General features: G+C 44.7%; 1 protein-coding gene and 1 non-coding gene across 2 annotated transcripts; one reads left to right on the plus strand and one right to left on the minus strand.

Moving 5' to 3' along the window:
- Nucleotides 1-10409: 10409 nt before the first annotated feature.
- On the minus strand, nucleotides 10410-19214 carry ODF1 (outer dense fiber of sperm tails 1). The gene is made up of 2 exons (XM_045981000.1): nucleotides 18898-19214; nucleotides 10410-10851 (listed from the first exon to the last, which is right to left on the minus strand). Exons 1-2 carry the CDS (start codon nucleotides 19212-19214, stop codon nucleotides 10410-10412), a joined length of 759 nt encoding a protein of 252 aa, XP_045836956.1.
- Nucleotides 19215-28208: 8994 nt separating this feature from the next.
- LOC123928554 lies at nucleotides 28209-28264 on the plus strand. The gene has a single exon (XR_006815768.1). It is a non-coding gene; the product is annotated as a U7 small nuclear RNA (small nuclear RNA).
- Nucleotides 28265-72089: the final 43825 nt, after the last annotated feature.

Here is a 72089-nt window from a genome sequence, read left to right on the forward strand (position 1 = left end):
AGCACACACCATCAACATGATTTATCACTTTTGTTATGACCTTGATCACCTGGCTGAGGTTGTGTCTGTCAGATTTCTCCACTACAAAGTTATTCTTTCCCCCCACTTTCTATACTGTATTCTTTGGAAAGAAGTCACTACGGACAGCCCACCCCTAAGGAGCGGGGAGTTATGCTCCACTCCTTGAGGGCGGAGTCTTCATAATTTATTTGGAATTCTTCTGCATGAGAGATTTGTCTCCACCCCTCATTTAATTATTTAATCACTTATATCCATATAGATGCATGGATCTTTCCTTTATACTTTGGGCTTAATCCAATACCACTTTATTTATTTTCATTTTTCGTATTGTTCCAGTTTTGACCATTGGAATCTCTTTCAATTGGTTTCCATGTCTCTTTGACATACCCCCATCAATGTGGTTTTTGTTTTTTTGTTTTGATGAGTACTTCCTTACATTCTTTTTTTTTTTTTAAGATTTTATTTATTTATTTGAGAGAGAGAGAGAGCACGGGGACAGGGGCACACAGAGGAACAAGCAGACTCCCACAGAGCACAGAGCCAGCATGGAGCTGGCATGGGGCTCTATCCCAGGACTCTGAGATCATGACTTGAGTCAAAGTCTGACACCCAACCCACTGAGCCACCCAGGTGCCCAAGTACTTCCTTACTTTGGCTCTACAAGATCCTTCAGGTTGCTCTTGTGTATTCCTTGCCCTTATCCTAGAATCCTACTTCTCTAAGGAGTCTTGGTTTCTTTATTAGAGAATGGTATTAGCAACCAAGGTCAGAGCATAAGATCTGCTCGTTGCTAGTTGGGTGTCGCTGCTTCTAGGCCCTTCCAGCTGACAAAGCAAAGAAATACATGTCTGCCATATACACCAGGTTATATATACATATTTTTATAGATATGTATGAATCAATAGATATTCACATAGATATCTACATGAACAGGAGTTCATTTCTATGTCTGCAACTCTAGTCCACAACCTAGTTTCTTCTCCTTGCTTATCGGTAAATGACCACTCCGGCATGAGAAGCCTCACTCCCACCATCCACCAATATTTACAGGTTTATCAGAATTGTTAACCCCATCCCCTCATGGGAAACAACTTCATCAACACGAATACGGTTTTCTGTGAAATTCTTTTTGCCTTTAGTTTTATAATTCCACTCGTTTCTAAAGCTAGTTAGGTAACCATCTTTTCCACTACCTACTTCAGAAAGATGTTTTAATACATTTATAATACAGACTATTTTGTGACAGTCTACATTCTAGCCTGGTATCCCTTGACCTCTTACATGATTTTTTAAAAAATTTGTGTATACTGGTTTACCCTTTATGCTTTAAAGTTCTATAGGTTTTGGTAAGTGTATAGTGTCCTGTACTTACATTCATAGTATGATACAAAATAGTCTCACCACCCTAAAAAGTCCCTCTTCATCTCTCCAAGCCTCTACCCCCTCCTACCAACCCCATGACAATCACTCTTCTTACCGTCTCTCTAGTTTGGCTTTACCCGATCTCATATCACTGGAATCATACAGTATGTCACCTTTTCAAATTGGCTTTTTCATTGAGAAATTTGTATTTAAGTTTTATTGTCTTTTTGTGACTTGATACTTCTTTTTTTCAGTAGGCTCCACGCCCAGCATGGAGCCCAACGTAGGGCTTGAACTCATGACCCTGAGATCAAGATCCAACCTGAGATCAAGAGTTGGATGCTTAACGGGCTGAGCCACCCAGGTACCCCTGTGACTTGATACTTTTTAAAAAATATATGTATCTATCACAGAATTATATCCTATCCTATGGATGTGCTGCAGTTTTTTTTATCCATTTGATGTCTGATGGAAGGACATCTTAGCTGCTTCCAGTATGGGGAGATTGTAAATAAAGCTGCTATGAGCATTCTTTTTTTGCCCATTTTTGAGTTGCTTGTCTTTTGCTTTTTAAACTCTCTATTAAGGACACATACTTTGTCAAGTTTCAGCTATTTGTTCCCTAGCATATTATTTTTCTATTGACTTGATGGTTTTTGTCTCAATATTTAAAAATGTAATTGAATATATGTGTAGTTTTTGTTATGGCTACTGGATACCCTGTCTTTTTTCTTCTTCTCTTGCGGTATTATCAAATTATAATTACATTTTTAAAAAGAGAAGAACAGTTGACACACATATTAGCCTCAGGTTACAACAGAGTGATTTGAGATTTTTATACATCGTGAAGTGTACACCATAAGTGTAATCACCATCTGTCACCCTACAAAGTTATTACAATACGACAGACCATATCCCCTATGCGGTACTTTCCATCCCCATGACTTACTTATTTTATTTTATTTTTTTAAAAGATTTTATTTATTTATTTGACAGAGAGAGATCACAAGTAGGCAGAGAAGCAGGCAGAGAGAGTGAGAGGGAAGCAGGCTCCCTGCCAAGCAGAGAACCTGATGCGGGACTCGATCCCAGGACCCTGAGATCATGACCTGAGCCGAAGGCAGAGGCTTAAACCACTGAGCCACCTAGGCGCCCCACTTCCTTATTTTATAACTGGAAGACTGTAGCTCTCAATCCCCTTCATGCATTTTGCCCACTCCCCCCACCCCCCACCGCTTCTGGCAACTACCAGTTTGTTCTCTGTATTTAGGAGTCCGTTTCTGTCCTGTTTTGCTTATTCATTTGTTTCTTAGAGTCTACGTTATAAGTGGAATCATATGGGATTTGTCTTTGTTTTCCTCTGACTTATTTCACTTAGCAGAATACTCTCCAGGTCCATCCATGCCGTTGCAAATAGCAGGATTTCATTCCTTTTCTGGCTGAACAATATTCCACTGTATATATACGCCACCTCTCCTTTATCCATCCATCTACCGATGGACACTTAGGTTGCTCCCATATCTCAGCTATGGTAGGTAATGCTGCAATAAACATAGGGGTGCACATATCTTTTTGAATGAGTGTTTTCATTTTCTTTGTGTAAATACCCAGAAGTGGAATTTCTGGGTCATATTGTATTTCAGTTTTTCTTTTCTTTTTTTTTTTAGGTTAATTTATTTGTTTTTAGTAATCTCTACACACAAAGTGGGGTTCAAACCCATGCTCGTAAGATCAAGAGTGGTACACTCCTCTCACTGAGCCAGCTGGCCCCCCGTATTTCAGTTTAATCCTTTTGAGGACCCTCCATACTGTTTCTCATAGTGGCTGCACCCATTGCATTCCCACCAACAGTGCACAAGGTTTCCCATTTTCTTCATATCCCTGCCAATACCTATTTCTTATCTTTTTGACACTAGCCATCCTAATGGGTGTGAAGTGACATCTCATTGTGGTTTTGATTTGCATTTCCTTGATGATTAGCAACGATGAGCATCTTTTCATTGTCTGTTGGGCATATATATGTTTTCTTTGGATAAATGTCTATTCAGGTCCTCTGCCCAGTTTTTAATCAGATTGCTCATTTTTTTGGTTTTGAGTTATATAAGTTCTTTATATTGGATATTAATTCCTTACTGGATATATCATTTGCAAATATCTTCTCTTGTTCAGTAGGTTGCCTTGTTGCTTTGTTGATGGTTTCCTGCACTGTGCACTGGGAACCCTATCTTGCTCTGTTTGTTTTCCACAATCCCAACGTTAAAAAACATCCTCCTGAATTTCTTTTCTGTTACATACTAAGGAAGAGTGAGTAAGTTTAAGCAAAAGGGGTAGAAATGCTGAAGAATAGCAGAGGACTTGGGGGTCCAGAGGATTCTGGGGCTGAGAAGCATTTTGCCTGTGAATTCTGAGTGGTCCATCATGTGGGCTTTCTAGGATCTCTAAGTCAGAGTTTTCATGGGGTGTCTCCAGACACTGTAATTCTAGGAGCAAGGAGCTATGTGGCCAAATTTGGAGAATCAAGACCAGACCCCAGTGTTGTTTCCCTGAGCTCATCCATCTCATTCCTGTATCCCTTTATTTGTGTGCTCCGTATTCGTCTCCCTCCTAGACTATCAGCTCCATAAAATAAAGAGCCAGGACTGCCTTGTTGATCCCTCTTTCCTCAAGGCCGGGTATGATGTCCTGTGGGTAAGCAGGTAAGGAGGAAAGAAAAAAGAACAGGGTGTTCGTCATTTTCCATTCATCTTAAAGTTTCATGTTAAGGTCTTCTCTGTTTTGTTGTAAGCCCTGGGTGGCTAACCTCATTGGACCACATCCCCAGGCTCCCTTGCCTTCCAGTCTCCCACTGCAGTTGGCCAATGGAATGAGCTCTCAGGCAACTGGAAATCGGGAGGACAGAGAGGTGAGTTTTTATTTCTCTCACGTCCCACCTGCTGGGCAGTCCTTTTGGCAGCAGCTGTCCCCTTCTATGGTCCCCTATCCAGGGCTCCAGATGGCACTGGACATCAATGATCCCTTTTCTTCCCTGCCTCTGCAGGTTAGGCTGAGGGAAGCTTCTGTAGGCATCAACATCCCTTATTACTTACGCCTTTAAAAAAAAAAATCCCAGCTGAGGTTCAACTCTGTTTCCTGCCTGGATTCTGACAGTTCCCTAAAGGGCAGGAGATAGGGAAAACAGCAAAAGGAGCTTGGAAGGATAAGGGGGCTCCTCAGAAAAATTCACACAAACCCAGTAGGAATAATTCTTAGTCCTCTCATTCATCCAGTGAGGGAAAGAGGACTTAAAAAGGGTTGTGTGAGACCCGACACCCAGTGGCCCACCTGAGTCACCCCAGCTATCCTACAGCTGGTGGCTCAGTCCTCTGTGTGCCCCTCAGTGGGCTTGGTTCTGTCTCCACAGGAATCCCTGATAAGGTATAACTATAACTTACCGCTGGAATGAAAACTCCTCGAAGATGAAGATTTGGGTGTGGACCATTTCTGCATCCTGGCTTGCTTCTCTTAGGCTGCTGGGCGCAGAGCATGTCCTTGTGTGGGTTCACACAAAGGAGCAATGATGGACCCCGTGGGCCCACTCTTCCAGAACCTACCCTTTCCAAGGAGATGGATCTGCCTCAGAAGCCCCCGGCCAGGCCTTGAAGGCTGAAAATATTTGACCCTGAAAATACGGAAGGTGACTAAGCTGCTGTCTCAGGAAAACCAACTTCCTCTTCCAAGACAGTTGCCTAATCTATCATCAAGTTGTTTTGCCCAGACACGTGCTGGTCTCATGCATTCCTACCGCCTTTGAAAGCTTCTTCAAGGGGTGCTGGTTTGGCTCAAATACTTCTTTTTGCTGTTGTGCCCTTTCACTCTGTTGCTGTTACCTGAATGATCTGTCCCAGCCCTTTCACTCCTCGGTCAGGAGACCCTGACCACACACAGGCCAGATGCGTGGCCCACACTCCTCCATCCCCAAACCAGGACATGGTCATTTGGAATCCGGGCTGTCCTGGAAAATCTGGAATATACACTCATTGTATTTATAGAAGCAGCGCTAAGCCTTGATCCATTTTCGATTCAAATGGTTTCAGTAACCACAAACATGGGGAAGAAGTAGCAAAAAAACTTATTTGTGTTCGACTGTAGTTGTTTTCACAGGGATGGCGACCATATTCCTAGAATGTTCTAATGTAGTATTAATTTCAAATGTTCCATGAGTGGAAATATTTTTAATGCTAAATATTATGATGTTTTAATATTGTTGTATTGCTTTCAATAAGAGCAGTTGTATACATGTATAATAATGACATTTTCTACACCACTGTAAGATTTTTTTCATCTAAAAATCACCAGATGACCAACCCTGGAGTCATCCTCCCCAGGTACCAGATAGTGAGTGAAGCAGCCTCCAGAAGATTCCAGCCAAGACCTGTCTGAGTTTCTAACTTATGAATTCATAAGTGTAAAAAATAAACAAACCAGGGTACCACTCTTTTCAGATGATTTTCCTTGGTTTGTGCAAGTACAGTTATCACAGAAGTTTGAGTTAGAGAAGGGCTATCTTTCCCCAGAACCTTCCAGACTTGTAATTCCAGGAACTCCAATATTTAGTGGTCCCCATTCTACCCAGAGCAGAAGTTATTCCAACCAGGCTAGGTTATGTTCATGCCTCTGGGGAGCTCTGTACTGTGCAAAAAGAGAAAGACGATCTAGAAGAGGTTCTAACTGGTGGACCGGTTGCCTCAGGAACAGTGAATGCTGGATTTCAAATACCCTTTTGGCATCCCAGTTCTAGGAACCTTCCTGTCACAGACATGTTTTCTGAAACACACCCAAGGCCCTGGAATCATGGGCTTCATCACCTGTCAAAAGCCAGGTTTATGAGCCTTTAAGGCATAGTGCTATATCCGCCAAGTACACTGACCTCTGTGTGACTAATACCGGTACCAGAACTTGACAGTGGTTAGGGAGAAGAGTACTTAGTCTAATTGTCAAATTTGTAGACATTCATCAGGATCCAAAGGCCTAAGCAGTGATATATTTCATTATTGTTTTATAATTTGAGGGACAGGAACCAATACTTACTGTACAGCTGCAGACTGGAAAGTAGAGCTTCTGGGTCAGCATGGACCCAGCATTTGCTCCCTGAGGATAACTTCTGAGTTGATCTTCCACAAATCCTGTGACTCATCTAAGAGTCTGTTGAGAACTTACTATGATGCATGCCAACAACCCTACAAACTTTGCATTCATCTAGGTCACCCAGCCAGACCATCTCTCCCTCCCTCTGGTTACAAACCCACAGTGTCTTCTGGTTTCAGTATCAACTCTACCTTAATTTTCAGCATAATGTCCTCAGCCAAAAGGCTAAATTGTGCTGTCTCAACCTTTTCCAGTCTGTGACACTCATAGATTTGTAGGGGAGAAAGGCAGACAGAGAAAGAGAAACAGACACAGAGAGAGACAGAGAGAAGTTGAGACATTTAAAACTACTTATTCTGGGTCCCTGGGTGGCTCAGTTGGTTAAGTTTCTGCCTTCAGCTCAGGTCATGATCCTGGAGTCCTGGGATCAAGTCCCACATTGGACTCCCAGCTCAACGGGAATCTGCTTCTCCCTCTGACCTCCCCTCTCATGCTCTCTCACTCTGTCTCTCACTCTCTCTCAAATAAATAAATAAAATCTTTAAAAAAAAAAAACCTACTTATTCTAACAGTTCTGGGGACATGAACAATTTGTAAATAAGATTATTTTATGACTGAAGAACAGTCAACTGAGAATCTTTGACGCCATTTTATAGAACACTACATGAGTTTTAAAAGAAAGCTCTCACGGGGCGCCTGAGTGGCTCAGTGGGTTAAAGCCTCTGCCTTCAGCTCAGGTCATGATCCCAGAGTCCTGGGATCAAGCCCCGCATCAGGCTCTCTGCTCAGAGGGGAGCCTGCTTCCACCTCTCTATCTGCCTGCCTCTCTGCCTGCTTGTGATCTCTGTCAAAAAAAAAAAAAAATCCCTCAAACAGTACATGGTAACCCATCGGGATGGATTCCTCAATCTTGTACCTGAGAAACTTAAGTATGATGCTATTAGGCAGCTCTTTGGCTCCAGAACATACTCTGTTTTTACTAGGAAGTGTAACTACCTTCATCTCCAACTTTAGTTCTGGAATATTTACCCAGCATGCATATTAGAAGGCGACATGTTAATATGTCCTCTCATTGTAACATGGCGGACAGCAAAGCAGCTCAGAGGCTCCCTCATCTTTCTGTTAGCGCTGGGCCAATTTCTCACCTCTGCCCACTCCAGAGTCTCCCTGCTGTTCCCATCTCCCCACTGTGGTGGATGAAGGAGGGTGTTTCAGTTGGACTCAGAGCCATCGAGCTGTCTGAGTCCCCGGGGACCATCTGACCAGTAAAAGGCAATTTTGAGATGAGCAAATGTTACTTCTTCTCCCTCATATCCACTTTCTCCTCCATCTCAGGAACCTAGTTCATGCAATGAACCCTGCTTTCTGCCTTCCTTCCAGGATGCAGACAAGAGCCCCACCCAAGCCCGGACCCCTCTGGCCTGGGTCCCTTTCCAGCCATCCTCTGTGAACAGTAGTCACTTCCCACCTGCACCATACCATTCAGTTCTTGATTCCACACCGTCAAGTGTCTTAACAATACACTGCGGGTGTTAGTCTGGCCTCAGCTAGGAGGAAGTCCTAGAGAGGTACTGCTCTTTCATAATGGCTCCTGGCACCGCGCTTTGCTCAGAGCAGCTACTCGGCAAATACACATTTGGCTTTAGAGCAAGTCTTTCCTTGTGAGGGTGGTGACAACCAAGCCACCACCCACCGCAGGGCAGGCTCTGAGCTGAGGGCTGGCCACTGGCTTCCCCTGAGGCATCGTGCAAGGCAGTGATGTCAACAATGCATGCCATGCAAAGGCCCAGCTCTGGAAGGGCCCTCTGGCCTCTCCTAACCCTTGTAAATTCATTGTCTTTGGCATTCCCTTCTTCCCCAATCCCTCCACGCTCCCCCTCCTTCAATCTACTTTCAGGCATTTGTGAAAGGGGTATTTTCTTCTCTCCATCCCTGCTGCAGAGCACTGTACCTGGCATTTAAAATCATAAAATCTACGGGGCTCCCCACGCATGAGGGCAGCCGGGGCAGGAGATGCCATGGACCTAGCTGATGCGTCCTTTGCTGGAGCTTGGAACAGACTCACAGCCAGCAACATGAGTTCAATGGCTAAAGTGACATATCCTGCCCAAGGGGGACTCATAACCCAATTCACATTACTCCCTCCTGTCCTCTTAAAAATAAAGATTCACCGGATGAACGAATTACTGAGCTGACAGGAGGGTGTGTGGGTGAGTGGGGAAATGGAGGACTGGACAGGTGCCAAGAGCGGTGTGGAACGACACTTTCCAGAGGACAGAGATTTCTGTTTGTCTGAGACCCACATGGGATTCTGTTTGAATCCACAGGGTGAAATTTTTTCAAAATCATTTTCCAAAATGTGTAGCTTAGAAACTAGAATATTTATAAACCAAGTTATGGCAAGACACTTGTGTAACTGTATGATTTGGTACACACAAACATATTTATATGTAGTTCTTAAATAATAAATTTTTTAGATGTTTGGTGTTTTTTATTCACCACCCATATTAGAGGGCCATTACTTCCCTCAACTGAAAGCAAAACAGGTCTGCCATCACCATCAATATTCTTTAACCTTGAACTCGAAGGAAGCTTTTAAAGAAAAAAGGCTGGGAGAGCTTTAAGATCCCAAGCAGAGTTTCTCAACCTTAGCTGCAGGTTTCAGTTACCTGGGGAGGCATTTTCAAGTCTCCATGCGCAGGCTGCCTCAAACCTATTAGATTAGAAACTCTGGAAATGGGAGCCAAGCATGAGTATTTTTTTTTTCTTTTCTTAATAAAAGGCCTGTTTTCCCTTTTTCTTTTTAATATTTTTCACTCTCTCTTTTCTAATCTTTTTTCCCTTTGGTTTGGCGTCCATATTTTTAAAGCTCCCCCAAGTGATTGCCATGTACAGTCAAGGCTGAGAATCACTGCTTTAATCCACATGGAGCTGAGACCATTGAAAGAAGCCCGTGCAGACGTGAGGTTTTATGTTCCCGGAAGGACTCAGCTCGGAAACTGGCCCTTGTCTCCTTCTGATCCCTCCCAATAGGTCCCTTTCCTTTTCACTTATTTCTGTCTTGGCCATCCTGGATGGTTCATGGGTAATGTCGGGGAGGATCCACGTTCAGGCGAAATAGGTGATGATTTTGTGATACGCTAGCAGGTTGTGAAAACTGTAGTTTTTCATTCACGAACTTTGAACTGAACTTCTGTGTCTACAAGAAGTTTCAGGACTTGATAAAAGCTGTTGAAACAAATCACAAGGAGGTTGCAAAGCAGCCTGAACCAGAGCTGGGCATTCCCTCCAAATCACAGAAATGTTGAGAAACGGAAAGCTGTCAAAGGACACGGCACCCTAAGTCCGTGAACGTGCATCTCGCCCCCCACCTACCCACCCACCCACTCCCGTGCTTTTGCGCTCTGATCCCTTGACCCAGTAAAACACCCACAGCGCATTTCCCAAGCAGAGCGCGTGCCCCAGTGCGCCCCACTGCGGTAGCTTTGCAAAGTGCTTGCCTTCAACGCCACTGGTCTCCAAGGCCGCTTTACCAGCCTGGTTTCCGAGCTCTAGGCCATCTCACTGGATGGCTTGGAGAAACAGCGTCTGGAGACGCCCACCCAGACAGTATCTTTTCCTGGAAGTTGGCGGTAGCTGGTACGGGGAGGACACAGAGGGGCCCGACCTCCTGGGCTCGCAATCGGTTCCCCATAGCCTGTTGCGGGCGACGCCCACTAACCGCACCGCGCTCCCGCAGCGGGTCGCGCCAAAAGACTTTCACACGCCGCGGGTGGGTTGCAGTTATGTATTCAGTTTCCTAGGGACTTGAGTACCACGGGCCGTGGGAAGAGGAAGAGAAACACTGGAAGAGCGGCCTGGCTGGAGTACGGGCTTCCCGCTAAGTTATGGGCTCCTACGCTTTACAAAATCATCTTTCTACAGGAAAATCGGCTCCCGCAGGGGTAGCACGGGCTGCAGGGGTCGCAGGGGTTGCAAGGGTTGCAGGGGCTGCAGGGGCTGCAGGGGCTGCAGGGGTTGCAGGGGTTGCAGGGGTTGCAGGGGGACGTGCAGGGGTAGCATGGAGACTCGATCTTGACGCAGCTGCCCAGCCCGTAGGAGTACGTCACGTCCTTCTCGTCCACGCACGGCGGCAGGCTGAACTCCTTGCAGATGTTCATGTAGCTGTACTTCTTCGAGCCGAGGCAGTCGTACCTGTTCTCCCGCTCGGCCGACACGCACACCTTGCCGTCCTTCACCCGAACTTTCACTTGATCGGGCTCAAAGCCGCACACGTTGACTGATCCTAAAATGTTACTGCTACAGCAAGAGGAGGCCAGGATTCTATTTGTCGTTCTTCTTAGTCTGCAATTGAGAAAAAGGGAGAGGGTCTCAGAAGCAGATCTCAGACACAGCTTGAGAAACATTTATTTTTAGATATTATATATATAATATATTATATATATTATATATTACTATGTAATAGTAAATAGTATTTATGATTACTATTATTTTTTAAGTAAGTCCTCTGCCCCACTTGGGCCTTGAACTCAGGACTCCAGGATCAAGAATCACATGCTCTAGCCAGCAAGGCGCCCAATCTCTGTTTATTTTGTTTTTGTTTTTGTTTTAAATAGCAAAACTAAACACTAGTCATTGTGAAAAGTCAAACTTCATAGAATTGTGTAAAGTAAAAAATGAGAGCCCTCCCATGTGAATCGCAATCTCCCACTCATAAACCTCTGAACAACAGATGGTGGCTTGGCCTTCCAGATCTTTCTCTTGCATCTGAGTCCCAGGTCCTTTTCTTATTAATTGTGGAAACTTGCCTCAGTTTCCTCATCTGTAAAATGGAAATAATAACAGCACCTACATCATAGGGCTTTTGGAAGATTAGATGAGATTGTGAGTTTTACTTAATGCTGTCCTTGATCCATTATAAATCTTGCTTAATTGTTACTGTGATCATTATTACTACTGTTAAATGGAGACTCTTGAGACTTTTTTTTTTAAGGGGATCCAACTAATATACCATGTAAAATCTGCATATTAAAGATGGTTGTCAGCCTCAGAACCCAGCCCTGCTGCCCGTGAGACTGGGGACCCCACTGGGCCATCCCACAGACCAGGCCTGAAATCTCCATCAACAAATGACAAGGTGAAAGCGACAGCAAACAGAGGTCCCTGTGGTTCCTATAGCACTGCTCAGCGGTCCTGAGTGAATCCTTCATAGTAAAAAATAAAAAAATAAAAAAAAAATAACACAGCAGCTCACACTGATTGAGCACTTGTGGTACCCTGAGAGGTAGGAAAGCCAAGTGTCTAAGAGCACAGGTTCTGGAGCCAGCAATTTTAGGTTCAAATGGTGGCTCTTATCCACCTAGGATAAGTTACTTAGTTTCTTTGTGCCCCAGTCTCCTCATCTGTAAAATTGGAACAATAATAGTAGCCTACGTTTAGAGTTGCGAGGTTTAAGTGAATGAATGATAAGTATTTACAGAGGTGCTTGGCACACAGGTTAGACAGCCTCGGGTTAGCCCTACATGCTTTGGCCTTCCTTGGGGTCCCTTTTTTTTTTTTTTTCCCTATTTGCTGATCCTTCCAAAGACAACCTAATATTCTGAAATGGCCTTTTTCTCCCTTAACAGGAAAAAAATCTGTGTTCTAAGAGATAGTCCTGGCAAATTTTCTTGCATCTCTTAGCCTTACTGTTGGTAGGAATACAAGTCAGTACAGCTACTTTGGAAAACATAGTGGATGTTTCTTAAAAAGTTAAAAACAGAGCTACCCTATGACCCAGTAATTGCACTACTAGATATTTACCCCAAAGATACATAGTGAAAAGAAGGGTCATATGCACCCCAATGTTCATAGCAGCAACGTCCACAATAGCCAAACTGTGGAAGGAGCTGAGATGAATGGATAAAGAAGATGTGGTCCATATACACAATGGAATATTTACTCAGCCATTAGAAAGGCTGAATACCCAGTATTTGCATCAATGTGGGTGGAACTGGAGGGAATTATGCTAAGTGAAATAAGCAAAGAAAGACAATTATCATATGATTTCACTTATTTGTGGAACATAAGGAATAGCATGGAGGACATTAGGAGAAGAAGGGGGAAATGAAGGGGAGAGAATCGGAGGGGGACATGAACCATGAAAGACTGTGGACTCCGAGAAACAACCTGAGGGTTTTACAGGGGTGGCAGGGGTTTTACAGGGGAGATGCATTGGCCCTGTGATGGGTATTAAGGAGAGCAGATATTACATGGAGCACTGGGTGTTATATGCAAATAATGAATCATGGAACACTACATCGGAAACTAATGAGGTACTGTAGGGTGACATAATTTAAAAAAAAAAAAAAGCAAGGCCTTGGAATGTGCAATCTCTAGAACCTCTTCCAGTTTGACAAATCTAAACTTTGCGATTGGATGATTGGTTTGAGATACCTTTTTAATTCTTTCCTATTATGCTGAATTTTGTTTATACTCCTCTTTTTGTTATGTATTATATGAGTTCATTGCAGAAAACTTAGAAAATATACAAATAAACAAAAAGATGGAATATTTTGTAAAAAAAAACAAAACAAAACCCATGATCCTATAGAGCATGTAACATTTTGATGTTAGATTTTCTTCCTGTGTGTATTTATTATTATTGTATTATATATGTATTATATTTATATGTATTATTATTTTATATATGTATTATTATAATATAATATAATATATGAATTATTATATATGTATTATATTATATATGAATTATTATTATTAATCTACATACGTATGTAGATTCTGGTGTGTGTCCTTATAAAATCATGCTATACATACTGCTTTGAATGTGTATTTTTCACTTGATGGTCTCTAACATGATTGGTTTAACAAGTGTGAGCCCTTAGACCGAAGGTTACAAATCAAGGTTCTTAAGAGGCTAATGAATTACAAATGATTAAATGGAATAATCTAGAAGACCAACAGAAACAACCATGCTGGGCACCCAGAGGACTGTGATGGTCAGTCAGCTTCCTTTCCACCTCCAGCTCCAAGGAACGTGGGGTGCACGGGGTGCAGATGTCTCTCGTGCCCGGAGTATGCCAGGATATCCACAGGCCATACTCCAGAGAAAGGAAGAGAACTGGACTTTAAAAAAAAAAAAATCTTTATCTCTGTGGAACCAAACAAACAGGAGAAAACACACTCTATCTTCCGTGGCTGGACAGAGAATAGCTTCCAAAGATGCCCCGTGTCCTCTCTGGATGGCCCAGGGCCTGGAAGCCTGAACAGCCAAAGCCAAGAGCGGAACAGAGAGCAGAACGAGTGCACCTGGGTCTCTCAGGAAGCTCCCATGGTGTGGACGTGGGCTGAGAATCAGAGTTCTGTTCAGCTCAGACCTTCCCACTGGGGATGAAAGCACCAAACCTTGCCATGAAGGGGGCTGGGCCTCACAAAACAGGGCCAAGGAGCCCAAGCGGGATTGCTAGGACCCCTCACGACTGCCTTACTAATTCCATCAAACACCTCCTGCCCTTCGCAGGCGATGGATCCCGGAGCCAGTTCTACAAGCCAAAGCCAGCTTCCAGATCCTTCTCCTCCCGTCAGCCGTCTAAGTCTCAGAGTGCAATTGCGTGTGTTGTCGTTGTGGTTGTTTTGGCTGAGGTTCCCCCTCTCCCTCCGGCCCTGGCATTCAGGACCCTTTGCACCTGCAGCAGCTACACGAAGGTCTCACCAATGCGAGCCTTCAGGAAATTGCTTAAAAAGTCTTGGCCAAGTTAGATGTCTTCTTCCTTTCACTTCTCGGTCAGAGGTTATCAGCGGGGATGTGTGGGTTTCAGAGAAATTGCAGGAGCTGTATTTTATTCATCAGCTCTAACTCTGAACTTGGAACTTGACTCCTGTCTGTCGATGTACCTATCACCCCGCAGGGGAATGCCCTTGACTCTGCGGTGTTCTGGGCAAAGGGAGATCCCCTCCTGTAATTGTGATCATGAGGTTGGAGCTGGACCACGTAAATGTAGGGCAGTCAGTCCCTTGGTTCGTTGCAGAAGCCTGGCAAAGGCGTTGAGGGAGAGCTCTGGGCTGCCAGCTCTCCTCCCTGCGGCAGCTCAAGTTCTCCGGAATGTTTCCTGGAAGTGAAACACCCTGCCCCCGGCAACAGTGAGCTATATGGTCAGCCTTTTAATCACAAAGACATGGATGAAGTCCAGCCTGGTGCTAAATAAAATAATGAAGATGTCAAAAAGGCCTCTCTCTACCCAGGAGCAGAGGGGAGCCGGTCTTCTTGTAGCAGTCCTGGGAGGACTTTGCCTTTTCTTCTAATGGTAGACTGACTCCTTCCAAAGACCCACGGAACTCCATTCTTCCTTTCCAACTCAACTTTCGTTTTCTTTTCTTTTTTTCTCCCTCCTCCCCTTTCCTGCCCTGTCTTCCGACTTCTGTTTGATACTGAGCAGTGTCATTCGGGAGCAGAGTAGTGAACGCAGGTGCATGGGAGCTCCCAGTGGTGCTTGTTAGAACACAGCTGGCTTCGTCCCACCCCCAGAGTTTCCTATTCAGCGGGCAGGGGGAGGAGCCCAGAATTCACATTTCTAACTTGTTCCAGGTGATGCTGGTCCGGAGCCCACTCTTTGAGAACCACTGACCAGGTGGTTAAGCGCATGGATTCCAGACTCCGGCAAACCTGGCTTCAAGCTCCGGCTCTCTCAGCTCCTCGAGGTCAAGACATGGCTCCTGAATCTGTTTCAGCATCTCTAAGACAGCCAAGATGTTACAAGGATCAAATGAAGATGGAAGGTCATGCCTAATTTTCACTCAATAAAGGGTAAGTCTCTTTATCAGGCTGCACCGGGTGCTGCTGGGGGGATTGGGCTCCCAGACCTGGGGTTAGGAAAGGAGCAGGGAGCCATACTCACTTCCTCCTCTGCAGGGACGCTGATGGTGAGAGTGTTTTGCCCTGCCCTGTGGGTCAGAGCTTGGAGGGGTAGAGAGATTTCCTGAGGGCTTATACCTGGGCAGGGACTCCTAGAGTACCCCCACTCCCCAACCTCACCCCCAAGGCTGACAGTCATCACCCACACCAAGCCCAGTGAGTCAGTGAAAACCTTAATCCTAGAGCGTGAAGGAAAACAAGGAAACAAAGTAGAGGGTAGATTTTTGAAGTTTGTAGACGATGGTGTCCCTCCGGTACGGGGATTTTCAAGGGAATACTGAGATTCAGACCATCCATAGACGGTGGTTGGGGAAGTGAAGGGAAACGCAATCTCAGTCTGAGTTTCCAGGTATTAATTAGCAAAGGGTGTGAGCTTGACCCCAGTGCACCCGGACAACACAGCTGTAATCAAGCATTTGTCTGCAAGGACCAGGGCGCCAGGGTTCAGGTTCAAAAAGGGGCATCCGTTCATTAGACAATCAACTCCTCCCCGCAGGGCGGAGGCTTTCCTTTACGCCCTTTCTGTAGGGAGGATCCCGAAGGCTTCCAAGCCTGGTGGTGAATCACGTGCAAACTTCTGACAGGCTGGTGGCTTTGGCTTCTTATAAAGGATGCCAGACTCTGTCCCCCAGTCCCTCCAAATCCAGAAGAGGCAGGAGGAATCAGGGGAACCACTAGGTGCTTGAGGCGCAAAGGGTAGTCTGGGGAGGAAAAGAGAATCTCAAAGAAGCTAAAAAAACAGAAATACTTAGAGTCCCGACTAAAGAAGTTCCTGCCAAGGTATCTTTTGAAGCAGCTGCTAGGTACACAATGGCAATGGATTGGACCTATACCTCGTCTAAAAACACACACGTGCATCAGCCAAATAACAGAGACTCAGGAATGTTCACGCAACTTAGGGCAGAAATGTCAGCCAAGCCTTCCTACCAGTTATCAAAAGGAACAGTTTGACTCTCACACAGAAAAACAATTCCAGGGGGGGTGTGGCAGCTACAGACTAGGGAATCTTTCCTGTTGGACCAAGAACCTCAGGATAACATGGACTGGCATCCTAAAAGACATGTCTTACCTAACCAAGCTGGTAACACCATTTAAAGGGGTCGGAGGTCACATGAATATGATTTCTAAACTCACAAAGCCTTGGGCAGGGTTTCACACCCAAGATTGTTCCCAAAAAATCAAATCAACATGGTATTTCTGGATCTATTTAGTCATGCTTTGGGGGCTAGGGTTGAGATAAGGAAAAAGAGGCATTTTGTTGGAAGAAAAAAATGTTAAGAGTAGGAGTCTTCTGGGATTGGGACTAGATCAGGGTTTAACATTTTCATCCATGGTCAGGAAAATGGAATATTTAAGTTTACAGGTGACACTAAGCCCTCCTGGATAGTGAAATGTCAAGCTGTCAGAAAGAGAGCACAGGATGGCTTCACAAGGTGGTATGAATGGGAAGAAAGTGGCTGGGAGGAGACAAAGGAGAGTAAGTCCGAGGTCATTTCCAGAATGGATTCAGAGTTATCAGTTCAGAGAGGGGGGTGGAATTCATGTAAAGACATCACCAACTTCGTACACTACCTCAGGCAGAGAAAAAAAAATCAGCAAAAATCCATTATCGAGAAAAATCTCACAACCCACAGAAAGCATTATCTCTTGTATAAACCACACTGCTGAGAATTAAGCTTGAGGTTGTGTCCACTGCATGCCAAGAAATAGGGACCGGAGCTGGCAGAGGGTGTCCAGAGGGTGAAGAACAGAGAGGCATTCTTCTTGGAGAGTCTGGAGAGGAGGGACAGCCAGGAGACAAAACCTGGAAGGACTTGGATGGAGGGGCTTCAAGGATTCAGAGGCACAGGGACAGTGGATCCAGGCCTGCTCACAAGTAACCCTTCCTGTAGACCAATTAAAAAAGGAATCCACGACTCAGCACGCAAAACTTACGTAACTTGATGCTCTGAGATATAAAAATAAAAACTATTTCAGATTGAGCATAGATGAATTTAGAGGCAATAGGCCCATCCCAAACTATGGAGAGGTTCATTCCTGACTTTTGGTGACTGATGACCTGGACAATAGTTGCTCTGTTGCCTTTTCTAGTGTAATATTCCGGTCACTGCTCTCAAGTGTCTGTCTGTGTCTCAAACTCTGCATTTTTCCATCCATCCACCCACCCACCCACCCACCCACCTACCTACCTACCTACCCACCCATCTAATCTATTAATCTACCATGGGGATAGGAAGGATGTAGTTTAAGGATAGAAACTTGCAACGAGCAGTAAATAAGTCCCGAGATGTAACGCACAGTATAGGGAACCTAGACCATATGGTGTTATGCTCATCAGACTTGGTAAGGGACTACAGTGCAATTATTCCAGCCACCAAAAAGAAATGATCCTCATGGAACATGAGAGAGGTGCTAATTATCACTACAATGGCAATCATCATATTATATAAATTATCAAACACACGATACACCTTAAATTGACACAATCGTTTATGTCAAGTATATTTCAATCAAAAAAATCTATCATCCGTTTGTGCCCACCTTGTTAAAAGCAGTAGCATATTAAATGGTTTTTCTTGCCTCTTTCATTCAGTATATCCACGTAAAAAATGCTTCATCATTCTGCTCTGTATCTACCTAGTGTCCCAGGGTATGGCGTATTTATTTATTATCATAAATAAATTTAACCAGAGGACAGTGCTTCCAACTATCGTTTTCATCAATTGTACCAGACCAGCTGGCATACAGTGCGAAGTGAGAGACAGAAGGCTTTCTCCGGCCATCAGAGGAAATGTAATCAAACCAAATTGTAAAAGTGGCTTTGAAAATTACCCAATTCGATTAAAGCTCTCTCAGCTCTGCTCTGAAAGCTACATCTCTCGGTTCTGCAGTTCTCTGCACAGCCTCTGCTGCCACTGGAGGGGGAGGCCGATGGAGCAGGCCCTGCTCCAGATGGATTTGAAGGCAGCTGGGAGTTGGGGAATGGGAGGCGGCTTTTCCCACCAAACCCAGGGAACGCCTCTGTTGCTCAATTTGCTCCCCTGTTCTTGAAGCCTCTGGCAAACATTAAGGAGCTGATCAATTGTTATTGCTTCTCCCGTAGTCATTTCTGTAAGCCCAAATATACTCAAATCACTTTACTCCTAACCAGAAAAAATGTTTAGTCTGCTCCTTCCAATAGCTTTTTAACGACGCCCCCTCTCTCTTCCCCTCATTAGAGCCCCATCATTCATCACGTTGGCACTCCAACTAGAAGCCCACAACCATCTCTCCCATCGACATGATTCCACTGTCCTTTGAGACTCTCATGGTTCCTGCCACGACCCGTGGACTCCTCTTTCCTTAAACCTCAGCTGAGACCGGACCCGTTACCCCCCCGTCCTCCCCATCTTTGTGTGAGTGGCCACCGCTCCGCCCATTCCCCCCAAAGCCCCCTTGACTCCTAAGCCTTCATGGGGCGATGCTAAAAATCGTACTTGGCCAGCTCTCTCTTTTCGTCCTCTATGGCTCTAATGGCTTTCCTCTCCAAACTTCTGAGCGACGGTCGCAGGCAGTAGAGCTTGACATCACACAGGCAGCACGGGTAGAGATCGCAGAGGCCACAGGAGCGCGCCCGCTTGGAGTAGCAGAGGCAGTAGGGGTAGGGGTGCAGGTCGCAGCAACAGTAGGGGTGCATGTACAAGTCGCACAGACACCGCGTGCATTCGTCAATGCATCGCAGCTGCCTCAGCTCCCGGTCCACCTTCTTGATGTCCCTTCTAACGCTGTCCAAGAGACAACTCAGTGCAGCCATTACAGTCACACCGTATTGTTTCGTGAGTACCTTTGGGAAATGGCACTCAGGGGAAAAAAATTGTTCTAAGCTCTTCTCAGAAGTTTCTTTTAAAAATAAATGAGGCCCACATGGTCCACTTGCTTTAAAGCTGGGGGTCTGTGACCTCACCACCCGCCGTGTATTATGACATAGTCTTCTGGTTACCACGTGAACCGCACCCAGTCCTGGTCTCCAGAGACCCACCTTGGGTTTACAGAGCTGCCCTCAGAACCACACTGGTGTTGAGATTTCATTCACCCTGAAGTTGGGTGGGTCCCCTCGAGCAGTCACAGCTCTTTGGGATTCATGGCCATGACCTTCAGCGTCCTTGGCTTGTGTATGGCCTCAGCCTGGCTAGGGCTGCCAAGATCACGGAGTGGGGGAAGGAAGGAGCCGCCCGGCTCCTTTCTCTCTGCCCTTCTAGCTCCAGCTTGACTGGACACTTAGCGCCTATACTCCAGGAGTCATTCTGGCTCCCAGTCGATGTGTAGAAAGGCTTCTTTCTTCGCAGAGCTTTCCTGTATTCTTGCCGAGTCATTCTCAAGTCGGCCTCGGTCTTTGACCTTCTTAGCCCCAAGTCTCTGAGTCTTGCCTATTCTTTCCTTTCTTTTCTTTTTCTTTTTTTTAAGATTTTATTTATTTGAGAGAGAAAGAGGGAGATAGAGACAGAAGCACAAGCAGGGGGTGGGAGGGGAAGAAGGAGAAGCAGCTCCCTGATGAGCAGGGAGCCTGACACGGGACTCGATCCCAGGACACTGGGACCATGACTTGAGCCAAAGGCAGACGCTTAACCGACAGAGCCCCCCAGGTGCCCCATCCTGCTCATTCTTTGATATCTGGCATCCTTGCTTCCCTGGAGCTTCAGTTCTCCGGTGCCCAGGGTCCTGCTCTCAAGCTCCCGTCTCCCAGGATCCTATCGGTCACTGCCTCCCAGCAATTTCACCTCCGGCCTTCCGTCCAAGCCTCTAGGGGCCTTGTCTCCAAGTACCCCTCAAATGTTGCTCCTTGATACTCTGACAGCCGACTGTCCGAAGTTGCTTAAAGCCAGCTACCTAAAATCCTCATCTGGGCCAGTTTCCTGTGCTCCCAGCAGGATCAGTGTGCTGGACCTCGGTCAGCCTCAGCCGTGGCTCAGGTACTTCTACTCCTCTGGGCCAGTCCCTTCAGTTGGCTCTCCGGCTCTCAAATCCCCTTTTTATGGAGTAAGCCATAAGGTACTTGAGGGCAAGCAGTTGAATGTAGCACCAGAAGAGACAAGAGCCAGGTGTGAAGGGACTCATGGGCCAACTAAGGGGTTTGAACTTTATTTTGAGCACAATGAAGAATCACTAATTTTCTTTCCTGTTGAGAGGAGTTGAAAGATAAGTCCAATAGATACGTACAGCCCCCAGGGGACAACAGCAGAAGTAACTTCTGCTGGAAAGAAAGGACAATCAAAGTCTGGACTAGGGATCATGGCTGTAGGGACATGTAGGGATGGTGAGAAGGAACCCAGTGGGATCCCCTTCCCCTCATGTCCACTCAGACTCATCCCATCTACTTTCCACATTGCAGCCAGCATGATTTTCATGTAGCAATCGTCATCCCCCCAACCCCGCCCACCCTTCTCTGTCCTTTTAGAAAAAGGGCCCAGTCCTTATAAAGTGCTGAACAATAGGGCCTCTGCCTCCCTCTCCATCTCCTCCCCCATTATTATTCCTGTAATTCATTATGCTTCGGCCACAGCGACCTTTCTCAAGGTCTTACTCATTTCACCTCCTTCAGGACTGGTGTGCACACTGTTCCGTCTGTTTAGAAATTGAGCTCCCCACCCCATGCCCTTGATCTAGAAGTAGTTAACTCTGGAGGGATTCTTTAGATCTCCTTGTAAATGTCCCTTCCTCAGAGAAGGCTTCCTGCCGCCCCCACCCCCGACTAAGCATTTATAAGCACACATTCCTTTCATGACATTGTTTGTCTATTTCCCCAACTAGGCTGTAAGCTCTATGAAGGAGGGACCTTGTCTATTTTTGCTCACCATTAGATACCTAATGCAATGCCTGGAGTGTAATAGGAGCTCAGAACTTATTCACCGAGTGAACAATGAGTGAATTAAACTGAACTTAATGAACAGAATGAGAATGAAGGGAGGGAGGAATCAGTGATGACTCCTAGGTTTCTAACTTGGCAGAATGGTTGCCATTGACTGAGGAAGAAGAGTAGGTCTGGGGGCTAGGCTAAATATGAGGTGTTACTGACAAGTTTAAGGTGGAAAAGTTTCCCCGGAGGTATGAGAACAGGAGGCTGGCCCCTGACTCATCTGGGATATGATAACGCAAAAGTGAATCATCTTCCTCTATAGACAAATGCTTACATCTCTCAAGAGCGATCCCACCCTACTCTGAAGCATGAACTCTGTTCCTAGGACTATGGCCCACTCTTTCCTGAGAGGTCACTGCAGGAATTATACAGATTTCTTTAGCGCCCAAGTGATAGACTTCTGAATTCCTATATCATGAAGAATTCTATCCCTTAGCAAATGTCAGCAAAGGTTAAAACAAGCAAGCTTTTGGTTTTAGGTTCTTAAACACACAGGTTCTGGAATTTAAGTACACACATCTGTATATACTGGGCACATTACTAAGATGGTTACAGCTTTATTTTAGCTAGGATTCTTCCATGATCCTATCCTCCTCGTGATTTTACTCTTCACCATAAATCACATTCTTGACATCATTTCAAGTGACTCAACAAAGATAAGATCTCCTTTAAAGATCAGATGGAAATGTGACCTATTCATGTCAGAAGGAGATTGTAGAAATTCACCAGATTTGATAGAAACCCACAGGAAAGATCTACAGTCAGAGCTCCCTGACGCGTACATACCAGGAGCTTCCATGGGCTCTAACATGGAGATGGGGGCCCTTTCTTACATAGGACCATGTCTGTGGAGGCTCCCATGCCCCGTGGCTTGTGCCCAGACAGAACCTCCTCTGGAATGGAAGGCAGGCCTTGGCAGTTTCCCAGGCTGGGAAAAATGGATGCTTGGTCCTCAGTGTTGGTGGAACTATTAGCTAAATAAGGTTTTTCGACCTCTTCTGCCAGCTGGCCAGGTAGAGGTCAAGTCCATTCAATGGGGCTATATTTCAATTTTAGTATATGTGCTGCCGAAACGAGCACAATGGGGCTATATTTCAAACATACTCCTCTACCAATCACTAGATCACACATTGAATACCAAAATCCTATATATGAGGAGTTCTCAACTGTGTTAACAAGAATTCATAGAAGGTGAGAGACCCCCTCGGGAAAGAACTGCGGTTATCTCTGAGTAGTGGAATTATAGATGACTTTTTCAATTCTCTTTCTAGACTTTTTGGGGGATTTTTAAGTGTCCTCAATGAGGATATTGCCAATTATAGAATGAAACTTTTTGAGAGTGTGCTTTCTGTCACACTTTCAGCTTTGCCCTAAATCGCTAAGCCCACCACTGGTCTCTGCCTCTCAAATCCAAGTGGGCTTCAGGACCACCCTCTGAAGTTTGCTGTCCAAGAAGTCTTCCTATGATGGACATCCAGTGTTTGCCCTGCCCATTTTCCAGGGCTACCTCCCCTCCTACCCTGCCTTCTGCTGTCAGGTACTGGCAGTAAAGTTGCCCAGTCAAGGGGGAGGTATGCAACCAAAATGGCCGATCCAGCTCTCTTCTGGGACTCTGATCTTTCACAGGGAGACTAGTGACGGCTGTGGCTGACAGTAGACCCTGAAGAGATAATGCCTTAGTTACCTGCCCTTTTCTGTCGTTTTCAAATTAGTTCTTCAGCTTTGCTTTGAGTCTGTGAGCTCTCCATATTTTTCCAATACATTCCTGTTTGTCTTATGTTATTCTGTCAGTTTCAGTTACTTATAACTGAAGAACACAGCAATACAACAACCTGTCCCAACCCCCCTCCCCGGACCTGTCCAAGGGGGACCACTCCAAGCTGAATCTGTAGGTCAGCTGTTGCTCCAATGGTTGTGGTCCCATGCTAGCCCAGCTCCTTCCTCTTAACCCAGAGCTAGCTGCATCAATGTAGCCGCCATTACTGAAGGCCCTAAGTAAGTGCACGATAGCACTTTAGACCATTGACAAAACCTGATGCTGCTAAGAAATGTTGCTTCATAAAGATGAATTCTCTCTCTCTCTCCTCTGAGAGGGAAAAGGCTCAGGACAGGAGAGAGTGAGTGCAGAAGGCTCCCAGAATCTGCTCTTTGTATGACCCACAACTGGAGCTTGGGGAAGAGAGGAGCAAATGGTTTGAATTGTGGTCACTCAAACTAGGGAAATGTCTAGAAACACCTGGGAAGGCCCATCCATGGACACTGGCTCTGGGGCAGGAGAGACATCCCTGAGGTCAGAACCTCAGAACTCAGGCTAATTTTTAAAGCCAAGATTGCAAGAAGTCTTGAGCTTTGGAAAACTGGAGTCATCCAGACCCGCTTCCTGCTGAGCCAGGAATCACTGTTCCAAGCACCTCAGGCAGATAAGCTTGGAAGAACTGAGGCTTGTATATGGATGGGGTGTCCCCTTACTGGTTTAGGGACTCCTATGACCAGCCATAGTGGCTCGTATAATTCTATCCCTCTTTCCCCACCCTCCCCCGCACTGGTCCTGCAAGGTCTTTAACAAATATCTTCCTGCTAAATAAGGTGAAGAGGGATGAGGAGGAAGAGGATGTTGGTCAATAACTTTCCAGCTACACCAAGCAGGAGTGAAATTGGGAAAGGGAGTTTGCTCTTGGCTGGCAGAGTCTGAAAAAGCATCTCAGCAGGTAGTTCCTTTTCTTCTTTTGGCAAATGAGATCATGCAGGCATTACTGGAAAGGAGGCATGGGAGTTTTATAGGCCAAGTATATACATGAGTAAATTTTCTCACTAAGATTTGAGGAGTGGACATGGTGTGTGAGTGATCACCATCTGGCTTTGCCTGGGACTGAATGCTTTCCTGGACGTGGGACTTTAATGTCAAAACTGAGGCAGGGGATGCAGCCAGGAGAAGAAGGTGGGAAGCCAAAGTGCCTCTTGTGGTCCACGCATAATAAGCCCGGTTAAATGATGGGGCTGGCTTCCGTGGGGTGCAGACCTGTGTTCCTGCTTTAAAGGGTGGTAAGGAGCCTCATTCTGAATGCTGGGTTCTCTGTGACAGCCGTGGGCTCTGACTCCTCTTTCCCCCACCTTCTCAGATCCCCACAGGTCCCTTCTCCTCCCCCTCCCCTTGAATTCTCCAAGAAAAATAGTTAGCTCATTCTGGATTGTTCTTGATGAGGACAGAGACCAAAACCCTTCCTTGAACTTCACACTGGAGTCATTCACATGTGAGAGCACACTTCCGGCCCCCCAGCCAGAAACTGAAGGGCTTGCTTGTACTGTGGACAGTGTCCTAATTAGCTCGCAGGGGTCGAGAAGGTTTATTATTCTCCGACGAGCACCCCATGACCACCTAAATCCGAACAGATGCTTGGTCGAACCGTAATGATAGTTTATATCTAGCAAGTGCTTGAGCCTGTGTCAGGCTGATCCTCGCAACGGCCCTGTGAAGGAGAGATTATTTACCCCATTTTACAGATGAGACTGAGGCACAGAGTTCACACAGCAAGTGGCAGAGCTCGGGTTCTACCAGGCAGTCAGCCTTTAGTGTCTTCATCTTCAAAGATCGGTGGCCCTTAAGATGATATCTCTTGGGTCCCCTGGTGGCTCAGTCAGTTAAGCGTCTGCCTTTGGCTCAGGTCATGGTCTCAGGGTTCTGGATGGAGTCCTGTGCTGGGCTCCCTGCTCAGGGCGGAGACTGCTTCCCCCTCTACCCCTCCACCCTGCTCTTAAGAGCTTGCTCTGTCTCACTCTCTCATGTTCTTTCTCTCTCAAATAAATCCATAAAATCTTTTTTTTTTTTTTTAAAGTAGCAACAGTGGGTGCGTGGGGGACTCCGTTGGGCGTCTGCTTTTGGCTCAGGTCATGATCTCAGGGTCCTGGGATCAAGCCCCATGTTGGGCTCCCTTCTCAGCAGGGAGTCTGCTTCTCCTCCTCTCTGCTTGTGCTCTCTGTCACTATCTCTGTCTCTCTCTCTCAAATAAATAACTAAAATCTTTAAAAAAAAAAAAGGCAATAGTAAACCCATTACATATTAACATGGTAACATTTTATTATGGGAAACTCTGTTTCCAAAACAGAAAACGTGAAATGACGGGGCATTATTTTACATTTTTACAAATCTTTCTAATGTCTGGCTTTAGAGAGGACAGCGGACACATCTCCTTCTGCCTTCCAGTCCGTTGAGATAGGTCATGTTTTGCTATAGTATGTTTGCTTTAAGTCTGCAAGAGAATCCAGCTTTACACAAATGTGTAGTTGAAGAAGGAAGAACATCTCATTCCCCTACAGGGGTCTTGGGGATCCCATGCTGTGAATCACTCCTTTCCTTATGGTTCTGGAAGTTAGCCAGCACCCTGGCATCTCGAAGGTACCATAACTAAGCTTTTCCTAAAACCTTTAATTCAGCCTCCCATTGGAGACCTTGTTCTAGAGGTTCTGGGGCATCTGCTTACCTGTTGATCCCTTCTCTAATGGTGCGTATTGATCAATAAGACCCATATAACTGTTTCCTCCTGAGCTGAACTGCACTACCATCCATCGGGGGAAGATCGGGGGTGATAATCCTTCTAAGACCTGACCTGCTTCCCACCCTAGGTATAAATTTCTGTACCAAGGGAGGTCCCCAACCAGAGCTAGTCAGCCAGGCTCTTTCTCCTGGGACTTGGGCATTGCGGAATGTGCACTACGGGATTTGAACTCAGAAATCGAGGCCGCCATTGTGGGTCCACCTCCCTAGCTATGGAGCCCTTGGTTCTTCATGGCTTCTAGATCCTGCTTCAGATGTCTCCAAGGACGAGGCTCCTATTTGAACATATTGCTCGTTTTTTATCCCATTTAATTGTTCTAGCGAACATCCAAAGGTCAATAGCAGCTGTGGCTCTCAAAAGAATGGGAAGAGTTAAATGTTCAGACTCCAGTTGTGAACGTGTGTGTGCGCACAACTGTGGGTGTGTAAAAGAGAAGAGAAGTTCATTAGTTATAAGTGAAATTTTAAAAAAGTATGTAGCAGGATCCTGGCTTCCGTCAAGTTGTAACCCCTTCAGGGAGTTGGTTGGATCTGATTCATCCCATGGTCTGGATTGTTAGGTCCAGCTGGTGTCCATTTGCTTCTTGAGAAGGAACCCCCTAAAGGCAGAGGGAACATAAAATTCAGATTGGAGGGAATCCTGGACACAGAGCAGCAGGGGTGTCCATGCCCCATTCTATTCTCAGCCCTGTGCTATGTCCATCTCATCCCCTGCACAGATTCACCATGCAAGGTCAAGTACAGGGATATAGCCAAGGCTTACAAGAGGGCTATTCTGTAAGATCGGTGTTCTAAGCAGTCATGATAGCTACCTATCCCAGGCAACATTTGGGGCTCTGGTCACGTGTTTGTGCAGTCGGTCCTTGCCGCAAGCCCTTTGAGGTGGCTGCTGCTGCTATTGTCACCATTTCACAGGGGAGGGATCTGCAACACAGGGCAGGACTGCCCAGCTGACAAGTCCCCCAGGGAAAAGGTGTGCACTGCGACATCCCTGTGGCTCCCAGGATAACCTCCTTGGCTCTGCCCCCCCCAACACTTTCAGCGGAGGAAATGGTATTCTTGGAAGCTGGCATAAGGATTTCCCTTAGGGGAAAAACATTATTCAAGAAGGGGAGGTGGGGAGGGGCTCAGGAGAGTGACCTGTGAGAGGTCAGGAACCCCAGGCAGAGAGACAGCTCAGTTCCTATGCCTTAGAAACCAACAAACAGGGGCGCCTGGGTGGTGCAGTCGGTTAGGTGTTTGATTTTAGCTCAGGTCGTGATTTCAGGATCATGAGTTCAAACCCTGTGTCAGGTTCCACGCTCAGTGGGAAGTCTGCAGGAAATTCTCTCTTCCTCTGTCCTTCCCCTTGGGTGCACATGTGCACGTGCTCTCTCCCTCTCAAATAAATAAATCTTTTAAAAAAAATAAAAATCATTTTAAGGAGCCCCTGGGTGGCCCAGTTGGTTAGGCAGCTGCCTTCAGCTCAGGTCATGATTCCAGGGCCTGGGATCTAGCCTCACATCAGGCCCCCTGCTCAGCCGAGAGCCTGCTTCTCTCTCTCCCTCTGCCTGTCTCTCTGCCTGCTTGGGCTCTCGCTCTATCTCTCTGTCAAATAGATAAATAAAATCTTTTAAAAATATATTTTGAGAACAGGACCTGCAGGTTCTAAGACAGGAGTGGGAAGGGAGAGGAGAAGGAGGAAGATGAGAAACAGGTCAACACGGCCAATAGAAAATCCCTCAGGGGCTGGAGGACTTTAGTTACCGTACGTTTTATTGAAGAATTTACTCAGCCTATGCCTTGAAAGCGACAAATCATGAGCATCCAGCCTGGTGAATTCTCACACAGCGGACATACCATGTAACCCGTACTTACCTCAGGAGGAAGGACATTCTGAGCGTACCGGAAGTCCCAGCCAGGCCTCTTCCCCCGCTTTAGCCACCCCTCCCCACAGCTCCCTGGTGCCAAAAACTCATTTTGCCTTTCGTGTCTCACTTATCTCAGTCAACGGCCTAGTTGTGTCTCTGTTGGTGCGTGTAGTCATGCTTGGCCTCCTCTTCACTGCTCTGTGGTAATAATCCAGCCCGCCACAGCCTACTTGCATTTTCTTCGTGGACAAGCGTTCCTGGATGGACATTCAGGCCTTCTCCATTTGGGGCTGTTGTTGGGACTGAGGCCGTGTGGTCTTTTTCACACACATCTTGGTGAACCATAGCGTTCCATAGCGTTTTTGTGGAATGGAATTGCTGGGTCAGGGTATAGGGGAGGCACGTGTTCCAACTCTACTAGCTACTGCTGACCAGTCTCAAAACGTGTGTGTACCCATATATGACTGGGAGTGGGTTCTTTTTAAGACTAAGAGATGTCCAATCTCTTTATGAATTTGTCCAGCTGGGATAGAAACTTCCATCCCCCTTCAATGTTCAGTAATATCTAGCACACCTCACAGATCACTTATATGAATGGAAGGGTTGTTTTATATATATGAAAATCAAAGAACAAGCTGAGGTTCATGGCAGGGCCACACCGGTATAGCATGTGGGTGCTGGTGAGGGACATCCGAGCTGGGCGGCGACACCAGAAGCCTGAGCCCAGAGGAGTCTGGGAGAATGCCAGCCTCCTATAGCAATCTTCAAGAGCATCTTGGGCCTGCACAGAGGGGCTAAGCTTCTAAGTAGCCAGGGCCAAAGGGACCCCAGCTGACTTTTGGGTCATACACACAAGAAGAGGGGAAACAAGTCCCCTTATTTTGACATGTGGCAGGAGATGGCTTTCTTGCATCAGAGGCTCCACAGAGCAGAGCTCTGCCGCTTTCCACACTTCTCTGGCAATGACCGCAGATGTGTCCAGAGATGACCTAGCGGAGGTCCCAGCAGTGTGGACAGAGGCCTCCAGGAGCAGTGCCGTTCCAGGAAATTGCTAGAGGCAGCACCGGTGCAGGTAGTCCTAGGCCAGGGCACCCTGGTCTAGGATGTCAGAGTCCTCAGGCTACAACTGGCCCAGGACAGGTGCAAGACATCTGCAGGTGACTTCTAGGCTAAACGACCAGGAACCTCCATAAAGCGAGCGGGAGCAGGAGATGAGCAGAGTGGTAGACTCCGAGTGGGGCCAGGGAGGGCCACTTGTGAGCTTCTGGAAACACTTATGCAGAGCTCCCAGATTGGACAGTAACTAAGAAATACTCAGCAGAAGCCTGGGGGTGCTCAACCATGGGTGGGCACCACCCAGAGAACTGTGGTCTGTTCCTGTTGAAGTTAACCCTATGGGGGTACCTCTGGGTGGCCAGAGGATCAGGGCACAGTCAGAGTACTAATAATGCCTGAGTTTATGTTTCTCTTTTTAAATTTCATTTGCTCCTACTTTTGGAAACAAATGTTTATCTCTTATGTAAATAAAGCTGGAGTGTCATTTTCCTGATGTTTCTCAAAGGTCTGTCCCCAAACCCCAGCTTTCACCGTGATCCTCATTACGCTACCCCCCCCCCCCCACACACACACACACAACAGTGCAGTCCACCAGCAGCAGCAGGGAAACGGGAGAGCAGGGTCTGGGGGTTGCAGAAACCTCCCTTACAACCTCCCCATGCTCTCCCAGGGCCCTGGCGATGGCTGGAGGGTCCGTGGTCTCAGACATGGTCTTCTCATCCAGCAGTCCTACCCTCTCCGTCTCCCCCACTAACTCCTGGCATCTCTCTGAGTTTTTAGCATCTCGACCTGCTGGTCTCCCATGACCTTCACCTCACCTCTGGCCCAGCCCCAGCCTGGGTCCCTCCAGCTTCGGTCATCCAGAGTTCTTCACCTCTCTCGTCTTCATTCCAGAAGCTCTGCTTTCTGAACACCATCTCTTAGCCTCCAACTTTCTTGTTTTTTTGTTTTTTTAAATAACACACTGGAGGTTTTTGTGGTTTGTTTTGTTTTTTGTTTTTTTAATGTATGGAGGACTTCAGTCCCTGAACAATCCACCGGCTGCCCCCTCTCCCCCTCCCCTAGCCTATGAGCTCTACCTTGCCTCTCACCACCTTCCTACTATGCCAGGACTCAGTGGCTCATCTGAGCTGGGTGTGGGGTGGCAGGGGGAGCACTGATGACAGACAGCAGCCCACACCTCCCTCTTTCTACCCCAGGGCCTTGCTGTGTCCCTCACGCGTCACTCCCCCTGCTTAGCTCACCCTGCTCATGCTTCCGCTCTCAGCTCAAACACCTCCGTCCTCCTGTGCCAGGCTGTGTCTCAAGCACACATCAGGTGTGTCCCTGGGCTTACATGTCCAGAGGCTCAGCCTGCCTCGTGCCCCTCTGTGTGCATAGCCCCAGCACTGTGCCTGTTGCACAGCAGACACGGTTGGGTGGTTTGGGGGTGACGGAACAGCCAGAGAACATGGAAGGGGCTGTAGCTGATGGCGGTGAGGCAGAGCCCAGGCAGGGCTATCTGTCAGGGTCAAGAGAAAGACTCGTGCTCCTGGGCCCCCTAGCCAGAGGCACTTCACCCTCCTCTGGGCTCTTCTCCTTCCCTTTGGCTGTGGACACCCTCTGGCCACAGAATGAGATCAGCCTCTCCCGACACCCATCCCGACTCAGCCAGGGCACGTCCTTGTGGGAGTTTCTAAGGTCCCCTCATGGCTGGTGCCTTCAAGGGGACAGCTGAAGAGGACTTCTCTGGCTCTATTATCATAAGCCCTGCCCCCTAGGAAGTGTCCTGCTCCTCCCACCTTTCCACGCTCTCTTTCACATGCACAGGGGACCCATTAGTTGGTTGAGATGGGGACAGCAAGTGATTTGGATGCATGTATGATAACGTCACTGAAACACTGAACTGGTCACGCGGGTTGCATGAACCACCTCCCTCCCCTCTCACACAGAACACTCTTGTGTTATCACCCTCAAGAAGTGTATTTTTACTGAAACAGAAAACACAATCAAAGGGAAAATGGGACTAGACAATAAAGGGGACTTGTTAACCTCCATGATGAACATGTATAATCTGCCTGTGTGTATAGCAAAGCTGCAGGCATGGCTTGATCAAGACGCCAACTCCATTTCTATGTACTACTTCCCTCGGTGCCCTCCTTGGGTGTTCACTTCACACTCAGGCTTGCTACCCTCATGCTCACAGGATGGCTAATAACAATAACCAAGGTTACAGGTTTCCTGAGTTATACCTGGATGAGAAACAGAGTCCACTCTACAGCTGACAGGAGTCCCGGGCTTTGTTCTGATGGCACGAGCTGATGTCACGTGCCTACTCCTTATTGCTGTAGAAAGTCATTACCATTAGGATAGTGCTCAGCGTATCCTGTGTAAATACTTGGATTGGAAATTTCCAAGTCTGGGTTTCCCTGTGATGCCATCTTTAAGAACAAGGCTGATAGCCACTGCCCTTTCTCCTCTATTTGATTCCACGAAGTTGTAAATGATGCAGGATCTGGCTCCAGGGGCTCCCAGGGCTCCGTGGAAGGAGATGAGTATTTCCTAACACTTGTCTTGCTAGAGTTCCACTGCCAAATTGAAGGCTCTTTTATTCGACAGAATTACAAACCCGCCCCCTTCCGGTGGTCTACCATGCCAGCAGGCTTGAAATGCCTATGCTTACACTGCCCTGATAGTCAAGGGCGTCCTCCCCTATCAGGTAGTGTAATGGACTGAATTTTGTCACCCCGAAATTCCTATGTCAAGGCCCTCACTCCCAATGGGATTGTATTTGAAGATAGAGCACTGAAGGAGGTAATTAAGGTCAAATGAGTTCATATGAGGGGCCCAATTCAGTGTTACTGATGTCCCTCTCTGAGGAGGAAGAGACATGAGAATTGTGCATAGAGGAGAGGTTGGGTGAGGACCTAGATGGATAGTGGGCCTCCGAAAACCCAGGACAGAGGCTTTAGGAAACCAACCCTGCCCGTCCCTTCATCTTGGGACTTCTAGCCTCCAGAACTGTGAAAACAGAAATTTCTGTTGTTTCAGCCACCGATCTGTGGTATGTCATTATGGTGTCCAGGCAGACTAATCAGATACATGGTTATGAGCCAACCTTGCAGTAGGGTAACTTGCCAGCAGCAATGTGGCAGCTGGCCTGTGACAACTGGCCCCCCAGGGACAATCTGCCGGATGTGGAGGATTCGCCAGTTCCCATGGTGTAAATGTTCCCGCTAGGGCCTCACTGAAGCTATCAGCGTGACGTCATTGATGACGTGATGATGTATGGAGTTGAGAGAAGTACACTGCTGGCCCTCACTAGCCGGGGGCTCCAGCATTTGTCAGCCAGTCCCAGGAGCAAATACTTAGAGTAGCTCATTGTATGTCAGGGTCTCATTTCTTGGGGTTTTTTTTTGTTGTTGTTTTTTAATGGTATTTTACGAACTTTTTTTTTTTTCCCAGTCCAAACACACACACTCTAGGCTTGGATTCTGAGAACAGGAAGTAGCTTAAAAATAAAGCGATCCTTCTATTCTGCTATCCCTCAACTCCTTATCTTTTACTCCAACTATGTTCAATGCATTAACAGAATGTAGGAACAGAGTAGCGTTGTCCACAGTTAACCGGCTTTTTTTTTTTTTTTTTTTTTTTTTGCTGGCTTTTGTTTTGGACCCAACCAGTTCTCCTTGAGGGTCAAGAACGGGAAAGCTATTTCCCACCCAGCTTGGGATCTGTGTTTTTGTTTCTTCACTCGTGCAAAGGAGGTAATTCCCAGAGACCTCTCTCTGTTTTCCTTCCCCACTATTCACCCAACACATGTTAGCCTACATCAGAAAATAGGTGCGGGGCACCTGGGTGGCTCAGTGGGTTAAAGCCTCTGCCTTCGGCCCAGGTCATGGTCCCAGGGTCCTGGGATCGAGCCCCGCATCAGGCTCTCTGCTCAGCAGGGAGCCTGCTTCCCCTCCTCTCTCTGGCTGCCTCTCTGCCTACCTGTGATCTCTGTCTGTCAAATAAATAAATAAAATCTTTAAAAAAAAAAAAAAAGAAAATAGGTGCTAATGTTATATCCATCCTGGGTTTCACATCTCTCCCCAGAGCAGTTCTTGAAATTCACAATGTACTTGAAATTCACAATGGAGCATCATGGTTACTTAGACAGAAATTTGAATGATTAATTGGAGATCTTCCATTCCAGTGAATTCCAGAATTCAGTGTGTTCTACCAAGCTCTCCCACCTCTGCCTGTGGCAGTGGCTGAGGCTGAAGGTCCTGCTTATGCAAGTACCAGGGCTGCCGGCAACACCCCATTTCCCATACTGCGAACTCTCGAGTCTTCACTGAGTGATTGCTAACAGGGTTCCATAAAAGCCCCCTCCCCTCTCCCCCCCCACCCCGAAATTCCGAGTTCCTGCTGCTGCTGCGTGTCCCCACTTCCCTAGAACACTGGGCTCTGCCTTCAGCAGGCGGCAGACTTTTTGTTCAGGGAGCATGTGCCTGGGCATCAGGTATCAGCTCCTGGCGGGGGCGGGGGGGGGGGGCACCTGCTGGGCTCAGTCCGTGTGCCGTCTGCTACCTTGCCTGTTCCTGTCCCGTGGGGATGTCACTAGAGCACACTTTGGTGATGCAGCTGCAGACACTGCTTGGTTCTTTTCCAGGAAGTCCTCCTATGAGTTCGGGAAATATCCTGAGATGTGCTGAAGCAGGCGTGTGGCAGGGGAAAGACCTGATTGCGTGTGTCTCCTCTCAACATCGCGCTCAGTGAGGTTGCCGTGGTGGCTTGAAATCGGCCAGGGAAGGAGTATTTACCACAGGGAAACCAACAAACATTATAAATCAAGACTAATTCTTTTTTTCCCCAGAGCACCCACTTCCAGCACACCCCTAGAAATACCCCTTTAAAAGAAATCTCTCCAAGGAACCAGGAGCCTGTGTGATGAGAATCTTCTCCATGCCACTCCCCACCTCTCTGGAAGCTAAGTGGGAGCAAAGCAAAGTGCACCACACGACCTCTTTGGAAGGACCCATTTTCTTTTCTATCCTCATCGAATGCCGTTCGCTCATTCGGACATCTGGTAGACTCCACTAACTGCCGAATTACAGGTGCCTGGCCAATTGGTATCTCTTTTCTTTTCTTTACACTGCTCTCTCCGGGGGGTTCTCTTTAATAACACCGGGAGCCAACAAGCAGCGCTGTCTGTTCCCAAAGTTTCCAGAACCCTAGGGAGGATTGCAGTGAATACAGATCTCAGGGCCCAGCCTCCAGGGCATTCTGTCAGGGGCTCTGGGTTGGGGCCCAGGAATCTGTATTTTCAGTAAGCCCCCCACACCCGCCCCCACCCCAGGTGGCTCTGGTGTAGTCAGCAGGGGTCCAGAACCCTGGGTTGGGCTTACATCTGGAAACCACGGCATGAACATCTGCCGGTATGCTGGGCTTCTCCTTGCAGCTTCTGAGCTGGGAGCCAGTGGGGTTGAGGCTGCAGGACTCCCTCAGCCTGTTCTGTTCTCTGGGTTGACAGGTAACATCTGAGAACTTCTGCCCTGTCCTCCTTTAGCCCACAAGACACGGGAAGTCTCAGTGACTTTCCTGATGACCCAGGGACACAAAGCCTGGCTCTGAGGTACCAGGAGGGGGTGAGCTGATTACCGGCCTCTTGCGAAGCATACATAATTGCACATCATTTCCTCATTTGTCATTTCCAGAGGAGGCACGGAGGCTACCAGGTGAGCTCAGCTGCACCCAATCAAGCATCAGGCACATTGCTGCCCTGACTCACGGTTACACCCCAGTCTTGCACTGATGATGAGTGGGCGTCCCCCCCTTCCGGTACCTCCTGAACTTCAGGATGCTAATGAATCACCCAAGGAGCTTGTTAAAAAGCCTGACTCCCAGGCTCCTGCTCAGTCTCCTGTTTCATTGGGTCCAGGCTGGATCGGGGAATCCCCTTGTTCAACAAGCTCACCAGGTAAATTTATGGATAGAGCTAGTTTTACTGAAAGCAAAAAGTTTTATGTGAAATGTCTAGTCTTTAGGCTATTATCCTCCCTTAAGGAATTCCTCTAGAGTAACAATGAATCAGCTTTTTCCATAGCTCTTTTTAAAAATAAATGCCAAGTTTCAGAAATCCAACCACGCATTCCAGCAGAGGAAAGCGAGTACCGTTGGGGGCCATCTGCCCGGCGACACGTCCACACCGAAAACTGGTACATGGTGAGTGACAAGGGAACACCCCCAGGCAGGTGGGCTGTTCCTTCAAGAAAGCCCTGGCTGTAACAGCTGGATGCGATGTTCCCCCACTACGGTTAATTCAAGTGGTTTCTTTTTGTGAGGGTAATCACCAAATTAAATGTTTTAATTACCGAAATTATATATGCATTTCTTCCGAGAAAAGAGCATCATCGGAACACAGTATCCACTCCCCAGAGGGGAAAGCTGCTTTGCTTGCTGGGAAGGGGCTGTCTGGAGGAGTCCATTTTAATTTCATTATAAAACCAGCTTGAGAAATAAAGGCATAGACTGACACGTATTCCCAGCCAGCTGTGACTTAATGAGCACAATTCAAAGCTCGGAACCTGCCAGTCACATCCATATTAATATGTCCGTGGAAAAAACAACAACAACAGAGAAAGTGACAAACAGCTATTTCTAGTATTTGAAATGAATTTTAAATTACTATTAAAATGGCAAACGCGGGTGAGCATCACTTGGAGGCAGCCCAGCTGTCGGCCTCCCTGCCTGTCAATAAGGCCCCTTGCCGCAGAGGCAGACGGGGTCCCTGAAGGAAGGGACTGTTTTCACACAGATTGGCAAGCCCTGAGTCCTGGGGACAAGTCAGCGGGTTTGGCAGCACAAGTGTGGCTGCTCCGCTGCTGGTTCTGAGCCAGATCAATGCTCCCCGCGCCCTGCACCGCTGCCCCCCCCCCCCCCCCCCCCCCCCCCCCCGGCGCTTTCCTCTTTCACATTGTTTGCTGCATGGCTGTCCAAGTCATCATGATCATAAATGTCTTTGTGATTCCAGTTTCCCTAGTCGTGAGCCCAGGAAGAGAATAAAAATGTCTTGTTCCAACCTTCTGAGATCCTAAAAATAAAAGGTGCTGGGTAAGCCTGCAGTGTTAATAAGTACAAAGTGAGAGGGTGGGTGGGGGAGAGAAGGAAATGCAGCGTGAAGAGAAACCTCGGTGTGTGCGTTTCGACAGTCAACAAGAAATCGCCAGCTGCTCCAGCAGAGGAGAGCGGCCCCTGGGGGAGAGTGAGTCATTCTTATAAGACCCTGTGGGTGGGGGTGAGGCCCTTTCTCTTGATTCTGGAGAGCAGGGCGTGAACATTCTCAAGGTGAAGATATTTGCATCTCCCTGAACTTGAACTCTGCTTAGGGTTGGTTGGTGGTGGTGATGGGTGGGGGGGGTGTGTGGGTGTGAGTTCATACGTGTTGTGTAACTGGGGGGCAGTCATGATTCAGAGCATGGGCCATCAGACCAGGCAAATCCTGACTCTTCCACACACGAGAGAGTCAGTCAGACCGTGGGCCTCCATTTTTTCATCTGGAAATGGGGCTAGAATACCGATCTCATTGGACATTTTCTGTGAGTTAAGTGAGAAAATATAAGTGCACGCTTAGACTCGGGGCCTGGCCCGGGGTCGTGGTTCTTGGTACATCTCTGACATCGTCCCAGTAGCGTGGAGTTTCCGCTTATTCCTCAATTAAAAAGAGCTTCCAGCACATGCTCGGCCACCCAAAGTCAGCATTTCGATTCAGTGCCTTGTCATAAAACTCCGAGTTGCAAGCACCTTTGAGAAAAAGAGCAAAACATTTCACTTCTTTCGTACGCGGCTCATGGTTCAATCCAGATAAAGGATGTGACTCAGTGAGTCAGGTCTAACACGAAGAGAGGGGAGACTGTCCCCGCGGTCACTGACTGGATTCTAAAGCCACCTGCAGCCAGGAATGGCAGTGACAGAGGCACCACCACAGACAGCAAACCCCACTCTCTCCGGTAGACCTCAACAAGAATCCCAAATCGATCAAGGCCTAATCCACAGACTGCACCAGGCCTCAGTTTCCTCATCTGTAAAATGGTCGTGCTAACACCTACAACACAAGTGGAGTTCCCTGGGGACGCTGGCGGCATGCTTACTCCAGGGCTGTGCACATAGCAACACTCAACGTATGTCCAACTAGATGTGGACTCCAACCCTTCCAGGTGCCTGAGGCCTGGTGAGTCCCTCGTGGCCCTTAGCAGTCATCCTCCAAAGCTTAGCAGCTTGGACTGTGTTCATTGCCATCTGTTATGGCTTGAATCATGTCTCCCCTAAAAAAAGATATGTGAAGTCCTACCCCCAGCACTTCTGAATGTAACCTTGTTTGCGGATAGGCTCTCTACAGAGGTCATCAAGTTAAGATGAGATTAGGGTGGGCCGTAATCCAGTCTGACTGGTGACCTTCTAAAGGGGTACTGTGCACCCAGAAGACAACAGTAAGACACACAGGGCAACACTGCATGAAGACCGAGGAAGAATGGGGATGGCTGGCAAACCTCCAGAAGCTGGGAGAGGAAAGGAAGAGCTTCCCCTACAGCTTTCAGAGGGAGCAGGGCCCGTCAAAACCTTGATTGCACACTTCTACTTTCCAGAACGGTGAAGGAATAAATTTTTGTTGCTCTAAGCCATCCAATTTGTGCCAATTTGTTAGGACAGCCCTAGGAAACTATTACACCATCCTTCTTACAGAGAAAATTTGGTTATGCATAGGATAGAAATGAAGATTTAGGAATTAGGTCAAAGCAGGGTTGTGGGAACGCACCAGAATGTTCCTCTGGGATAAAGTGAGCAACCGAACTGAAAAGAAGAGGTCATTTTGCTTTGAGATGTGCGAACACACACTCATTTTTCACCTCAAACTACTTACTCTTTTTCAAGCTCTATTCCCTGAAATCTTCAGGTTCCTTGGAGAATTTTATAAACAGTTGCTTTCAGGGTACCTGGCTGGCTCAGCCAGTAGAGCGTGTAACTCTGGATCTCAGAGTTGTAAGTTCAAGCCCCTATGTTGGGTGTAAAGATTGCTTTTCAAAAATCTTTTTTAAAAAAATTTGCTTTCAATTTGTTTCTTTAGAATATTCTAATTATTTTATTTCACTGGCTTTAAATGGCAAGGTCTTATCAAGTTCTTTACATGAATAGCTCATTTAATCCTTACAATTACCCTATAAAGTGGGTGCTATTATCCCCCTTAATCTACAGTTGAATGAACTAAGGCATAAAGAAGCTGAGCAATTTTCCCTAGGCCATGGAGCTAGTAAATGGTAAAGCTGGGATTCCAACCTGGGAAATCTGACTTCAAAGCCTTTGTTCATAACTACTTCACTCGAGTGTCTCTAAAAGCTCCAACACACACACACACAGGCACGTACACTCAGACATTCCATATCTGGACATCCATATCTGCAACATCGCGGACACTACCCTCGCACAGACTTGTGCTGCCAGACTAACCCTTCTGTAGGGAAAATCTCTTTCATTTATTCATTCCGTGAGCACATATTTATTGACTATGTATTATATGCTTCTGTGATCTTCCTGTAACTACATTGATTAGGAAGATCATAGTTTTATCTTCACTGCTGAAGAATATTCAGATCCGTGCATAACCATTCACTTACAACCAAACCTCATAGTGAGTTGTGCAATAATTAGTACTTCAGGTGGTAAACATGCCATATTAATCATCTTAATGTTTATTGTAGTTTTGGATGATATCCGATTGCCTTTTATACTCATAAAAAATATTAGCACTTAGAAGAGAATGCTGGTGATTCAGTGCTTGAGACAAAAAGTTTCTACTACTCTTCTTTCAAGCTTTTAGATCAGTGTAATTGGAGAGTATCCCGAGGTTGCAAGGCAGGCAGTTAAAAGCTGTAACACTTGCAAAAAACACAGGTGTGGAGGGGCGGCTGGGTCGCTCAGTCATTGGGCATCTGTCTTCAGCTCAGGTCATGATCCCAGGGTCCTGGGATCGAGCCCCATGTCTGGATGACTGCTCAGTGGGACCTTGCTCCTCCCTCTCTCTCTGCTCCTCACCCCTGCTTGTGTGCACCGCTCTCTCTGTGTCAAATAAAATCTATTTTTAAAACTGGATTTATAGATGTTGGAATTCAGTGTAAAGTTTCTTTTGAAAACAGATAAAAGGTTTGCCAGACCACCATCCATCCAGATGGCTTGTGGGCAAAACAGACAGGGTTCATTTTTCATCTCCATTCAGCTGCCTGGATCCCCTCTGCCCCATGACCGTGGATCCAGTCTTGGGATAGTTACTTCCAATCAAATGTGCAATCTGTTCTAGAGCATTCTCAAGTGGCAGAATGTCAGACGCTGTGGCTGGAGGTCACCCCAGAAGCTGCTCATTTTTCTTGTCCCCACAAGGCAGAGTAGGGCTTCGGAAAAGTCTGATTCAACCTTGTGGCAGATGAAAGTGTCCTCCTGGACACTCTGCTCCGAGAGGTTCTGAGCAAAACACAAGGACTTCTCTTCGTGGAAAGTCTTCAGTGTCAAAGCTGTTTTGCACTCCTAATGAGAAAGAATGAATTCCATGAAAGGGAGCCTCCTTTCAAAGCAAAAATGAACAGAGTACCCCCACCAGTGACACATCCATCAACCTGACTGGAGGAATGGTTTCTTATTATAGAACTGATTTCATAAATAGCTTATTTTCTTTGTTATATAGTTAATACACATTCATTGCCAATAACATGGCAATGTTACATGGCAATGAGAACATACAAATAGCAAGAGTAAAAATAAGTTAAGATATTCATAATCTAGATACTCAAGAAAACCCACTGTTAACATTTGGTATATGTCCTCTAGATCCAAGCTCAACAAATTTTTCTTTTAAGGGCTGGATAGGAAGTATTGTAGGCTTTATAGGCCAAGAGCTAAAATGGAGGATATTATACAGGTACTTAGACAATAAAAGAGAATACAAACTGCCATAAAATTCTTACTGACAAAATTCAAAATATAACAAAAACAACAATAATAGGGGCGCTTGGGTGACTCAGTTGGTTAGGCATCAGACTCTTGATTTCAGCTCAGGTCATGATCTCAGGGTCGTGAGAATGAGCCCGCACAGGGCTCTGTACTCAGCAGGGAGACTGCTTCTCTCTCTCTCTCTCTCTTTTGCCTTTTGCCCCTCCCCCTGCTCCAGTGCTCTCTTTCTCTCTCTAAAATAAATAAATCTTTAACAACAATAATACAATGCAAATAATTACCAATAACAATTACCTAATTTTCAGTAATGTAGGTCTACTAATGGTAAGAATGGAATTCTCTTTTTTTTTTTTGAAACTAACACTTTGCTTAATTGGGGTTCAAAGTTAGTGTTCCCACTAGCATTCATCAAAATCTGTTCCAAATGTTCATCTGTTATGACTGATGTATAATGAGATTTCATCTTTGAAAATGTCTTTTCGCACAGCTAGGTACTACTAAGTACGACTATCAATCCACAAACGTAATGTTAATTGGGTGCATTATTAGAAATCTATTAGATTCTCTTCTTACTGGCCTGTTTGCATATCATTGCAATGCAATAATCACTTTCAGCTGAAGGTTTTGTGGAAGTTCCTCAGTTGTGGTCAACTGGATTTTAATATGGAAATTCCCTTTATACTTTCATGGAGGTTCAAAGAATGCTGCAAGTATAGTTTGAGTTCTGAAAATATACGTGGGACTGGAGATCTGTCTTCTCATTTTAACCTTTGAAAGCTTGAAAAGAATATAAAACAACTTGATTCTATTTGTGATTCAAGCAACCTTAGGTGTCATCAAATGACTTTATTGTAGTATAAAAGTTTGGTACACACACAGTTTGGTCTTTTAATTTTAAGATTTTTTTTTAAGATTTTTTTTTATTTATTTATTTGACAGAGAGAGAGAGAGATCACAAGTAGGCAGAGAGGCAGGCAGAGAGAGAGGAGGAAGCAGGCTCCCTGATGAGCAGAGAGCCCGATGCGGGGCTCGATCCCAGGACCCTGAGATCATGACCTGAGCCGAAGGCAGAGGATTAACCACTGAGCCACCCAGGCGCCCCCCGCCCTTTTTTTTTTAAGATTTTATTTATTTATTTATTTATTTGACAGAGAGAGAGAGAGAGATCACAAGTAGGCAGAGAGGCAGGTAGAGAGAGAGGAGGAAGCATGGTCTTTTAATTTTAGAGTGAATTCCTTAAGAAGCATTAGCAAGCCTGCAGTAGAAGTCAATTTTCAAAGCCATTCAGTGTTCAATAATAATGATCGTGAAATAAATAAATAAATAAATAAATAAATGGGAAATGTTTCTCATTCAGAAAAACATGAATTTCAGGTCCAAGTTCAAAAACTGCTATAAATCTTTACCAGTGCTAAGTCCCAGAACTGTAGGGTAGTAGTGAAAATCCGGGTATTTAGCTTCCATTTATGACCCAAATCCCCAGAACCAACAACAGTGAAGTCCACAACAAATGACACTACCAGTTCAATCCCACACAATAGATTGAAATATTTTCTACCAAATACCAGCTGACGAACAATACAATGAATAACCATAGGTTCTTAATACCCTTCATTTCTACAAGCTATGTAAAATTTTCCAACTAATACTTTCTTTTTCTGCTCCACCCCTATTTTTTAATCACCATCAGTCGTTAACACGTCTTAGCAGATTCCACCTCAGTTTGTACTGAATGAGTTAACTTCTTTGCAAATATCCTCAACTCTAGTTGTTCTATGCAGACTCTTCATATAGGTTCATTCCTCAGCCACTTCAAACTTGTCATTGACTTTTCAAACAACTGACCGATATCAGTAACATCTATCATCTCACCGACGGCCCCAGAAAACCGCTCAAATTATTTGCTTTGTTTTTTAACTGACTACTTATGTTGCCCCCAAAGTCCTCAATTCTTTATGCAATTGAAGAAAATTGAATAAACATGTTTATTTTCTCTGGACCTATTTCTTCAGCTGTAGTGATCAAATGTGATTTCATTAACTCATTCTCAGTAGTTGGCTTTCTTTGTTGGGCTGAGAATGGTGAGTTGCTTTGGTTGCAGCTTTGTTCTCATTGTTTATGTTTGTGAAGGAATTCTACTATCATGAGATACACCATTTAAATTTCCTAACTTTTCTGATTGTTGCTTTCCTGTGAATTGGGAGCACTGGGATGAGTACTGAATTTGGACTGCCAGCACATCCTGTCGTCTTTTGGCATAGCTACGGTGTGGTCATAAGCTTTGCCTTTGGATTCAACAATAACCCACACTCCACTGTACCCTAAAAAATGTGAGATTCCAAGTCCACTTTTCTCTTTTTTTGTTTATTTTGACGGGACTGGAACACACATATACACATGTATTATGTATGTATAAAACAATAAAATACAATTCATGCCCCCCATTGCAGTGTGATTTGACCCTGAACATACCGTTGAGTTGTAACCGTGCCACCACAATTTTTTGTGCCCTGTTGCAACGCAATTCTGGTTCTAACTACCAGGAAGTGGGTCAGATTGCACAGGTGAAAGGCACAGTTCTCTCCCAGATTCCTCTCACTTTGGACAACAGTCTCGGGCTCTGGGGTTTCCAGGTCATCCACACTTCTGACCAGCTGGCTATAAATTTAGAAGCCCTCACTGCCCCCTCAGGTTCAAGAATGCACTAGAATAACTCACAGAACTCAGGAAAGTGCTATACTGTGATGACTGTTTTACTGTAAAGGATATAAACCAGGACCACCCAAATGCAGAGATGCAGAGGCGGGAGGGGGGAGGGTCCCCAAAGTGAAATTTTCCATGTTCTCGGGATATGTCACTCTCCCACCATTGTGATACATTTCAACAACCAGGGAAGCTCAGCCAAGGTTTGTGTCTAGAATTTTAACTGGAGTTTCATTACATAGATATGGTTGACTCAACGGCCAAGCAAAGGAATTCCATCTCGAGTCCCCCTTCCTTTCTCAGAGGTCAGACTGAAATCACGTGGCTCAAATGGTTCTAATCACATGGTTGGTCTTTTTGATGTGGCCTGCCCCAGTCTGTACTATCACATTAGCATAAACTATCAGGGCCCACCATGAATAACAAAAACACTGTTAACACTTGGGAAATTCCAGGAATTTCCAGTAATTTCCAGGAACTAGGAACAAAGACCTGCTCATCTTTAATACAGGTAGCCACTGAGCTATGTGCAGTTCAGTAAGGGCGTCACTTACCCTCTCTGCTGCATCCATTCAACTCTGCCTTTGTAGCACGAGAGCAGCCATGGCTGACACGTAAACAAACAAATGTGTTCCAATTAAACTTTACTGGTGGACACTGAAATTTGAATCCCCTACAATTTTCATGTGTCATGAAATATTCCTTTTCTTCTCTTCACTTATAAAAGTCATCCTTAGCTCACAAGTTACAAAGACAAAACGCAGGCAAGATTTGGCCTGCGGGCCACAGCTGGCTGACTCCTCTCTCACTGAGATAAAGGATTGACCAGCTATAGCTTGGGGGCCAGATTCTGCATGCTGCCTCTTTTTGTAAGGAAGCTTACATGGGCACAGCCATGCTCATTCATTTTTATATCATCTGTGATTGTGGGCTACAAGACAGAGTTCTGTGGTCCCAACATGGACTATGGTCTACGACACCTAGAATATTTACAGTTTGGCCCTTTACAAAAAAGTGGCTGACCCCTGCTAGATCCATGAGGAGGGGGAGTCCAGGTACTGCCTTGAACACATTGATGTCATTGTTTCATCTAATCCTGTCAGCACAGAAGGTAGAAGATATTATCATCGCCTTACAAACAGGTAACTAAAGCTTAGTGAGGTGAAGGAACTTGTCCAAGGTCACATAGCTTGTATGTTGAAGCCAGAAGCAAACTTCAGGCCACTGTTGGCATTTCTTGGCTCGTAGCCACATGACTCCATTCTCTGCTCTGTGTCTCGTTGTCTTCTCCTGGGTCAAATGTCCCTCTGCCTCTGTGTTACAAGGATACTTTGTGACTGCATGTAGTACCCACTGGGATCCTTAATCACATCTGCAAAGATCTTTCTTCAGTATATGGTAACACTTTGAGGGACCAGGGATTTGGACCTGATTGTTGAGAACCATTACACAGCTTCCTAAAATTGGTAATGCCCAGTATCTATAGAGGTATTATACAGAAATAGGTGCTCTTTCCCACTGCAATTGGGTATGAAATCATTAACATCTTTTTTTATGGTGCACTAACCTCAGTATGCCTCTCCAGATCCACTCTTCTACCCTTCTCTATCTTCCTGTGCCTCTGGGGGCTCACCATCGTGATCCTGGGCTCTGGCCTCTGGGTGATCCCTGCTAATGAGAGTCATGGGAAGGACCTGGGAAGCTGGGAAGAGGGTGAGGATACTGTTTGCCTGGCTTCCTCTGCTGTCTAAGTTTGCTGCATCTCTGCACAAAGAGAACAGCTCTTATCAGGTGACCTTTCCCATAAGTTACCCTCTCCAGCTTCCGCTAAGTGCTCCCTCTCTGCCCCCTCCAGTCTAGGTGTGGTAATCTCCCTTGGCTCAGTACTCCCTAGCTGGTTTCATCCCTTTGTACACCATCCTTTTATTAGATGTCCCTCAATCACCCAGTTTTAGTGTGCCACCTGTTTCCTGTCGGGCTCTGACTTGGGCTGGCGGTATGTGTCAAATCAAAGATCTATATATAAGAAAGTCCATTAGCAGAATTATTTATAATAACGGAAACTCAAAACAGCCCAAATAACCAAAACAGAAGACTGGTTAAGCAAATTATGGTCTCTCCACAAAGAACATAAAAATAAATTAACAATCAGGGCACCTGGATGACTCAGTCATCAAGAGTCTGACTCTTGATTTCTGCTCAGGTCAAGATCTCAGAGTCAGGGGATCCAGCCCTGCCTTGAGCCTAATTCTGGTTCCATGCTCAGTGGAGAGTCTGCTTCTCCTCCTCTCCTTCTGCCCCTCCCCCTGCTCATGCACACTCTCTCTAAAATAAATAAATCTGGGGCACCTGAGTGGCTCAGTTGGTTAAACAACTGCCTTTGGCTCAGGTCATGATCCTGGAGTCCCTGCTTAGCAGGCAGTCTGCTTCTCCCTCTGAGCACTCCCCTCTCATGCTCTCTTCTTTCTCACTCTCTCTCAAATAAATAAATAAAAATCTTTAAAAAAATAAATAAAATAATCTTTAAAAACATATATATAAACAATCATATTGTAAAAGATTATTACCTAAAATATATTCCTAAGTTAAAAAACCCCACAAGGTTGTGTATTTAATAATGTCCCATTGTTATGAAGAAAAAATTAATGGGGAAGAGAATTAAAACCATATATAACATCACATTTTAATAAAAAATGTATCAATACATGTTTCTATATCTTATACATAAAATGTGCATATTAATTGTGTATATGTTATACAACATACTATATGTTATATAATGTAATTATGTTATATTTATATAATATATACTGTGCTATTTATATTTATTATATTGTATATGATGTCACTTGTAAAGAATGATCTAGTATCTACTTGTCATGTGTGTTATATATAACATAACACATAATATACATGTGATAGAAACCATGCGTGTATATGTATGTATGTATGAATGTATATCTCTTTCAGATGTGGGCTGAGGTCATTCAGCTCTCTGGGCTTGAAATAGAATAGGTCGTATCCTCTAATCCATGTTTGTGTTAAGTACAATGTACGCTCAAGATTCATCCAGAATCCCAGGGACTCACAGCTGTGTCCAGAATCTCAGCCCACCCTGGTTCCTCTTCCCCCTTCACTGCCCCAACTCAGACGTGGGACTGAACCACTTCTCTGGAACTGGAGAATTTGGGGATTTTTCCAAAACCACCTGCACAAGGCAAATGTGTGTGTGGTGGACTTTGTCTTAAGGTTCAGAGCACTACGCTACCTTTCCTGCGGTCAGCATCCCAGGGGCCCTCGCCTCTCAGGCTCTGCCCACAGTGGGGGCGGGCTTGGCTGTAGGGCTGGTGGGCGTGGGTGGGCGTGGCCGTGGAAAGACGTGGGTGGGCGTGGCCGTGGGAAGCCGTGGGTGGGCGGACTCAGCCTTAGGCCGGACGCCAGGCCTGGGCAGGGCCCTCCTCTAGGCTCTCCTAGGGCCGGTTTCCCCCACCCCATCTTTATCTCGTGCTCTTCACCGCAAGATTACAGACCAAGATTCCTCGCTGATTCTGGCGGAGGTCACTCTGGGACAGAAGCGACCAACCAGAGGACACTGAAACGTGAGTTCCTCCCCCACGCTAGTCTCTCAAGGGAAGCCGCTGAGCCCTTGCTTCCGGTCTAGACTGGAGCAAATCCCGGCTCGACGCTAGCCCGCGGTGGGATTTGGGACACAGGCCTTCACGTGCCTCAGTTTCCCTGTCTACGAAATGGGGATGGCACTCACAACTAAAGGGGTACATTAAATATAGACAAGTATCTTTGGATTGGATGGTAGACAAACGTTTCTTAGAGTTAATATGAAGTGGTCAGGACGTTTGACTCAAAGTAAATACTATTAAATGTTAGCTTTTGTATTTCTTTTCTCTACAAATAGGCTTTATGTTTCCCATGAACATGCAGGAGTGGTAACTGCGTTTGGTTTTGAACTGTATGTATGTAGCTGGAGTTATATCTAAAATATCAGAGAAAAATATTTCAATACGTGGGAGGTGGGATTATGGTATTTACTTTTTCCTTTGTGCCTTTGCAAGTTTCCCGAGTTTTGTACATTGAGCTTTTGTTATTTTTGCAACTATGGAAAAATGCAAAATTTTTTTCAAAAGAAAGGTAAGTGAAGTCTCTTGGGATGATGGTGGTGTAGGTCAGGAGAAGTCTTTTCCCTGTGTGTAAGTAGATTAAACCCTCAAGACTAGGCAAGGCTTCTTGGCTCTTTGGGAGATGGGTAGACCTTTAAAATTAATGACTCCCCCACTGTTTGAATTTCATAAGAAACCTGTGATTATTTATTGCTTTTCAGACTTGCCATTTCAGCATCTTAAAAAGAAACCAAACAAAGAGAAATTGAAGTGCAAGACTCGATTGCTTCCTACAACAGATTGTTCTGAAAATTTCCCCTTCGATTCCTAGATTTTAAGAGGCTTAGCTTGCTTCCTGCCCCCTAATGGCTCTATTAATTTAATGTGTTCAAAGTCTCCCCGGAGTCTAAATCTTCGGTCCTCAGGGCTGGCTCTGGCTGGTTCTGGCTGGTCTGGTCTCTTCCACAGAGTTGTGCTGAGCTGTTTCACACGTTACCCTGAGTTCTATTTTGCTAGCTTTTTCCTTCCAAGAGGGTTTCTCCTGGCCTAATTAAGTGAGTTCTGGTATTCGCACGAAGTTGCACATTAAGTGAAATGATGCACACTCATTTTCCTTTTCTCCAGTAGACACCTGGAGCTACGCATTTGTCCTAATTTTCCTGTTTTAGTTCCCGGTCATTTCTCTTATGGGCACTCGGTAGCTTAATGTTTATGTAGCATAAATCGGTTCTTGGCATAAAAACAGACCTCAAGCAAGTTCGTTCACTTCTGTTTCCTTACCTGTAAAGTGGGGATAAAAACATATGTATTGGTTTCCTAGGGCTCCTGTAACAAATGACCACAAACACGGTGGCTTAAAATAACAGAAACTGATTCTTTTCGTAATTTTAGAGGCAAGAAGTACAGAGTGGAGGTATCAGCAAGGTCATACCCAGCAAAGTCTCTGGACGAGAGTCCTTCCAGCTCTGGTCTTCCTTGGTTTGTGGCAACGTAAGCCTCATTGTCGGCTTCCAGCTCACGTGGCCTTTCCCGTGTCTCTCGTGTCTCATGTCCTCCTCTCTCTCTCTCTCCTAAGGTCACCAAGTCATCCAGTTCAGGGCCTCCTCTAAATCCAGGATGATCTCATCCCTAGATCCTTAACTTCATTATAACTGCAAAAGACCCTGTTTCCAAATAAGATCCCATTCACAGGGACTTGAGATTACGATTTGGACATAGTTTTTGGGGACACGCTATGCCACCCCTAGAACCTGTTGACCTTGTTGAATTGTGTGTGAGCATTAAAATGATATGATAAGGGGCGCTTGGGTGGCTCAATGGGTTAAAGCCTCTGCCTTCGACTCAGGTCATGATCTCAGGGTCCTGGGATCGAGCACCGCATCCGGCTTTCTGCTCAGTGGAGAGCCTGCTTCCTCCTCTCTCTCTCTGCCTGCCTCTCTGCCTACTTGTGATCTCTGTCTGTCAAATAAATAAAATCTTAAAAAAATAAATAAATAAAAATTAAAAAAAAATGATATGGTAATATATGGACCTGACACACAGTGGGTGCTCAACCAGTGAGGATAATTATTATCACTGAGTGGGACTTACATTGGGCCAGGCCTGACACCTAGCCTATCTCTGCCTCAACCCACTGACCCCTGACAGCATCTCTCTGAAAGAGGTAATGCCCCCATTGTACAGATGAGCAAACTGCAGTTGCAGAAGCTTAGAGGGGATGGAAGTAAGCCGTGGCGAGAGCCAGCAGACTGAGGTTTGTGTCACTCCAGAGCCTGCGTCCTTCTCCATGGCCCTTGATCAGCTCAGTGTTGCTTGTCTTTCTGCTCCTCTGCTGTGACCCAGCACCTTCCCCTCACCCCTGTCACACTTTGCCCTCTGACCAAGAACTTTTCGGTGGGAATCATGAAGCAACGGAGAAAGAAAACCAGGAGTTTCTCTGGGTTTCCACACCCGCTTGAGGGTCCTGGTGCCATGGCAGCTGGCTTGCCCCAGGGTGAGACCTGAGAGAAGAAAGTCATTGTGCCATTCATGTGCTCACCTGGGAAGTTGCACACGTCACTTCTGCCACGTGAGTTTGTTGGAAGTGAGTCATGAGATTCAGCCCGTACGAAAAGGGGAGGCAGATTAGGTATTACCCTTTGACCTGTCAGAGGCATGTTTAAAACTTTGAGAGATGTATCTGGAGGCACCTGGGTGGCTCAGTTGGTTGGGTGTCTGCCTTCAGCTTGGGTCGTGATCTTGGGGTCCTGGGATCAAGTCCCATGGCAGGCTCCCTGCTCAGTGGGGAGCTTGCTCCTCCCTCCCCCTCTGCTGCTCCCCCTGCTTGTGCTCTGTCTCCTTCTGTCAAATGAATAAATAAAATCTTTTTAAAAAGTGAAAGAAAGATGTATCTGTGGACATATTTAAAACTACCACACTCCATGAGAGGAAGATGGCTTTCACTGAAGAACTTAATCTGGCTATTTAAGCCAAGTTAGCTATGCAAAGCTTTAGGAGAAGGAGCTGAGGAGACCTAAATTGTTCCACATAAACAAATGGAAAGAATTTGAACATTAGGTCAAAAGAAGGAAAGAAATGAAGTGAGGAGAGGGAGCATGAGCCTGGCAAAGACTTGTAAGAATAGGTCTCACTAACATGTCTGATGCTGACCAAACAAATAAACTTTTTTCCACACACACAAACACACACACACTATTTTTTTTTTTTTTTCAGATTTTATTTGTCAGAGAGATAGAGAACGAGCGAGCACACAAAGCACACAAGCAGGGGGAACAGCAGACAGAGGAAGAAGTAGGGTCCATGCTGAGCAAGGAGCCCAAGGCAGGACTTGATCCCAGGACCATAGGATCAGGACCTGAGAGCCAAAGGCAGATGTCTAACTGACTCAGCCACCCAGGTGCCCGCCCCCCCCCACCATCTTGTGTTAGAGGCTTATTATTAATATTACTACTACTACTACTACTACTATTATTATTATTACTGGGTTTTTAAAGATTTTATTTATTTATTTATTTGAGAGAGAGAGATTGAGAAGGGATGGAGAGGGCAGAAGGGGAGGGAGAGCGAAAGATACTCTCAAGCAGACTCAGCGCTTTGGTTGGAGCCTGACTCGGGACTCAGTCTCATGACCCTGAGATCAAGACCTGAGCCAAAATCAAGGGTGGGATGCTTAACCAACTGAGCCACTCCGGGGCCCCGTGAGAAGCTTTTAATGATGATTATGGAACCTAAGCAGGGGCCACACTTGAGGACAGTAAGCTGATTTGTGAACTTACACTACGTTACAGAAGCAGATGCTAGAGCCAGAAGGCCCCTGGGAATTTTCAGAAATCTTGAGAAAATCTCGAGAAAAGCATTTTCATGAGCTTGGAAAGGGAAGTGATCTTAAAAAGCAATAGGGGGGCCCTGCTCTGGAGTTGTTACTAGGCATGGTGCACGGAGACATCTTCACCTGGGAGGGTCAGAGCCCATCCTCATTTCCAAACGCAGCCTTCAGGCAAGAGGATGGGTACTAGCTCCTCGGGGTTAATTTTGCTATTAACTGTCTTTGGAGGATCCAGGGTTTCTGACAATATCTGAAGATGCCATTTTGTAGTTTTTCTTTATTATTTCAAGTCATCTGCTCTCCTCTTCTATAATGATTGGAGCTGGGGTATTTCGGGGGCTTCAGGCTTAACTAAACCTGAAAAATAAATTCGGTGTCACTCCACTTGATGAAGGCATGACATCGACACTATTGTACCCATCATTCTGTTTCATGTAGTTACTGGATTTGTACACCTCCTTTCTTCTGTGAAACGTAAAGCCCTATGGAAAAACCTCTTGGGGCACCTGGGTGGCTTAGTGGGTTAAAGCCTCTGCCTTCAGCTTGGGTCATGATCCCAGAGGCCTGGGATCGAGCCCTGCATTGGGCTCTGCTCGGTGGGGAGTCTGCTTACCCCTCTCTTTCTGCCTGCCTCTCTGCCTACTTGTGATCTTTGTCAAATAAATAAATAAAATCTTTAAAAAAAAATAAAAACCTCTTGAAGGACATCCCTCATATTTTGATATTTAACAAAAACCCTTTTGACAAGCAAAGGCACCAAAGGAAAGAGGGTTCATTGGAGGAGAAACCCCATGAAGCTAAAATGTTGAACATTTCTCCTAGACTCTAGTTGGCCAGGTCATTACATGTTTAAAAGTCATGCATGGCTTCTTTCTTGTAAGTCACTGTGTCCGTCAAGGGAGGGTCCTTGCTCTCCCTGGAACACCAGTGCTCAACATTGGTCTATGTGCTATAAATATTTGTTGACTTGGGCATTCCTAAGAGATTGCTAACACGGAGAGATTAATTAGGATCTAGTTCCAGAGAATTCCCAAAGGTAAGAAATACTTTGGAATAATGAAGGCCCTGATCAAAAGGTCCTAAGTTTCCTTGTTCTTTACCAATTTTGATCAAGATTCAGGAAGACAGAAGGGACAGTTCCCAGGGATTCAGGGGGAACGTGGGGTAAGACAGCAGAGGACTGGTGATTTGTCCGTGCTATAGACATACATTTAGGTGAGTGCTTTTAGACATGCTTTGGCCTGTTTCCAAAAACTTCACTACCAAAGGTCATTCAGAATAACTGAATGATGGGTCGACTGAATTAAATTCTGTCTTGTAGTATTCTTCCTTACTTTTACCGCTACATTTTGAATCCCCAAATAGATGTTGAATTCCATGAGAACAGGGCTGGATCTTTCCCATCTTGGGCCCCTACAGCAGCCTTCTTTGGCCCTGCCCTCCCTCCATTACTGGCCCTTCTCCAAGTTCACCAATAACTCTAGCCTTCAGGATCAGTACACTGACCCAGTTCCATAAATAATGGATGCATCAGGTGGAGAGCCTTCTTATCCCTGGGGACACAGAGAAGATTGTCTCAAGCATCCCATTCCATAGACTTTGGAAAGCCTCGTGCCTTCTCTAAGCCTTCTGCGTGTTCCAGGGGCCCTCCGTTCTCGGTTACCTCTTGCTCTGACCTGTTCCCCTGAATTAGTTCACCTTAGGGCTTGTCTTGCTGTTTTGTATCACCTAAATGTGAGACTCAGCCATTTCCTTGTTTTCTGTAAATTCATGTGGACATATCTTTGTATGTATGGCAGACTTTATTTTTACCAAAAATTCGGGAAGATGGAAAGCTATGTATCACAGAAAGTTAGACGAGTTACTTTGCTCATTCGTTGTAGCCTCCCTGGTCATATTCTTAAAAACATCCTTCTGGGGGCACCTGGGTGTCAGTCATTTGAGCATCCAACCCTTGGTTTCAGCTCAGGTCATGATCTCAGGGTTATGAGATCATTTTCCACATTGGACTCTGCGCTAGGTATGGAGTCCGCTTGGGATTCTCTCCCTCTCCCTACCCTCACCCCCCAATCCCCACCCCAGCTTGCTCTCTCTCTCTCAAAAAACAAAAACAAAAACCCAAACAAACAAAAAAACACGTCTTTCTGCCATTTTGTCTGCCTTCTGCCAGGTTATGTAACCTCCTCTCCACCTTCTTCTCTCTCCTTTTCCTTTCTCTTAGGAGAAAACAAAACTCCACAACCCTCCCCACCCCACAATGCTTCCTCCCATTTTTTGAGCCTCCCATACATATTCAAGGACCACACTCAAGTTCTAAAATTACAACCCCCAAGGAAAAGCTCTTCTTCTAAAACAAGTCAATTCCCATCTGAGTTTTTGTCTGGATATTAATTAGTAGGACAATATGCAGTTGGTTAAGATCCTAGTTATTCTGATTCCCGATTTCGCCATCTATTAAATGGACATACTACAGCACCTGCTTCATAGAAGAGATGTGAGAATGAGTAGGTCAAGGTGTAAAGTCCTTAGCACAGTGCTTGCTACGTGATCCACCCATCCTATTTGTTCCCGCTCTTCCTGCTCATTGAGGTTCTGTTCAGGCATCTGGGTCCAGATCAAGTGCTGGCATCCCCACAGAGACCTGTGGGCTCTTCTAGCCAGGACAGATCTGTCCTTCCAGTCCCTCCCTCTTCCATGCATTCTTGTGGCACTGCCTTTACACTTCCTCCAGGCAAACTGGAGTGCACAGATACATAAGGCAAGACCCTAAATGAATTTACAGTCTAAAGGGAAAGACAGACATGGGCACATAGAAAGAGAATGACCCCAGGACACTAGGAATGGGTGGAGGAAGGACAAACCAAGAGGCACATTCACAGGCTTCAGGGTCTTCCGTTCAAGTCAGCAATGGGATCTCATTGCCAGTGTTGTCAGCCCTAAATACCATTCTGCAGGCCTTCTCTCGGGTTTTCATCTGCCTCAGACTGTACCACTGTGTCGTTTTAGGGCATGCCACTGTTACGCTGTGTTGATTATTTCAACATGTGTGTATCAGTCAGGGCCTGATCAGGGAAGCAGAACCACTATGAGTTATGGGATAAGGAATGTATCATAGGAAATGGATCTTACATAATTGTGGGAAGACATAGAGAAGAAAAGGTCTGGAAAGAGGAGCTGAAGATTCAGAGAAAAGTCAGTACCCAGACCTGGCTTACAGGGAAATGCCGAAGCCAGGCAAATCCAGCTGCAGGAGGAAGACTGGGAGGGGAGCTGGGCTAGAAATCTACAGGGGATTGTTGGCTCTGTATGATGGCTTCCTCTGCATGTTCCCAGCACAGCATCTGTTGGCACGCCCAGGGTTGCTGCTGGCAGAGCAGGCAGACAGGAAGGAGGGCTGGACGCAGAGTGGGGAAAGATGAAGGCAAGCTGGAAAGTGCTAGCATGTCTATCCTTCAGGCCAACTCTTACCAATGACCGCCGTTAGACTGTAACGTACCTGCCTCATTTGTGCTTTCTAAACCTCATACCACTTCACTTTTGGCCAACTCAACCCAGAGTCACACAGAGAAAGGAATTCTAGGAAACAGTTCCCAGTCGAACAATCCAGCAAAACATTCATTATGAATCTCAGTATTCATTGCAAATTGGAAAAATTGCTGGTTGCTAATATCTACTTCTTGGAACAAAGAATAAAGAACAAAGAGGGAAAAAAAAAAAAAAAGAACAAAGAGGGAAAAGTTATAGAATCTGGGTAAATGGCACAGTCAGATTTTTAGATCAGACAGTCCATAGTCAGAATCACACATATACAGGTACACAATATATGACAGAGATGGTTCTGTAGAACAGTGGGAGAAAGGACAGTCTTTCAGATAAATGGTGCTGGGCCAATTGGATGTTCAAATGGAATAAATATTAATCTTGACTTCCTATCTCACAACATATATAAAATCAGTTCTAAGCACATTATAGATCTAAGTTTGGAAGATAAAACAGTAAATCTGCTAACAGATAAAATAGGAGACTGTTGGGGTACCTGACTGGTTCAGTTGGTAGAACATGTGACTCTTGGTCTCAGAGCTGTAAGTTTAGCCGCATATTGGGCATGGAGCCTACTTTAAAAAAAAATAGAAACTGAAATATGGGGTGCCTAGGTGATTCAGTCAGTTAAGTGTCTGCCTTCAGCTCAGGCCATGATCCCAGGGTCTTGGGATCGAGCCCTGAGTCAGGGTCCCTGCTCAGCGGGAAGTCTGCTTCTTCCTCTGCTCCTCCCAATGCTGGTGCTTTCTCTCTGTCTCTCTCTCTCCAGATAGATAGATATAGACATATACATAAGTATCTATAGATCAAATAAATAAATAAAATCTTTTTTAAAAAATTAAATGTAAAAAAATTTTTTTAAAAAGGAGACTACCTACCGTGACAGGTTGGGTAAGATTTCCTAAATAGAACCCGAAAAGCACTAAACCCTTTTGAAAAAAATACAGAATAACTGTAAAATACAGTTGTTGGATGGGGTTATGAATTAATTCATCCAACCACTTTGGAAAGCTGCTTGATGGTGTCTGCTGAAGTTACATATATTCATAGCCTATATTTCAGCAATTTCACTTTTAGATACATACCCAATATAAATATATATGTAGGTTTATCAAAGTATTTATCTAAGAATATTCATAGCTGCTTTATTAGTAGTCAAAATCAGGAAGTAAGCTAAATGTCCATTAACAAAAGAGCAGATGGGGTGCCTGGTGGCTTGGTTGGTGACCATCAGCTCAGGTCATGATCCCGGGCTCCTGGGATCGAGCCCCACATCAGGCGCCCTGCTCATCTGGAAGTCTGCCTCTCCCTCTGCCCCTCCCTCCTGCTCATGCTCTCGCTTGCACATGCTCTCTCTCTCTCTCTCTCAAATGAATAAATAAAAAATCTTTTAAAATTTCCTTTTTAAAAAGAGCAGATAGGGGTGCCTGAGTGGCTCAGTTGGTTGGGTGACTGCCTTCGGCTCGGGTTGTGATCCTGGAGTCCTGGGATTGGGTCCTGCATCAGACTCCCTGCTCAGTGGGCAGTCTGCTTCTCCCACTGACCTCTCTCCTCTCCTCTCATGTTCTCTCTCTCTCTAATAAGTAAATAAGCAAAAATCTTTTAAAAAAATAAAATAAATAAAAAGAGCAGATAAATAAATGTGGGTACGTGTATGGAAAACTATACAGCAATGAAAACGAACATCTTTTGTTCTAGGCAAAAAGAGATAAATTTCACAAACATTTTGAGCAAAAGAAGCCAGACACAACTGAATATACAGCATGCGACTCTATGTAAAGCTCAAAATGGATGAAACTAACCTATCATGCCATAAGTCAGGATAGTGGTTTCCTTTAGGTAGTGGGGGTTAATAGCTGAGAGGAGGTATTAGTGGGGGGTTGCTTTGGATGAACTGGGGATATTCGGTTTTTTACCTGGAAGGTGGTTACAATCTCTGTTAATTCATTAAGCTATACGTATATGAATGTATGCTTTCTGTATGTATATTTTACTTCCAACTTTTTAAAAAGCTTATTTTTAGGGGGCCTGGGTGACTCATTTGGTTAAGCTACTGCCTTCAGCTCAGGTCATGATCCTGGGGTCCTGGGATCGAGTCCCCCATCAGGCTCCCTGCTCATCAGGGAGTCTGCTTCTCCCTCTGACCTTCCCCTTCTCATGCTCTCTCTCTCTCTCTCTCTCTTTCAAATAAATAAAAAGAGGCACCTGGGTGGCTCAGTTGGTTAAGCCTCTGCCTTCGGCTCATCATGATCTCAGGGTCCTGGGATCGAGCCCCACATCGGGCTCTCTGCTCAGCAGGGAGCCTGCTTCCTCCTCTCTCTCTGCTTCCCTCTCTGCCAATTGAGATCTCTCTCTGTCAAATAAATAAATAAAATCTTTAAAAAAATAAAAAAATAAATAAAATCTTAAAAATAAATAAATAAACAAAATCTTTAAAAAAAATAAGAACAAGGGACGCCTGGGTGGCTCAGTTGGTTAAGCGGCTGCCTTCGGCTCGGGTCATGATCCTAGCATCCTGGGATTGAGTCCCTTATCCGGCTCCTTGCGCGGCGGGGAGCCTGCTTTTCCCTCTGCCTCTGCCTGCCTCTCTGCCTACTTGTGATCTTTCTCTCTTTGTCTCTCTCTCTCTGACAAATAAATAAATAAAAAATAATAATAATAAAAAAAATAAAAACAAGAAGCTTAGTTTTAGAAAAACTTTAAAGATGTCTTGTATTATCCATCACCAACATTCATATCTAGTAGTCTTTTTCTTATTTTTCTCTCTTTTATCCCTCCTACATTATTTGCTACCCTCTGGCTCTAAAAGTATGTTTCCTCTCATAATGTTTATTGCACCTTGGACTTTATTGCTCAACAAATATTTCTTGAGTATCTACAATATGCCAAGCATTGAGCCAGACCTAGAGTTCATGGCAGTGACTAAGCTAGCAAAGGCTTTGACCTCATAGAGCCCCAGCTTCCAATGGAAAGATGCTTCTAAACAGATTATTGCATCATAACTGACTCTTCTTCTCTCCCCCATGTAGGCCTTCCCCAAAGTTCTAGATTAAAGCCAACTTCTCAAAATCCTCTGTTTGTGCCTACTAATGGCCCCATTTTCCCACATCATCCCTGTGTAAGACCTCAGAGTTAACTGTGACAATTTCCTTCATCCCACATCCCAAATCTGCTTCATCTTGCACATTTCTACCTCTGAAATGTACACACTCACCTCTGCTTTCCAGGCCTGTTGTTTCCAACCAAGCTAAAGTCCTAACTCCTTTCTGTTGCCCCCTCATTTAGGGTTGATTTATAGAAATAGAAGCCACGCAAGCTGGTATGATCAGAACTCAGGTTTAGGTAGCTCACTAATTGTTAAAAAATCCGGAGAGAGCATTTGAAACAGAGCTTTCCCCAACCCTTGGAATCCTACTGCCCCTGTCAACAATTAGAAAGTGACTCCTGTCTCTGTAGAAGTCCTTGAATTAGGAAACAAGTGACCCCAGTACCTTGTTGCCTCCGTATCATCAATGTCTACAAAATGGATATTTGTCCAGAAGTACAGCTACAAAGAGGGGGGTGAATTATAGTTTCCAGCTTTCCAGCGTTAGTGGGTATAGGTTAGAAAGGAAGTCGAGCATGCCAGACCTGGTTGGCTCCCTCACCTCCTAGCCAGACTTCGGGCTTCCCTGCTCTTGCCCACGATGTCCTTTCTCTTCATTGCTTCTGACTCTGATTATTATCACTCCACAGCTCAAAAGCCTCTTATGACTCATCCTCCCCAATGAATTAGGTTAAAAATGCCCTCACCTGTCATTCAAGGCCCTGTGTAATAGGATCCCAACTGGTTTTTCTGTTTTATGTCCTACTCCACTCCTACAATTTCCTTCACTCAGTCTATGCTTTCCCACCTGGTGTCTTTGTATATCCTCTACCCCTTCCTGCCATCATTGCCCAGTAAAATACGTAATTTATTTAGACATTGCGTCTGAAGACAGAGATGTGGGCTGGAATCTTAGCTCTGCTTAGGAAAATGAGATCATCCTGAACTCAAGACCTCAATTTCCTGCCCTGTAAAATGGGGATAATAATAGTACCTAGTTTATAGGCATGTTGGAAAGACTGGTGGAGGTAAGAACCCGAGCCGCAGGTGCACACCCTCAACAGATGGCATCTACAGTATTGTCCGCCTGATCTTTGCACCCCCTGATTCAAGTGCTCGGGAAATACTTGGGTCATGACTGGACAAGCCAAACCAAGCAGCAACTGGGGCCTTGGCTAACCTAAGGTCAAACCAAGGTGATACTTGGTCCCTTCCTGGTCAGGGTCAGGGCCCTGGGTCGGGTCAGTTTATACCAGAAGTATGCATGGATGAGATTTCCACTTGTTTTATCAAGTCAGGAGAAGTAAAAGCTAAGAATCTTAACAATTAGGCTGGGACATAACCCCATGGTGTAGGCCACAAGAAGTTACCAGTGCCTCATGGATTGAAAACTGGGTCAAATTTCCCTTCCCAAGGGGCCTGGGTGACTCAGTGGGCTAAAGCTTCTGCCTTCAGCTCAGGTCATGATCTCAGGGTCCTGGGATCAAGCCCCACATCGGGCTCTCCACTTGGCGGGGAGCCTGCTTCCCCCTCTCTCTTTCTGCCTGCCTCGCTGTCTACTTGTGATCTCTGTCAAATAAACAAACAAACAAACAAATAAATAAATAAGATTCCCTTCCCAAGCCTTTATTTGGAGGGCTGTCACCTCTGTGCTTGGAGAAGTCAGTATCCGAACACAGAAAGTGGAAGGAGGCAAGGAGGTCTCAGATCAGGTACATTCCCATCTGAGCCCCAGTGGAAAATACTCAGGCAATCTCAGTTGCTGCTGGAGAACTGAAAATTGATGTGCTCCACTTTGGGGATCCATGTGGCAGTATTTATTACATAGGAGGATGCACGTACCCTGTGGCCCAGCAGTTCTGCTTTTAGGTCTCCGCCCAGGGAAGACATTCTCCCAAGGAGACTTGCTCAAGGAGACATTTATAAGGTCCAGGAGTGAAACCAACCTTGAGTCTCCATCAATGATGAATAAATAAAATGTGCATTTAAACATTACAATAAAAAATGGCTAATGGGAAGGCATGAACTAGATTTTTGTACATCAATATGGATAGATTCCAAAAGTATAATTTTGAGTGAATAAAACAAGTTGGAGAACAATGCACTGAAAATGTTAAATGTATAAGAGCGATACAGAGGTTGTTTAGGGATACGTATCTTACAAGCTTTAAACAGTAGGCTGAAGGCATCCAAGCTGAACTCATCATTGTAGTTACTTCTGGAAGGAGGAATTAGACCAGGAATCAAGAGGACTTAAATTTTGTCTAATATTTTTTTCTCTTTTAATTAAAAAACGAAACCTGAAACCCTTGAAGGACAGATATTAACAACTGAATTTAGAATGGTGTTTGGGGTATAAGAACTCTCTTCTAAATGAGTATATTCCTTTTTGGTCAGAAAACCAGGATATGGCTGAGTCTGATTTGGGGTGTGTGTCTGTGTGTTGTGTCGTGCTGTGTTGAAGGAGGAGATCCTAGGGAATAACTTTCGCTGTGGTCCTTGAGGAATGTCCACTCGCAGACAACAGAAATTAATCATCACCATGACATTTAAATTTGAACAACTTAAATACCTATGGGCCTTTTTGACTCTGATGAAAGCTGTGTCCTCTTGATTCTAGGGGTTAAACTATCCGTGCACACAATTTGGCATCTCGTGTCATGCGCTCTGTAGGCCTCAGGTTGGATCCTTACCACTGCGGGCTCTCCAGAGGTTGGCTTCTTTTGACCTCCAGAACAGCCATTAGAAATGCATGGCAAGGAGACCAGAGAGACTTGTTAAAGGAATATATAAATACAACTGTTGTCTTTGCAGAAAGGGAGTTTGAAGTGAGGGAGTGAGAGAGAGTAAGTGTGTGTGTGAGAGAGAGAGAGAGAAACTGCTGAAGCCCCCCCACCCCCGAAATAAGCACAGCTCTCAAAAGTTCTTAATTTGCATCCTGAAGTGCAAGGCCAAGGTAAGTGCCAGCATCCCAGCGTACCAGCATCCCAGTGTCCCAGACCTTGGAATTTGCTTCTCTAAGCCTGGAGCAGGATGATTAGGGAGACTCGTTGGATCTCAGTGATGTCTGTTCTTCGTGCAGGGACCACACAGGGTCCAGCTGGCTGAACGGTCAGCCTCTGTCGCCCCTTGCTGGAAGGCCTCAGGCTTTCACCCAACATCCCTGGTGAGACGGAGCCTCCCCATGAAGGGCGCGTGCAGCCCCCTTTTGCCCCCTGACCTCAGGCAGGGGGCTAAGTTGGCTTTTGAAACTGAACATTTTTTTTAAAGAATCATTTCGGTATTTGGAGTTTCTGAATTTGACTTCTAAAAAAGGAGTTCAAATAGAGGAATATAATTGAGAAAAATTTGAAATGTTTCTGTCTGCTGCATCTTTTCTAGTTGATAGGAAGGTCTGTGGAGTGGAGGGTGACAAGCTGCCAGGCCCCCCTGACAGCAGCTTCTCGACTGTCTCGTTCCCAGGGTTAGCGCTGTGGCCAAAGCACTGGAGAATGCATTAGACATTTAGAGGAAACGTAATCTCTTCGAAAGACCCAAAGTCAGATGTAGCCTTAAATATTTTATAGGAAAATATTTGCGACAAATGTGACTTGGCAGTAAATCACAGGATGTACTCATTAAGGTTACTTGCTGACGGAGACAACTGGAATAATGATCCAGGCCCAGAATTATTCTGGAGGCATGAAGAATCTATCAAGAGATGTACTTAAAATCTTGTTGTTTCATTTTGCCAAGGCGAACTTCTCTTGGGGTTGGGTGAATAAAGCCCAGTGTGCTCCACTCTGAAATCCAGAGAAGCAACATGACCTGGGACACAGAGCCCTCACTCTGCTTGGGTTGAAACAGAAGAATGGGCCTGCCCATCCCTGTTGCCATGGACTCTCCTTCAGAAATCCCACCTCTGCAGGTGGGGGTGGATTTTAAGGAATTCCTTGTCTGTAGACAAGCTCTGCTTCCCCAAGGCCTCCCCTGGAACCTCGTGTAGGAGACTCTTGTTCTGAAGCCATCTGGGAAATGCACACAGCACTGGTACCAGCTCTCTGGGGGAAAGTATTTATTCCCAACAAACACGCATCCCAAGTTTCAGAATCCAGATGTTGGTTGTGCACCGCGTGCCTCTGCCCCGGAGAGAATACTGGGAGCGCCCCTGCTGCGCTTGGCGACTTCTTTTTGCTCACAGGCTCCATTCTGCTTGCTAACTTGGATGCCAAGGCCGGTGTCAGCCGCTCCTATCAAGAGCGTAGATTCTCAAACATGGGCTTCAGAATCCGCTGGAGGGCTTATTAGACTGGAGGCTATTAGACCCCCTCCCCAGGGTTTTTGATTCCATAGGTCTGGGATGGGGTCCCCAGATTTGCATTTCTGATAAGTTCCCAGTTGATGTTGATGCTGCTGGTCCCAGGACTGCACTTTGAGAACCACTGGTCTGTGCTTTTCATCTGAGGTGCCCCTAATTGTTCAGCTTGGGTCTCATCCCAGAATGTAGCTCTCGACAAACAGCCCTTCTTGACACAGACATCTTGGAAGGAAGGGCAGTGCAGATATAGTGCGCCAGACACAAGAGTCCAAAGTTATGCATAAAACAGCCCTTTCATTTTATGTTCAGCAGAACATTCTAATCTGTTCTGGAGACCACAAAGGGAGTCTGGAGTGGCTTCTCTGCTCCCTCCCACCGGCTTGCCCTTCTTGGGGCTCTCTTCCTGAAGAGGGGCTCTCTCTCATTATGATTCTCAGGCACCCAGGCGGCAGCTCTCTCCCTTTGGAGGAAGAGCCTTTCCTTCTAGACATCCTGTCCTGTCCCCCTTCCCCATATGGCCCCTCATTTGGTTAATTTCTTCTGCTGGGCTGTGCATTGTTCATTTCCACCTTTATACCACAAGGCTTGAGGGAACTGGGGAATGTAAGATGGAAGAGGTGAAAAGAGGCATCCTATCATCTCTGCCTCGGCATGTGTTGTATTCAAGATAATCAGAACTTTCATGCTGCCTGATTAACAATGCCTTGGCTTTGTCCTGTGGTATTATGGTAAAAGTGTCTGTTATCTTAGACTGAACTGTATCCAATCCCAGGAAGGGAGAGGGGTGGTCCACTGTCCCACAATAATGGGTCAGTGTGTGTTATCTCCCTTGTAACTGCTGCCTTAGCCTTCAAAGGGTGGAATTAATGCTGGGGATCCCTACTCTCAGTGGCTGAGTTGGTTTTGCAGAGAGATTTCTGTTACCCTTAGACCGTACTTAGTAGGCATCAGTTACCTCTTGTATGACATATTCACCCTAATTAATAAATAATTCCCTAGTCATGATTCCAACCTGGCTGTCCTCAGAATTACCTAGGAAGCGACAATAATATATATTATGAAAAAAATGCCTACAACACAGAAAGTAGGGATATGATTATTTTCTTAATATAGAAAGAGTTCTTACAAATCAATAAGAAAAATACTAATAACTCGACAGAAAAAAAGGACAAAAGATAGATTATGGAGATCACACACACGTATAAAAATTCTGATATGAACATGAAAATACAATTGGTATCACTCATAATAAAAGGAGGAACATTGAGTTACCATTTTTCACATATCAGACTGGCAAAGATAAAGATGTTTAACAATATTAACAATTTATTGCCAAGAATGTCAAGAAAACACATTCTCATACATTGTTGGTGGGAGTACACATTACTAATAACCTTTTTGGATGGCAGTTTGTCAGTCTAGGAAAGTATGATGGGCATGTGCCCTTTGGGCCAGTGTTTCACTGCTACTAGTTCAGTGTAGTGATGTCTTAGCACATGAATGAAAATGTATGTATAGGCTGTTCATAGCAGCATTGCTTGTGATGGCAAAATGCAGAGGCAATTTAAATGTTCATCAGGAAACTGTGGGTTAAATAAAGTATGCCATGGACAGTCACCAAAGCTCCCTGCCAGTATAGAAAAGGATGATGTTGATCCTTAATCACATAACAATCTCCAAGATGTTTTGTTGGATGAAAACGGCAAGATGTATTAATGTGTTGTAGCATGTTAAAAAGAAAAGATGTATTAATGTGTTGTAGCGTGTTAAAAAGAAAAACAGGTGGTTTATATGTGTATACATATATGCATATTCAGAAATACGTGTAGATTATTTCTGAAAAGATTTACAAGAAACTGGCAATAGGTTGCCTTTGGGTAAGAAGACAGACTCTCACAATACATGTATATTGACTCACTGTGTATATATATATACACACACACACAGATATGTATGTATCTACATACACATATGTATATATACATATACACACACACACCCTTGTCCTTATTTGAATTTATTTTTGTTATGAACATGTTCCGATTCATTTATTTAAAAAATAAATAAATACTCTTGAGCTCCGTCCCTAGACCGACTGGATTTTAGTTTCTTTTTTTTTTTTCTTTTAAAGATTTTATTTATTTGACAGAGAGAGATCACAAGTAGGCAGAGAGGCGGGGGGGGGGGGGGGGGGGGGGGAGGAGGGAAGCAGGCTCCCTGCTGAGCAGAGAGCCTGATGCGGGTTCGATCCCAGGACCCTGGGATCATGACCTGAGCCGAAGGCAAAGGCTTTAACCCACTGAGCCACCCAGGCGACCCTGGATTTTAGTTTCTGTGGTTGGAGGCAGGAATTTATATTTTGGAAAAGGCACTCTAGGGGCACCTGGGTGGCTCAGTTGGTTAAGCATCTGCCTTTAGCTCAGGTCATGATCCTGGGGTCCTGCGACTGAGTCCCTCCTCAGTCTCCTTGCTCAGTGGGGGGTCTTCTTGTCCCTCTCCCTCTGCTGCTCTCCCTGCTTATGCTTTCTGTGTGTCTGTCAAATAAATAAATAAAATCTTGAAGAAAAAAAAGAAAAGGAACTCTACTGGGAGAAATAGCCGATTCTAGAGTTGGGGTAGGGAATACACAAGATGAGTTTGGAGCATCTTGTTAAGATGCTCAAAAAAGCCAAAGAGTGGGTTATGTCAAAGGGTCACAGAACTCAGATTGAAAAAGTTTCCAATGACCAAAGCTGGAAAATTTGAGCATAAAATACACAACATACTATTGGACTATAACCTAGAATGTAAAATAAATAAGCATGAGCCCATACTGGTAAACATAAATTATTAAACAAGTAAATGAATAAATAAATAAAAATAAATAAATGGGGGAAGAAGAGCTACATCTCCCTTACAAAAGAATTTCAAGAATTCCAAATACCTTATGTAAATAACTCTCCATTCCAGCAAGTGAAGCTGAATTCCCCAGTTCCGCCTTGGTTGTGGGTAGTGCTTTGTGACTCCAAAGAGAACAGTGTTGGAGTAGAGGGGAACTTACAGTGTGGAAGCAGAGCAACCACTCGTTGGCCCAGTGATCAGGGTCAATGTCAACAGTGATAAGTCTTATTGAGAGTAATACTTTTGATATGGCATGATGAGAAGGATTCTTCCTGTCTGGTATTTTTCCCTCAACCCATAACCTTTTAGAACTGTGGGAAAAACATCAGACAAATCCAGATTGAGGGGCGTCCTACAAGACACCTGCCCAGGACTCCTCAAAGCTGTCAAGGTCATGAAAAAACAAGGAAACCCTAAGAATCTATCACAGTCCAGACGAGACTGTAAAACACCTTGACTAAATGTAATGTGGTGTCCTGGATAGGATCCGGAACAGGAAAAGGATATTGGTGGGAAAACTAGTGACATCCACCTCAAGTATAGAATTAAGTTAATAATTAAAAACAAAAACAAATCTCCGGGCAGTTCTTCTTCAGCCAGCTTGGCTCCAGGCTGCGGTAAAGCACTTTAGGATCACGTCAATAGGGTGGAAGTTCTCAGACTTTGGTGTGCAGTAGAATCACTCTGGACTTGTTAGCTCTATAGATCCCATCATAAAAATTCTAAGTGGGCTCATAGTGGGCTTGAGATAGACTTTTTTTTTAAGCAAGTGTCGATGTTATTTGTTTAGTCTTTGCATTTATAGTATTCTTCGTGACATCCTTGAGTCTCTGCTACTTTTGTGCATTTACCACACAATTGCAACCAACCACTCTTCAGGGTTTCCCCTCTCTGTCAGTTTTACAAAGGCCTGCCCATCCCCCTAGTTTTTATTGTCATAAGCCTTAATTAGGTTAATTCATTGTTCACCACAAAGAGCCTCCACCAACTTGACATACATAGACTCAGCACAGTTGGGTGCAAGTACACAAAGATGGGCTCAGTGCCTAAATATTGGCAGCTTTGCAAATATCATGTACCCGACCATGGTGTGCAAGAGGGCAGTCCTCATTACCTCTTCTAAAGCAATCTGACTGTCCATTACACCTCCAGTAGCAATGTCATGCTGGTGCATTATGGGTAAGGCCAAGTCTTGAACAGACCTTAGGCTCTGCCTCAGTTCGTTGATGGCAGGGAAAGAGGGGGTAAGCATTTTTAATAAGCACTATAAAGGCTTCTGAAATGCCACATTTTAGACACAGTGCACTGGAAACCAAATCTGATATTCTACTCATAATTACTATGTCCATCAATAAGATGTGAGTTCAATTGGAACAAAAACCTTCTGAAGATAAAAAGATCAGGAACTTCCATTCATTATGTAACATCTCTAGTCTATTTGGGACATTCAATGAGTTTCTTAATAGAATTCTTACCACCATTTGACATGTGATAAGTGTGAAATGAACAAATACTGAAAATAAAGAATTAGTAGGAAGCCTCCGGACACATCCTTTCTGATCATCCTGACCTAGTATAGTCAGGAGACTTTATTTCCTATGGCACTTAATTCACATTTAGGTCATACTCATTTATTTTTCACTATAGACACAATGTCAACCATGAATTTGTTTACAGAATTAGAGCCTGATGAGTACGTGTTCTTCTTTCAAAGATATCCTAGGCCCTCTCTCTTCAGCTTCTCTCTGCCCACAGTTCTCTCTCCTGGGACTGCTTTAGCAAACCAATCCATAGCACTCCCCGCCTCCCAGACACACATTCCTACTCAAGTCTAAGCTTAAAGATTATTTCTTCATCCAGCTTCTCACATTGGTAAGGGCTCCCTGCCCCCCCCCCCAACATAGTCTCAGGGCATGTAGTCATTCTTGCAATACTACCATTACTTAAGAGAAATCTAGAATTCCTTTCTTTGTGTTTTGTTTTTTTTTTAATCTGTTGCTTGTGTTCCAGTACTGTGTAGTGGAACTTTCTGTGATAGCAGAAATGTTCTTTATCTGTGCTCAGGTTTCAATCCAAGAAATCTGTTGCTTGAGCCTATGCCCCAAACCACCATGGAAAACTGCCTCCTGACACCAAATAATTAATTACTTCATTTGTAACTTACCTTTTCTGTTAAGTTATGTGTTTCTTCCCATATTCATTCATTTGCCCGAGGGGGGCAGGAAAGATTAGAGGAAACTCTTACACAAGAGGTTAACATGGGAGAAGGTTGAGAGCAGTGAAGAGGTGTTTCCTTGCAAAACAGATAAAGGCCCTATGGGCAGATGAAACACCATGGACAAAGGTTCAGAGCTTGAAACAGCAAAACAAAGTACAGGAAGTCTCACAGTCAAAGACACTTAATGTCTAAGAAAACATGAAGGAAATCCAACATAAAAATTTCATATAAGGTAGGGGAAATTTTGATGAGAATTTGATATTAGAAAGTGGGAAGAAAAATTATGAATATAATTAATATTGTTATATATATTTAACAGAAGTTAGGTAATGGCTGTGAGTCTGTCCTAATTTTCAGAATAAACAAAATTAGTTGATTTAGGGCTTGGGAATCTACTTTAAAAAAAAAAAATGTCCAATAGCACATTTGATGACTATGTTGAAGTCCTTCATTTTTCTCAGCTGCCTCCCTTAATCTGTGATCTTCAAATGCTTCTCCCCTTTTGATGATCCTATTATGTCCATTTTTTCATCTTTAATTATAACTGGTCTAACCCTGCAAGCCTCTTATTTGTCAGTGTTTGCCCGTGATTCTAGCTATTTCTCCAACATCACTTCCATCTGTTTCATGAGACACTGAATTAGGGTTATTCCTATTATGATTTTTGTGACCCAAACTAACCAGAGACATTTGGATAATGATTACCAGCCTAGATCTGCCTAAGTTTCAGCATAGCTGGGGTATTGGGTGTGAGGTAGGGAGCAGTGGTACCTTGACATTTATAAGTGGGAGGTATTCAGCAAATAACTGATCTTTGACCTTCAGATTTCTCTTCTGCTTTGAGGAAGCCAATGTAGAGGTTCAAGAAAAACCACAAAAATGGAAGCATATACCAGGAAGGTGATGGTTCCTCAGCAAACACACATGTTTTTTCCTCCACATTGGATGGATCGATTGATTTGTGCATGATTGGATTTTTAAAATCTTGTTACTCTGTCAAGTAAGCACAAAACATGATAGATGAATTTGTATGCTGCATAGGGACAAAGTAAGGAAACATTTGTCAATTTTTAAGACAGGGGTTCCTAAAAAGCTAGTTTTACATTGAATATAGAGAGAAAAGCAGAACAAGAATGCAAGATATGACATATGCTGAGGATGATATCGCTGAGACTAAACAGAGCTGGCATCTGTAAGACATGCAAAGATTTTTTTTATTCCAGGGCCAAGGGATTCTGGAATCCAGCCCTTCCTGCATATCATTCATTCTAGAGAAATAAGTTAATTAGACAGTGAAAGAGGAGGATCAACATGCCTCATTGCAGTCTTAAAATTGAATTTATAAATAAAAATAAGAAAATGGAACTCATCCTGGGCTCTTCTGAAGAATTATTGATAAATGTGGGACTCACTGACATCAAATCTGAAATGCAATTTTTCTGTCTATTGTTTTCTAAAATCATGTTTGAATTCATATTTTAATATATTTGTTTTTGCAATGTTTTATTTCCCTCAAGAACAAAAGAATTCTTGGAAAAGAATTATATGTGAAAATGAGCTGAGTGGTTTGCAACCATTTACAATGGAAATTTCTGTGCAGTGGCGGTAGACTAGAATGTAACAGTTACCTTATCATACAATTCCCATTACTTCAAAGATAGCTCAGAGACTAAATCTCAAGAAGGTTCTGATTGTCTAATGAGAAACTGAAAATAATAATGAGATTTGTTATGAGATTAGAATCACGAAATCATGGACAGAGGAAGGAACGAATTTGAGACTTTAATCTTTGTGTTCTGCGTTCCAACCACGTAATAATAGTATCTTGAAAGAAATTTCTTGTAATTTCTGTGAGGTGGTATTTGGAGGTATTTTCCTGTGTGAGTTAATTTCTTGGAAATAAGTCCCAAGGATGAATGATCATTTCTAAAGGAGAGAAAATGCTAATAGGCTGTGTCTTAATCATATACATCCTCCTTGGGAAAATTTTAACCAAGAATTGAGCATGTTAGCATTGAAAGAGTATTTAAAGAAACTATTGATTGGAGAAAAGCCATTTTGGAAGAGCAACACCAGATACTAACAACAGGGCATAGTGAAAATCGAAGCTTCCCAACACAAATGTTGGAAAAGTTCCACTCATCCTGTTATTTGCGATTTCCAGTTTCTCCTTAGAAAACCATTCTTTTAGGTTAATTTTATTAATATATAAACAAACTTTTCTAAATTAATAAGAGTTCAACAATTCAACAGAGGACATGAACATGCAGTTCACAGAGAAGGAAACAAATGGTTTTTAAATAGGAAATACGCTTTAGGTAGGCAATTATTAACTCAAAGAAAAAAATAGAATGTTGTAGTAGAAATGCAATCTTCACAAGTTGGCTCAGCAATGGATAATATTTGTATAGGAATAATAACCTAAATGCTGAACTTAAACACCTGTTAAGTAGCTTATTGAACAAGGTAGACTTGGAAGACGACTCTGCCATCTTATTTTTTCAGCCCCATGGATGGAATATTAGATGATTTCTATCACTTTTCTAAGTACTTTTAGGTTATTAATGAATGGTCTCCATTTTTTTTCAAGTTAGCCAAAGTCCAGTGTAATATGATATCAGAACACTGAGCTCTTAGCAGTTTATACTTCTCCTCTCCACAGCTTGGCCTGTGCAGCCTTGAAATTTGCAGTGGGCTAGAAGTATGGGTAGGGCTGCCAAATAAAACACAAAACACCCAGCTCAATGTGAATTCCAGAAAGCAACAAATACTTTTAGGAAAATTAGGTCCCAAATGTTGCATAGGATGTACTTACTAAAAAAAGCATTCACTGTTTATCTAAAAGTCAGATTTAACTGGGCATCCTGTACTTGTATTTGCTAAATCAAGCTACACTAGGTAGGGGGTTGACATGACTTTATTCTGTCTTGCTCACTCTGCTGTCTCTGACTCCTCTAGGTTTGATATAGATATGGAAGGGGTGGAAAGGGGGTGGGGGAAGAAAAGCTCTTGGCCTGCAGGATTGTCATCCATGATGGGTATCCTCCTCATACGGCTTAAGTCCAAGGCTGACCCATGGGAGCACCTCCATCCCTGTTTTAGCTAGGAAGTGCCTCCTTTGGCTGACCACTGACAACCGTCCAGATGGCACCTGGCCTCTGGTTGTCTGCTCTTTGTTCGAGTCCTTTTTTATCCTTCCCTGTAGTACTATTGGGTGGGAAACTTTTAAAGGCCACCTATTGGCAGCTGTCCTCCACAGAATCCAGACTGGCCTGCAGAAAACCACATCCTTGTTCCACTAATCCTCAGATATGCTGGCCAAACTTGACCCTTTGTCATGCTCTCAGGAAGGCTGCTGCAGTCAGCTTCTGGCCTGCAACTTTTTTTTCAAGTGTCAGTCACCAAGTATGTGCCTACCCCATCAAACTTCAGGGAACACCTGTCATTTTCAGGGTCCTCTTGAAATCCCCTTTACTAAGTTTAGGATGAGTGGGAGGAGTCCTCCCATGCAGCGCTGGGGAAGTCGTGGAAGACAATGCTGCTAACTCTATCCAGAGCAACCTTCAACACTGGCCGCTTCAACTCCCTAGGTAATTCTTCTTTTTTTTTAAGTAATCTCTACATCTAACATGGGGCTCGAACTCATGACCTCAAGTTCAAGAGTTGCAATCTCTACCAACTGAACCAGCCAGGAGCCCCCCCCCCCCAACCCCTTAGTTAATTCTTGAGACTGCAGGGAGTTAGTGGCTAAGATGGGGGCCACCTAACCTGCAAGACTTGCATGGATTGTGTAGAATCTTTATTTAGAACGTGGGGCCTCTTTGTACCTATTGTTTTCATCTTTGGAGTCTCAGTTCGGTCTCAGAGACTTAGAAAATCTATTTTAACAATCTATTACATAACTAAAAATGGTTTTATCATCAAATTGTGAAGATAACGGGAGGGTATGTATATGTATGTAGGGACAGGTGTTGTCATAAATTAAGATCCTCATTTATCATAACAGGAAGTCCAAAGAGAGAGTCTCACACTGATAAATCAAGATGTAACAGTACAAGCACATTACATAGAAATATGGAGTTAAATACCAGAAGGAAGATCTGAGTGATTAAAAATCTTTGCCTTTGGGGAGTGAGACTGGGGATTTGAAGAAGAGTAAAGAAAGGTACTGTTATTTTTCATTGTAATCCTTTGAGTACTAATTTTTTTTTAACAATACTAGGGGCTTGATAATATCTAAATGATAAATTTTGCCAAAAACACAGGAAAAAATATGCTATCATTAAAAAGCACGAGGCAGATCTATACAATAATGACAGCTAACACTTATGTGGTATTTGTTGAGTATCAGGCATAGTCGAAAATCTGGGCATCTGTTAATTCATTTAATCCATGTGCGGTTGTTTGCTGTGACAGTACAACAAACTGGGTGGCTGGACCAACAGCAATTTATTTTCTCGTAATTCTGCAGGATCAAAGTCAGAAATCAAAATGTCAGCATGGCCTGCTCCCTCTGAAACCTATAGGGCAGGGTCCTTCCTGTTCTCTTCCAGCTTCTGGTGGCCCCAGACGTCCCTTGACTTGTGACAGCATCACTATCATCTTCATATGGCTTTCTGTGTGTGTGTGTGTGTGTGTGTCTGTGTCCAAATTTCCCCTTTTATAAGATCATTTTATAATCCCCTTTTAGATGAGGGCCTACCCTCATGACTTCATTTTAACTTGATTACCTCCCCAAATACCCTATTTCCAAATAAGGTTGCATTCTGAGGTACTAAGAATGAGGACTTTGACATATCCTTTTTTGGGGGAGGCACAATTCAACCCACAACACCATGCAGAAACCCAGTGAGGTAGGTACCATTATTAGTACCATTTTGTAGAGGAGGAAACGGGAACACAGAGTGGTTGGGTAATTTGATCAAGAACACACAGCTAATTGATGGTAAATTTAATCCCAGGAAGTCTGGCTCCCAAATCCTGTACTCTTAGCCACTAGGCCACACTCTCTATATTAAAGGCACAAAGCAAGGCAAGAGCAGTGTGTAGAGTGTGCTGTCATTTGTGTGAACAAAACGGGATGACTAGGGGGGCCTGGGTGGCTCAGTTGGTTGAACGTCGGCCTTCAGAGTCACGATCCCAGGGTTCTGGGATCGAGCCCCACACTGGGCTCCCTGCTTAGTGAGGAGTCTGCTTGTCCCTCTCCATTTGTCCCTCTCCCCTCCCCCTCTCCCTACTTGTGCCCTGTCCTCTCTCTCAAATAAAATTTAAAAAAATTGGGCATGTCTATTACATACATGCTTGCATATGCACAGTATACCTTTGGAAGTGTGCCCAAGAGACTGATAGAAATAGCACATCTGGGAGGAGAATTTGGGACAGGGAACTGAAACTCTTCTTTTATATATATATATATATATATATATATATATATATGACACTGAAGATTGTTGGAGGTTGTTTGTTTACCATATATAGGAATTAATTTAAAATATTCATTTTTATTTATTTTTAAAGTTATAATTAATTTAGAAGAGTGCAGGTGTGGGGAGGGACAGAAGGTGAGGGAGAGTGAGAGAGAGAGAGAAAAAGAAGCAGATTCCCTGCTAAGTGTGGAGCCTGATGCAGGGCTTTATCTGAGAGCAAAGATCACCACCAGAAATCACAGCTTGAGCCAAAATCAAGAGTTGGGTGCTCAACCGACTGAGCCACCCAGGTGCCCCTAATTTAAAATATTTAAATTAAAAATGAAACCAAGGATGCCCTTCCATTAATGTCATCCGCCCAGACTACAGAGCAACTTGCATAATATTTTACGCATGTGTGTAAGGAATTTGGGAAGAAATGATCTTAGTAAGCACTGGTTCCCAGACAACCTCTTAAAGAAAGACCATCGCTTTAAAGGACTGTGTTGGTGGCTGTAGAACTTTGGATAATGGAATACTGTGTAGCCATTATACTTTATATTTATGTATCATTTTTGAAATGATAATGAGAAATACACTCATAAAATATTAAGTGAACTTGTAGGGTAGATATTTGTGTCTCTTTAGAAACAAGGCTAAGTAGAAAAAAACAAAACCAAAAGCAAACAAACCAATGCTGAGTAGAAAAAGCTGGAAGGAATAGACCTAAATATTAACCATGGTTATTTTGGAGGAGGGTGAAAGAACCATGGACAATGTTTATTTT

The sequence above is a fragment of the Meles meles genome, chromosome 1 (genome assembly GCF_922984935.1).
Source record: "Meles meles chromosome 1, mMelMel3.1 paternal haplotype, whole genome shotgun sequence".
Classification (NCBI taxonomy): Eukaryota; Metazoa; Chordata; class Mammalia; order Carnivora; family Mustelidae; genus Meles; species Meles meles.

What these genes read in the sequence shown, in the direction of transcription:
- ODF1 (XM_045981000.1), bottom strand. Translation starts at nt 19,214, where the DNA reads ATGGCTGCACTGAGTTGTCTCTTGGACAGCGTTAGAAGGGACATCAAG. An exon ending in GAAAAGAGAGAGCTGGCCAA is followed by an intron (nt 10,852 to 18,897) that starts GTACGATTTTTA and finishes TCTCAATTGCAG; the next exon opens with ACTAAGAAGAACGACAAATA.